The sequence below is a fragment of the Ylistrum balloti genome, unplaced genomic scaffold (genome assembly GCF_031769215.1).
Source record: "Ylistrum balloti isolate Yb309-2 unplaced genomic scaffold, AGI_CSIRO_Ybal_v1 Utg369974, whole genome shotgun sequence".
Classification (NCBI taxonomy): Eukaryota; Metazoa; Mollusca; class Bivalvia; order Pectinida; family Pectinidae; genus Ylistrum; species Ylistrum balloti.
In genome coordinates, this window is record NW_026782065.1 from 185,686 (window position 1) to 257,774 (window position 72,089).

The 72,089-nt window shown below is 35.4% G+C and overlaps 3 protein-coding genes across 3 annotated transcripts; 2 read left to right on the plus strand and 1 right to left on the minus strand.

The window, feature by feature from the left end:
• Positions 1 to 4,896: 4,896 nt before the first annotated feature.
• LOC132547756 (ubiquitin-conjugating enzyme E2 H) lies at positions 4,897 to 15,040 on the minus strand. The gene is made up of 6 exons (XM_060211557.1): positions 14,930 to 15,040; positions 10,635 to 10,711; positions 9,918 to 9,992; positions 8,476 to 8,515; positions 7,703 to 7,755; positions 4,897 to 5,048 (listed from the first exon to the last, which is right to left on the minus strand). The coding sequence occupies exons 1-6, from the start codon at positions 14,980 to 14,982 to the stop codon at positions 4,897 to 4,899; spliced, it is 450 nt and encodes a 149-aa protein (XP_060067540.1). The 5' UTR covers positions 14,983 to 15,040.
• Positions 15,041 to 16,014: 974 nt separating this feature from the next.
• Positions 16,015 to 33,667, plus strand: LOC132547763 (uncharacterized). The gene is made up of 14 exons (XM_060211565.1): positions 16,015 to 16,095; positions 17,600 to 18,241; positions 18,617 to 18,714; positions 24,041 to 24,713; positions 25,005 to 25,148; positions 25,426 to 25,579; positions 25,946 to 26,158; positions 26,914 to 27,085; positions 29,734 to 29,859; positions 30,361 to 30,575; positions 31,384 to 31,527; positions 31,900 to 31,989; positions 32,914 to 33,036; positions 33,472 to 33,667. The coding sequence occupies exons 2-14, from the start codon at positions 17,622 to 17,624 to the stop codon at positions 33,649 to 33,651; spliced, it is 2,952 nt and encodes a 983-aa protein (XP_060067548.1). The 5' UTR covers positions 16,015 to 16,095; positions 17,600 to 17,621; the 3' UTR covers positions 33,652 to 33,667.
• A 26,098-nt stretch (positions 33,668 to 59,765) lies between these two features.
• Positions 59,766 to 71,209, plus strand: LOC132547757 (uncharacterized). Its single transcript, XM_060211558.1, has 5 exons — positions 59,766 to 62,148; positions 62,299 to 66,336; positions 67,862 to 69,430; positions 70,336 to 70,501; positions 71,074 to 71,209. Exons 1-5 carry the CDS (start codon positions 59,766 to 59,768, stop codon positions 71,207 to 71,209), a joined length of 8,292 nt encoding a protein of 2,763 aa, XP_060067541.1.
• The last annotated feature ends 880 nt before the right edge of the window (positions 71,210 to 72,089 follow it).

Consider the following 72,089-nt stretch of genomic DNA (forward strand, 5'->3'; position numbering starts at 1 on the left):
ATCTTTCTCTAATAAAACAGGGACAAGTAGCAAAACAAAGATAAAATGCATTATAATATTAAAAGCTGAAAACCCACTCAGGCATCCATATCCAGTCTCCCATACAAACATGCTATCTCTTATACAAACCACAACATACCTACACACCAGGCAAACCACACTAACAGACACAATTTCTTCAGTCATATATATGTATAAGTTAGAAAATTCAAGATGCAATAATTTCTCATCAAAATCTCTCCATTTGCCAAATATCATTTTCATTTACCCCAAAATTCTTCTATCAGGTAGTTATTGTCACCTACCACATTTAACTAATGTCTTCTGACAAACAGCAAATTTGATTTATCCAAATTAAAATTCATTTTCATCAAGAAAATATACAAAACTTTTGCTAGTTCTAATTATTTCTTTCTTATCATGTCAAAAGGAATGTAGAGGAAGCGTTTTCTTTTTCTATTACCAATAAATTGAACTATGAAATTAATTTAAATTGTCACAAAATAAATTTTAACAACAAACTTTTTCTCCTGTCAATCAAAATCGCAATTCAAAGTGTCTTATTTCATACTTGGTTTATACAAAAAATTTGAAATTTTAATTATCTTGTCATCTTCCTTTAAAATGTAAAACAAAATTGCACGTAACAAAAGTCAATATCTTTAGTGTTGTTTAAAGATACGCCTAAAACAGTAATCACAATTAATTGGATAAATCAATATATTTCCAACTATTAAAATCACATTAAAATTGATATTTCTGTATATCAAATACACTGGTGTATAGTTCTGAATCTACACTACATCAATCAACATTTGCAGTTATATTGCATTTTGGATTTTCCTTACAACATGATCAATAATCAATGGTACACTACATGAACTCAATGAAGAGTAGACCAGGGGATAACCATCGTTAGTTTTACTCCACACACAGGGTCAACATTTTTTCTCTATATCAACATAAAATTACGTATATAACCCTTAAACACTTGCAGCAATTTTTAATCATTTACGAGGTATCTTAAGTCAGTGCTACTGGAACCTTTCATCTGAAAATAAGAGATTTGTTTAGAATATCTAATCATTCTACAATTCAGAAATTCACACATTTATTGTAAGATTATTTTTTCCCTTTCAAAAATAATTGTGTCTGTTATTACCTTGGTATTGAGGTAATCAAAGCAAGTTTTCTTATTTAAATTTCATATCATTTTTTAAAATCTTTTATTTCTTATTGGTATGTGAAATGGAATCTACATTTAAACCTTTTTAATTAATTCTATCTTCAATCAAATAATATGACCAAGTATACATTACATTTAATGGTCGATTCCATCATCTTCAAACAAATTATATACTTGCTTCAATTTTTATGTTCAAGTCTTCTACTTCTGGAAAGAGTGAAGCTCATAAAAGTTGTTCTACATTAATAACCAGCAGGAGATGTTCATGTGAATAGTGCTTTGTTGTTAGGTAATGAGTGAATTTTTCTTTCAATGGGACAATGGTGTTGTTCTGTTGTTGTATATCACTGTTTAAATGTTGTTCCAAATTACCTGGACAATGCTGCGGTCTCTTATGCTTGAAAGATCATTTGAAGCATCAGAGACCAGTCGGTAATCATATGCCCTGTAGTCACTCTACAACTATGCACATTGTTTTATTGTCTTCTGCATGCCTTATGCAGAATCAAATGACCTACCAAATATTTTGATGATACCATTGAAAAACATGTGTAACATCACCATTTCAGAAGTTTTTTTCTCAAGGTTTTCTTGTAAGAAAGTCTGAAAGACAAAGTGGGTAGAAAAACCAATTTGTAGCACTGTGAAATGACTGAAAGACCAGATTAAATCTATAATCTTATTTAGAATGTCAACTTGGATAACAATAAAATACATATTGTAAGTAAGCTAGACCTAACAGTTAAATGGTAGGTAGGATATCTCCACCGTTCCATACATCTGTAGTCTATTGATTATGGGCATTAGAGTTTAGATAAATTTGTCATCTAGATATCAGCTTGTGCTGACATGAGATTTCATGTGTAAATTAAGTTTCGGATATCTTCATACATAAAAAGTACTGGAGAACCTCTTTCATTTTGTTAAACTAATAACTTGATTCTAAAGTTCCCAAGCATGCACCAGGTTACCATACAATTAAGCTATAACATACTATACATGTACCTATTTAACACAAGCAAAGTTTGTATCATACAAACTGTTGTCTTTCCTAAATCCCTTTATATGTCAAGTATAGTCACAGTTAACTGTGAAGATTATCATTTCTACATCAATATATGAATCCATTTCATACCAATAAACCACATTCAAACCTGACCTGACAAGAATATAATTTTGTAAATCGAAGGAATGACCCGGTAATTCAAGCAGGTTAAGCCTATATTGGAACATGTGACATTTAGCAATTTCACTGTACATAAGATTTGTACCCCAAGAATACATCTGAGTTACAAGAGAAATTCAATAAGATCTCAAACATCTTCAAGGATGTAGATTTGATAAAAAGAATCCCTGAGTTTATATACTGACCGTCAAATTCATCAACAGTCCTCATGATCTGTTTCAAACACAAGTAGGTTTACATTGCAAACTTATTACTAGCAAGGAGCTTCACTTGATGACACAATGGTATGAGAATCTTGAGTAGATGCTATTTCATCAGCACAGAGTGAATATGGCTTACGGGAATGAAATGGTTCAACAAAGAACTTTGATAGAGAAAAATCCCAAACTTGGCAACAAAATGTCTTCAGTCCTTCAGTCTAGTCAAGATCTCTGATGTTCCTGCAGCACAATTGTTCTACAAAAAGTAATGCATGAAATTTTTGAAAAACACTGATATTCTGCTGTATGTCTGTAAGCAATTATTACAAAGTACTTTTAGCAAAAAAAATCTTTAAAATACACATATATATCCTATATAAAATATATCAACTGTTGAACTGAGGTCTTTTACAGGATATAGAAGTATGGGAATCAGTGGGACACTTTTACAGGATATAGAAGTATGGGAATCAGTGGGACACTTTTACAGGATATAGAAGTATGGGACACTTTTACAGGATATAGAAGTATGGGAATCAGTGGGACACTTTTACAGGATATAGAAGTATGGGAATCAGTGGGACACTTTTACAGGATATAGAAGTATGGGAATCAGTGTGACACTTTTACAGGATATAGAAGTATGGGAATGTGGGACACTTTTACAGGATATAGAAGTATGGGAATCAGTGTGACACTTTTACAGGATATAGAAGTATGGGAATCAGTGTGACACTTTTACAGGATATAGAAGTATGGGAATCAGTGTGACACTTTTACAGGATATAGAAGTATGGGAATCAGTGTGACACTTTTACAGGATATAGAAGTAAGGGAATCAGTGTGACACTTTTACAGGATATAGAAGTATGTGACACTTTTACAGGATATAGAAGTATGGGAATCAGTGGGACACTTTTACAGGATATAGAAGTATGGGAATCAGTGGGACACTTTTACAGGATATAGAAGTATGGGAATCAGTGGGACACTTTTACAGTATGTAGAAGTATGGGACACTTTTACAGGATATAGAAGTATGGGAATCAGTGGGACACTTTTACAGGATATAGAAGTATGGGAATCAGTGTGACACTTTTACAGGATATAGAAGTATGGGAATCAGTGTGACACTTTTACAGGATATAGAAGTATGGGAATCAGTGGGACACTTTTACAGGATATAGAAGTATGGGAATCAGTGTGACACTTTTACAGGATATAGAAGTAAGGGAATCAGTGTGACACTTTTACAGTATATAGAAGTATGGGAATCAGTGTGACACTTTTACAGTATATAGAAGTATGGGAATCAGTGTGACACTTTTACAGGATATAGAAGTATGGGTAATCAGTGTGACACTTTAACCAACTTAGATACTGTAGAAGTATGGGACACTTTTACAGGAAATAGAAGAATGGGAATCAGTGGGACACTTTTACAGGATATACAGATAATCCTGGGAATCATGTAAATGTGGTTGAACTGGGAATTAGAATATTCATTTCAAACCAAAAAGGAAAGTCAACCTTGACTTTGGACCATTACATGAATTAACAGAAACAGGAATTACTTTTTTATGCTTAATTATTAAATGTTGATGATATTCAGTTGAAATTCATTGTCTAGAAATGCCTTGAGTCAAAATTCTGTTTGAGTAAATGTAAATTTTCACTCCCTTCAATTGCATAGCAAGAAAATAGTCTTTTAGTTTCTCGATATCAAGTTTTGTCAAAACAGCAGTATGTCTTCTAAAGAGATCCACAATACATACACAGGGCTGAAAGTCACCTGTGCATAACACTTGGCTAATTACCATGTAGCAGTACACCATTAATTTCTTACAATCAATTCCCAGTTTAATTATCCAATTAAAAGTTGGCTTCTTAATTAGTGTCACCATCCTGTAGCAGTGACTTACCAGTATGTTAAATAAGTAGCATGTTTACACAAGACATGAATGCTTAGCATGCACACCAGGAGTTTCATCAGGAACAAACAATAAAAGGAGAAAGTAGAGATCTATTTGTTTCTCTTAATTGACAACCCTTTCAAACAACAGGTCAGTTTATCTTGTCTGAAGCATAGAGTAACATGTCAGGTAGCCTATGTTTCATTTAACACTATCAATGTGGAGAAACTGACATTGTCAACCTGATTTGACATTGACTCTAAATTTGGATAAGTCAAAATATATTGCATGGTCTCTTGAATTTTGAAATAACAAGTTTGGACTGTACATATCTAGTGTTATACTTCACATTAATGCTTACTTGGTGACAATTATTTTCTATCAATGATTATTACTATAGATCCTTGACATTCAATACAGTATGAATACATTACCTTGTACTTTCTTTTTGTAGTCATCTGGTTTGTGTAGGTACATGCCAGCAGCATCACCATTCAGTGGATCTATGGGGTTGGGATAGGTAAGAAGCTGGGGCAAGAAAGACTCAAAGATGTTTGACAGATCTGAAATACCAAATAGACTTATAAAGAAAATCTTTGACTAAAATCAAACAAATTGATTTTCATCCCAGCCTTCAGAAAAACATTCTAGCTAAGACTGTTGCTGAGTTTTAGTGTAGATAACACTGGCGGCACACTTATATTACAGTAGATCTACATGCCGTATCCAACAATCATACTTTGGTAACCATTTACAAATGTATTAATCAGTTTCCTCATCACTGCATTATATCCTGGGAATCTATAAATTACTGTGTTAATATTGGACTTGTGTACATTTACCATACTAAACATGCTATGTGGATAACTGGAGGAGATCCTAAATGTGCCCCTGTATGTATAATTTGGGTTTTAAAAGTACATGAAGTTGATACCCAAATCAGCTGATCAGCATAATATGGATAACACTACAGGAAAGTCTATAACGGTTGTATAATTTATTACCAACATTGTATCACTCCAATGATAGTATAATGTCTAAGCTCTGATAAACATCATCTAGAGAGGATTGTGTTAAAACTGCTAATCTTAAGTTCAAGTTCTGGGAGATAAGGCTGATTATTTAAGGTTTAAGTCCTGGTAGGTAAGACTGCTTAAGTAATGTTCAAGAGTTAGGCTGCTAATGTTCAAGGCCTGGGAGATAAAGCTGCTTAATTTATGTTCAAGTCCTGAGAGATAGGGCTGCTTAATTAACATTCATCCTGGGAGATAAGGCTGCTTAATTAACTTTGAAGTTGTGGATGGTAAGGCTGCTTAATTAATGTTCATGTTCTAGAAGGAAAGGCTGCTTAATTAATGTTCAAGTCCTGGGAGATAAGGCTGCTTAATTAACATTCATCCTGGGAGATAAGGCTGCTTAATTAACTTTCATCCTGGGAGATAAGGCTGCTTAATAAATGTTCATCCTGAGAAATAAGGCTGTTTAATTAACATTCATCATGGGAGATAAGGCTGCTTAATTAACTTTGAAGTTGTGGATGGTAAGGCTGCTTAATTAACATTTGTCCTGGGAGATAAGGCTGCATAATTAACATTCAAGTCGTGGACGGTAAGGTTGTTTAATTAACGTTCTAGTCCTGGGAGATAATTCTGCTTAATTAATGTTCAAGTCCTGAGAGATAGGGCTGCTTAATTAACATTTGTCCATGGAGATAAGGCTGCTTAATTAACATTTGTCCTGGGAGATAAGGCTGCTTAATTAATGTTCAAGTCCTGAGAGATAAGGCTGCTTAATTAATGTTCAAGTCCTGAGAGATAGGGCTGCTTAATTAACGTTCAAGTCCTGGGAGATAAGGCTGCTTAATTAACTTTGAAGTTGTGGATGGTAAGGCTGCTTAATTAACATTTGTCCTGGGAGATAAGGCTGCATAATTAACGTTCGTCCTGGGAGATAAGGCTGCTTGATTAACATTCAAGTCATGAACGGTAAGGCTGCTTAATTAACATTCAAGTCATAAACGGTAAGGCTACTTAATTAACGTTCGTCCTGGGAGATAAGGCTGCTTAATTAACGTTCATGTCCTGGAAGGTAAGGCTGCTTAATAGATAAGAGATATGTTTATAGTCTTTTAAAGGTCTCTTATTATTACTCCAGAAAATATCCTGTGCAAAGCAATCAGCATTAGATATTCTTGGAGTTAACTGATAATCAAGCTTAAGAGAGTGGTTAAGGTACTAAATCTGCTAAGCAAGTCTCCTAAAAAATTGATCATTCAAGAAATGTGGAAAGTGATCCCAAAAACTGTTTCAACAAACAGCCGATTGATTAAAAGCACCAGGATTAAATATACGTAGAATCAACAGCTGATCAAACTTGAGTGAGGAGATCATGTAATAAGTTTACCAAGTAAGTCTGATAAAAATTCAAAAGAATTAGGTAACAGCAGCCTCATTAAATTAACACGGAAATTGGCTGTTCATTCAATTTGGGCTGGAGATTACTGTACCAAGTGTACCAACCAAGTTTTATTAAAATCCTACCATTCCTTTAAAAGGTAGCAAGTGGAAAGCAGCATCCAAGAGTGATTAAAGAAATCAGCCAATCATGTCACAGCAGCCTCATCACATATGCTAGTAATTTGCCGTAAATCCAACATGGGCAAAGTATTAAGGTAACAATTGTACCGACCAAGTTTCATAAAAATTTGGAAAGCAGCATCCTGATGGATGGAGGGACCGACAGAACCGATTTGAATATCCCCTACCAACTTTGTTGGATGGAGGAAAATGACAGCTGATCAACACAGGTTTGACAGAGATGCTATTTGTAAGGGGTTAAATACTTCCAAGTACATGGAAACCACTTAAATTTGAAAATTTCAGGAATGGCAAGCAAAAACTCCTTCCTTCCCAACTGATATTGTCGAAAGCCTCAAAATGGGTGGTAAAAATTCTGCATGATGAGATATTCAGATGAGAAACAATATAGTGTAAACAGACTGAAAGTAATTCACTTTCTTCGACTGAAATAAACTTCCAGAAAATCATTAGATTTGTATTTTCATCTTATATATATTTCTAAAACCCCTAACTGAAAAGCAGAACAGTCAAGCAGTAAAACTTGCAGACAATTTGTACACAATCTCTCAAAAATAGAAAATAACTCCAACAAAGCCAGGAGTAAAACTGAATTGTTCAAGCTCTTCACAAATACTCACCATATAGAGCTGTCCAAGCTTGGTTAATGACATCTAAACACACTGTGCCTGAACTGAAAGTAAAATAGTCATTCTTACGAAATGGGGACAACATAATTTAATCAACTTCATCACCTAAAAATCAGCTCAAGATCATCATGGATGTTAATGTAAAACTGCACAGAAAAATGTTACAGATTTATTTGACAATATGAGCAATGCTCAACTTTTATGAGCTCGATTCTTAAGTTTACCCAGAAAAAAATGTACAATAACAGACATGTTGTGATAAAAACCTGTGGGGATATATTCAACTATATACAATGCAATGGCTTTTATGTGTAGTACAACATTTATAGATAATTTTATGTTAATGTAAAAATATGAACACAAGAATTTTACAAAAAGGACATGATTCACATAAAAATGTCTGAATGTGAGCAACAAGTGTTCACATCTTCAGTATTCTATGATAATATTGGTGAAAATTCAAAAGATTTGGCCTAATCTAAAAGACAAGATTGTATTATAAAAGTGCACCACTAGAATGTGATGGTACCTTTATTATGATGCGATCACAATCTACAGAACCAAACTGATACAATCAGAAGTCATTGGATGAAATGTCGTTCAAACCGACGGAGGTAGGATGAGGACGACATAATCTGATTATCAAAACCTCTTCACAAGAACAGGTAACTCTGCATTAGGAATGACTAAATACTATCCCCATCCCTCTTCCTTCAATATGTTTGGAGGTTGAGAGTAGAATAAAAAATTAATAATGAACTTACACTTCATCAATGTTGGGGTGGAAGATCCTATTCATGAAACCTGAAGATAGATATATTAAGCAAAAACATTGCATCAAAAGATCAAGAACTAAGGTTCATTTTTTTTAAATATTTATAAACAATATCCAGTTTGGCCACACCAATTTGAAAAGTGGTTCTTTGGAGTAAATTTTATTAGAAAAAAAAACAGGAGCGAGAGGGTCGGTTTTTAAACCAAATTATTTTTTTCAAATTTTTACTTTAAATTCTGATTTATTCTAAAGCATATTAGCTAGTAAAAATATGGATATTTACTATATGACAATTCTCACTTGTATGACAATGTTAAGTGTTGAAACGTTATACTTTCATCATTACTTCTCAAGCTTATAGTACTAAGATCCATTTCACTTTTTGTAAACCCATGCTTTATACAGAATACTAATTTTAGTAATTACAAATAACTTAAAATTTCCTTGATGCAAAAATGCAAAGATCACCAGCATGCACATTAAGACGCATATCAGAAGTTGTTCTGAAACAGTGTTCCTGTTTTAAATATGGAATGTATCCTAATGTCTCTTCCTTATTTAGTTGATACCCAAATAATGAATAATAATAATAATAAATGACATGACCAAATCTCCAGTTCTGCAAACAGCTCAATCATTTAAAATGTAAAGTTATTTCAACTAAGTGTAATAATTCTGAAACAAACCAATGAAGGCCACATAAAGACAAATAAATTTTCAATTCAGTATTACATATGCCTATGCTATGATTTATATTTCACCATCAAGATGAATATCACAGGCATTTATTTAAAACATGAATTTACTCAGTTTAATTTCAAGAATTTTCTCCTTGTTAATACTAATATAATGATCATTTGTCCATAATCAATGGTTCCAAAAGACAATGCTTCTGTAAACCTGCTAGAAGAAATACTAAGTTATCATTAGAAGGCGTCTCGCAAAGATCGACCAGGTAAAGTTGAATACTGGGCCTACAAGAGAGTATCCAAATTATTTTTCTCTTACATACAAGATGATAAAGGTATGGATGAATGAATTCTATTCAACACTGGAACGTGTCTTAGAATTCAGTAAATACTTTTTTATCTGCATCATAAAAATGCTTTACTTGTGCTCACTTTCATGGTGATTTAAGCATCTGTGCGACTAAAATTTACAATCTACAAAATTAAAATCTTACCTAAAATAATATGAACTTTTTATATTTATTTTCATTTTTTTCTCTCAACTCATATTTTAAGAGCAGTAGTACCTGAACAACTACTTTTCAAATTGGTGTGGCCTTATCAGTTAAATTATCAGTGAAAAAAGACTTTCACACTGTCTCTTTTCTTGTTAAGTATAAGTTTACCAACAAATTAATCAATCAATGAAATGAAAAATCATTTCTGATTTATGTATGTATAATATATAAAAACAATAATTAACCTATGGAAGGTGACTTGAAAGGGTATTTCTCTGGCAAGTCCACTCGTACTTTCCAAACCCCTCCTTCATACGGAGCTGAAACGAGACAACATTACTCATAAATGAAGGACATTGTTTCCATACTGAAATTATCTAACATTACTCTTAAAGCAACGTATTCAGTTCTCCAGCAGCCTATATTAATATGATCTTGCAAACAATTGGATATCAATGACAGTTTATATATAGTAACATGTACCCATTCCCTCTGAAATTATGACATCATACATTATCCAATACAATGTCAGACCAATCAAGCGGGGAGAGTTTATTGAATTACAGATCAATTAAACATGGACCATGTATTGTAATACAGACCAATGAAATATGGACAGTGTATTGTAATACAGACCAATTAAACATGGACAGTGTATTGTAATACAGACCAATTAAACACGGACAGTGTATTGTAATACAGATCAATTAAACATGGACAGTGTATTGTAATACAGACCAATGAAACATGGACAGTGTATTGTAATACAGACCAATGAAACATGGACAGTGTATTGTAATACAGACCAATGAAACATGGACAGTGTACTTTGAAAGACAGACTTATTAATTATCCCCAATAATTTACCATAAAGTCAGCACTTACTTATAACTATATAGTGCTAGCTATTGTATTTTTGAAGATAAGCCTTTATTCTAAATTTGACAGATAAGAGTACTTACTGCTCTGGGGTCCATAGAATTTCACGATGAATTCATTCAGTCCTCCAAGAATAGTGACTTCATGTTTACTTTCAATCCTAAGATCTTGAGTAAAGGATATATATAATGACCATATTTTTCATACTGGTTTTACAGATAGAAATACTAGCTAGTTATTGTAAATATTTGAAGATTGGTCTTATGGCCTTAATTAAAGTGGTTACCTTATTACAATATTCCAACAGATACATAGTTAGCACCTACAACTAGCAACCCCTCATACTCCACATGAACACCCCATAATCAACCATTAGCAACCCCCTCACTTTCAATGTGAACATGTACACTCCATAACCTAAAGCTGGTAACCCCTCCTCCTCATGTCAAACACTGTTATCTACAAAAAACATATTAAGTATTGTTAAAGTAATGCATGTCCCCTGCCCAACCCATTCAAACTATGATTTACAACTATCAACCCCTCAACCTCCAGGCCAACACCCTATGATTTACAACTAGCAACCCCTCAACCTCCAGGCCAACACCCTATGATTTACAACTAGCAACCCCTCAACCTCAAGGCCAACACCCTATGATTTACAACTAGCAACCCCTCAACCTCAAGGCCAACACCCTATGATTTACAACTAGCAACCCCTCAACCTCAAGGCCAACACCCTATGATTTACAACTAGCAACCCCTCAACCTCAAGGCCAACACCCTATAATTTACAACTAGCAACCCCTCAACCTCAAGGCCAACACCCTATCATGTACAACTATCAACCCCTCAACCTCAAGGCCAACACCCTATAATTTACAACTAGCAACCCCTCAACCTCAAGGCCAACACCCTATCATGTACAACTATCAACCCTCACCCTCATGGTAAACACCCAATAGTTTATTATCAACAACCCTTCCCCTCAAGGAGAATACTCTATAAAGCTGAATAGAAATTTTCACTACCAGTAAGGCACAAATACTTTCTATTTCTCAATTATGTAACACATCACTTATTCTAAGCATGTTGTTATACTATTGTATCTTAATGACCATCAACCACAACAGTTGCCCCCTACATTCCTCAGGACCCAAGTGGCAGTACTATTTCTTCTTATACATATATACATGTATTCATTAACATTTCACTGACATTCAGTAGCATGTTAATCAGATATGACATAATGCAATTCATTGTGCTAAAAAATATCTTTCTATCCATTTCTATTTAATTTCTTTGATGGACAATCATTTGGAGCATTATTACACATCAGATTGATTCAGTATACATAGCTGGGAATTACTTAAAGAATCTCTATCTTATATACTACACAGTATCATTCATCTACAAGACTTACTTATAAACAGTTTAAAAGTAAATTTAACATAAAAATAAATCAGTACTCTGGGCCAGGCCTTATCAGTTAGATTATACACTTTTGTTTTCCCAAAACTCATCCCGGTCTTCAAAGACTTTATTCTAAGTTTTGAAACTCACTGAAGTTCTTACATGTGAACTGGTTACATTTTGGTAAAATTACTTACACTCAGTAAATAATTCATCACATTAGATCAATTTTAATTGAGGCATGGTTTCCTTCCCATAAAACCTGATAACAATATCTCCATAAATTCAAATGACCCATATATAGCTGACAAAAACTAACCGAAAGATAACAATTATGACATGAACTATAATCACACTTTAATCTGAGTGTAGAACTTGACAGTGATAATATGGTGAATATTAATTCAAACTGTTGAGGGGTAAATGAGATACCTTGTATACAAATGGTCTCCTTTTAAAAATATTTAATTACCTGTAGAACATGATCAGGGGATGCTATATTGTGAAAATGAATGAAATCTGTTCAGTGGTTCATGAGATATCTTGTACACAATGTTATCACAGATGCACACAAGCATGAATGCAAAGACAAAAGTGATTACTATACATCCTCCTTCCCCAAGTGAAGGATCTATGTCCCCCTTACTTAAGTGTAGGGTATAATGACAATGAAGTGATGGGTGGCGAAGCTGTGTTGTTCCTTGATGAAAATACAACCTATACCAGGTATTACAAGATACTTCTCCAGGCAAAAACAGATGGTGAAAACCAATGAGAAAAGTTTAGATAAATCAGTCAGCATGACAAAAGCCAAAAATCTTCATATATTATACTTTTGATCAGATAAGTTTCACTGGGAAATACTGATATTTGTAAGTAGCATTTCAGTGGAAGGTAATGCCCATGTGGTGCCATAACATTTCACATACCAGGTAGTATTAGGTGTCATAATTTTCCAGTCCGGTAGTATGGTGTCATAATGTTACTAATAATGACTGAAGTCATAATATGACTGTGATGTCATAATATTTCCTAATTAGGTAGTGTGCACTTGTGGTATCAGAACACTTTATCAACAGGTGATGTAATGTAAATTATATATAATAGAGACTATTTCATTGGTATCAATTAATGAGTGAATTTGATAACTGATAAAAGTTTTATTTTTCATAGTATATGATTACCCTGATGTTAAATCTAGATATGTATATTACTCACTAAACATGTATATTACTCTAAGTAACAAAAAACGGATAATTACCAATGCAGACTCTGTGAGTCATACAATATAAACAAATGCACTGACATTACCAGGTCATCTTTGGTTTGGCATACATATAATTGTTGGTGAATCTCATATTACATTTTAAGGACGGTTACATTGAACTATATATCATATTTAATGGGTGTAGTAAATACCTTTCATATGATCTAATACAGGCTTGGATCTCAACAAATCAAAATTTTGATACATGCATGTTCATGATATTGACATCAAGTTATAATCCTCCGCTCTAGGTAGATATCAGGGTAATTATCTTTTTGTATTATATTGACAAGCTAAACCATGTAGTAGTGTTTAACAGTGGAAACTTACACAAATTAGAGCAGAATTCATCTAATACTTTTGCTAATAATGAACTTTAGATCATGCCAAATTCAAATGTGTTCCTTCATTCTCAAAATGGAACAAACACATGCAACTATTGAGAGCCAGGGGAAAGAAATAGCAATAACAAACGTTCCCCCCATATCAGCACATTTAGGAACCATGCAAGATCAGGAACCATTTTGACATATGAAAAAATCTTTTATCCAGATCCTGTATCTTTCCAAAAAAAGTGGTAAACTAATTTTAAAATCCAAGGTGATCTGTCAGCAATTTTGTTTGCAACATGCAAATTTGTCATCAAATCCAGGAATGTGGAAGAATCAGGCAGTCAATTTGTATGTATTAGGACTGGTGTTTGCATATATGGTGGATCACCCGGAATAGAATATATAATTATGGAACTCAAGATTCAAATAGATCAATTAACCACTTTTCCATTATTTTCAAACTTCTATTAGAGTAAATATCACACAAGCTTTCAATTAATCCGGATGTAGAACGGGTGGGCTGGTGTGGCTTGTAAATAGTGTTAAATACAGTCCCTGTCACTGAGCTGACTGAGCATGCATCTTTGGCTCTTTTGGTCCATTATGCTGCCAGAGTCACAGGTTTGATTCTTTGTTGGGCCAGTCAACAGGAATGTGTGTTTTCCCTGTTCTTTCACATTAAATGTAAAAGTATTATGTATGGTCTATCCAGATATACTTGTTCATATCATATAGTTATTCCTTCAGTCATTTGCTGAAATAGCCTTAGTGCTACTTTGAATATATATGAATGCTTAGAGTTTTCATTAACATTCAAGTTAGACCAAAATTCATGTCATCCCAAGTCATATCTTTACAACAACAAGCACATACTTGAACTGCACACAGGACCTTTAAATTAATAAATGAATGAATCTAATATGGAACGCTTTTTCATCTGAACAAAAATTTCAACAGGAAAAAAATTTTTTTTTTTTTTTGTGACTTTTCCACCAGCTGTCAAAACGCTTTTGCCTACAGAAAGACAAGTGTTATTCACCTGCAAAAATTAATGAAGTTGTGAGAGCTTTCTCGTACAGTAGTAGGTCACCTCATCAGCCAGTACCATTTGTCCATCGATCGATTCAAACACCAGTGCAATTAAAAAGCATTGATATGTGATTCATGCAATTTGCCTTATAAAAAGTTTGGCGAATGATAACCTGATGAAAATCAATGGGTTTCGTGCAGAAATAGGATATGAATATAAGCAGATGACGAAATGTCCATAACAGGCTGTAACCAATCCGAAGGTTTTCACAACGGGAAAAATAATGGATACAAGTTTCACAGTGATCATATACAAGAAATTGAATTAAAAGGATACAGTTTAACAACATCTGTGTCCATTCTTCGTTTTCCTGGACTTGGTGATGACATCTTGGTCGAGTATTTCCTTCGTCAAAAATTGTTTTACGTCTGTGCCTCAAAATAACAACAATGATGGCGGAGCTGTAAAAATCAATGCATGACGATTGGTCACATGATCAAATAAGCCCCTCCTCCATTAGTATTATTTTTTTTCATAGTATTGCATTTCTTTTCAGCTGTCAACTTTAATGCAATTTTGTCTCGGTTTCATAAACTTTCGTTGTATTGAGAGAAGACAAGCATTGCTAATTCCGTCAAGTTTCCAATACATTTGCCAGAGGTCAAAGGTAATAACCAATGACATTTGTCACGTGATGGGAATGCCACGAGGTCATGATCATCAGCTGAGCGATGTAAACAAAACAACGTCGGTTATGTACTGGGTTGGCATAGGGCCGTTGTGCACAAATTTATCGCTGACTTTATATTAACAATTCGTTAACATACAATGCTTACGAATGAATATTAACTTGGAACGCCAATTGTTTCGGAAAGCTGACAAATACTAACTTGTCGAATAAAATGATGATACTATACATAAATGTTTGATATATTCGACGACAAGACTATTGCAATTTATTCTGAATTTTGAGTTGTCACTGTATTTATATCAGATTAAACTTGTCAAGTATGTTTTTGCCACTTCTGGCTCACTTCAAAGCCACGTTTTGAAGATCGGAAATGTGAATTTTCAATTCGACAGCAGGATGATATTTCCATGGTCGACCCTTCTGAACCATGAATGTCAAAATTTCTTATATTTGTGCGCATGGTACAGAATACATGACTGCAGCACTCGTCATGAAACAATTTCTCTTATGCTTGACCAGAAAAAAAAATTGGTAAATATATGGAAGAGTATGTTTTTGTTTGTAAATCCCGCGGTACCAAAATCGTATAGACGCTTAAGTCTTTTCGCCTTTGGTATTGGCAACCAGGAAATTATTTTTCAAACGTTCAAAAGACTATGTCTAGCATATTGCACCATACTTAGTAAATCAAGTTAATAATACAGTGCTTCCTATCCTGAATCTATATATATTAGGTCTCAGAGATTGTGAAGCACTAAGGAAACTTTGAGGCTGTGTATGACAGGCAGCAGTTGTTTGGATACACATTCAGGTAAGACCGCAGAGACTCGACGATAAAGAGTGGTGGTTGCATGCCAGGCTGGATGAAGGTATCGGGTATTCATAGACCTAACTTTGTTTGGATTCCTCATTGGGACAGTTTGGCAATGTAAGCCCACAGACATCCGCTAATATATATTAATGGAATATTGTCGGTTTCTGAAATCATTGTTTTCTTCTCAGCCCTCCTATTAGATTTTCGAATTGTCATCCGTTCTTAATTTTATCGCAGTGCGGTGTCCAGAAAAACCTAACAAAAACAACGAAATGCAGCCATCATGAATTTTGACGATTTATATGTGTTATCAGCAATATATACACCGAGAAATAAATGATGATATCACTAATGTGTCACTTATGACATCACTAATATATAGGAATATCACTAATGTGTAATTTATGAAATCACTAATATCAGGGACGTATATGCCCCTGTTAATATATAGGAATATCACAAGATGTAATTGTTGACATCACTGATATATAGGAATATCACAAGATGTAATTGATGATGTCACTATTATATAGGAATATCACAAGATGTAGTTGTTGACATCACTGATATATAGGAATATCACAAGATGTAGTTGATGATGTGACTAATATAAAGGAATATCACAAGATGTAATTGTTGACATCACTGATATATAGGAATATCACAAGATGTAATCGATGATGTCACAGATATATAGGAATATCACAAGATGTAATTGTTGACATCACTGATATATAGGAATATCACAAGATGTAGTTGATGATGTCACTATTATATAGGAATATCACAAGATGTAATTGTTGACATCACTGATATATAGGAATATCACAAGATGTAATTGATGATGTCACTATTATATTGGAATATCACAAGATGTAATTGATGATGTCACAGATATATAGGAATATCACAAGATGTAATTGTTGACATCACTGATATATAGGAATATCACAAGATGTAATTGATGATGTCACTATTATAAAGGAATATCACAAGATGTAATTGATGATGTCACTGATATATAGGAATATCACAAGATGTAGTTGATGATGTCACTATTATATAGGAATATCACAAGATGTAGTTGATGATGTCACTAATATATAGGAATATCACAAGATGTAATTGATGATGTCACTAATATATAGGAATATCACAAGATGTAATTGATGATGTCACTATTATATAGGAATATCACAAGATGTAGTTGATGATGTCACTAATATATAGGAATATCACAAGATGTAATTGATGATGTCACTAATATATAGGGATATTATTATAATGTAATTGATAACATTGAGTCTGGAATATTGTGGATGATCCAGATTTGATCAGTAATTACTGACATATGCTAGTGATATCATAATTTTAAATCACTCGTATCTGTGTCCAATTGCATTGTATCACTGATTGGGTTGAGAGATATCTAACTCAATAGTTGATATCATATCATTATATAAGTTTATTTTGTATTCAACACAATTTGCATTGTTTACAGGTTACAAAGATTAAGTGACACAATGGTATTAAGGCAGGGAAAGCATGGTGTAAACACTGGAAGAAATGTCTGCTCTCACTGTCACTCCATCTGTTCAAGATATAAGACTGAAGGATTTGTGTTTAAGTTTCTCCTTAACAGCACAGACAGTAGTGATGCAGAACAAGTTACTGATCTACTTGCCCAGGATCTGCCAGATGGTGACCTCCCTGTATATAGAAGTGACAAGTATTTTACATCGGATACTGTAAGTTATTCAATTAACAAGCATAAAAGATGGACTCTTCCACAGCAGATAATTGATCTGATTGATGAAGGTGATTTGGAGGAAGAAGATTACAGACTTGTCATGCATAAACGTGTCAGCCATTCATGGTATAACAAATACCTATCTAATCGTGGAGACACCATGTCTTATCATGATACCAAATACACTGTTCATCATAGTCACCCAAAAAAATCCCTGTCCTCTATGTCCGACCTCAAGCTGAACTGTCATAGGAAACAGCAGGAATTGGCAAGGTCAACGTCTACTCCAACAGTAAAATTACGTAAACACAAAAAAAAAACACACTTTCGAGGAATTCAACGAAAAATATCAACCCAACCAAAGGAGACACCTTCCAGAATCAATATCCCAGAGTGAGTGGTTGATAGGGCTTTTTGTACATGAGGTATATGCATTGCAATCATTGTAATTAACATTTGAAAAATATTTCATTTTTGTTTAAAATTTTGTTTCAAACCTGATGTTAGAAATCTCATATTTTGTTAAAGCTTGTAAAACATATACTTTATGAGTTGGTAGATTTAATTTCACTGTGTTTGCATCCAATAAAGATGATTTACAGTTAAAACATAAGATAATATCAGTTATGCTTTTATACATTCATACAAATGATAGGCAAGTGGAAATCGGTGGAAACCCAGAATTTACACCAACTAAACCTTGATTCACTGAAGGTTTCACAATAAAACCAAGCTAATTATCTAATTGTTCTATTTTCATTTGTTTAGGGTTTTAAATGGTGACTTTCACAACGTGTCTGTGCCAGAGGTCAGATATGAAGTAAATTATCAACTCTGTAGCTCCTCCAAGAGAACGAGGTGTAAATGTAAGTAAGACTGTGCTATATGGTTTATTTTATAGGAACATATATAGAGATTTATCACAGATGTCTACTATTCAATATTTGAACAATATGTTATATGTATTATAGACAATAGGTAACCAGACTAATCACAGACTTGTTTGCCTCTTCTCACCTTTCTTTATTATCTGTCTGCTGAATTAGCATTTTGACTCACCTACCTGAATGGGGAAGTGAGTTTACTGCAATGGCCTGGTGTCCATCCGACATCAGCTTTTCTCTTGACATGACTTCTCAATAATCAAAAGGCCAGTGGTACTGATATTTGACCTGTAGCATCCTGGGGTGAAGGGCTTCCCAGTTTGATCAAGAAAATGACCTTGATCTTTTTTCAAGGTCACAGGGGCCAATGGGCAAAAAATCTTCAAACATCCCTTTTCAATAACGAAGAGGCCCAAAGTCATGATAATGGACCAGTAGAATGCTTGAATACAGGACAACTAAATGTTCAAATGAATTACCTGGGCTCATTTTCAAGGTCAGAAGGATCAAATGTGATAAAAACTAAACTTCTTTCAATAACCAATAGAATCTGGGCTATGCTATATATGTGAAGTTGCATGTTAGGGGATGAGCTTTTAAATCCTCTTTGCAAGCTGTAGGACAAATAAAATGAGTTAAAATTCTTTCAAATTTGACTGCTGATATACAAAGTAGAATAAAGATTTTAATAAATACATATTTTCATTCATCACATACCTTGTCTATTATAATACCCATCATTACATAAGTCCCATTATCAGTGCTTTAACATTAGGGGTGGATGACTTCTCTCATAACACCCATTATAACATAACTCCCATTATTAGTGTTTTAACACTAGTAGTAGATAACTTCTCCGATAACACCCATTATAACATAACTCCCATTATTAGTGTTTTGACACTAGTAGTAGATAACTTCTCCGATAACACCCATTATAACATAACTCCCATTATTAGTGTTTTGACACTAGTAGTAGATAACTTCTCCGATAACACCCATTATAACATAACTCCCATTATTAGTGTTTTGACACTAGTAGTAGATAACTTCTCCGATAACACCCATTATAACATAACTCCCATTATTAGTGTTTTGACACTAGTAGTAGATAACTTCTCCGATAACACCCATTATAACATAACTCCCATTATTAGTGTTTTGACACTAGTAGTAGATAACTTCTCCGATAACACCCATTATAACATAACTCCCATTATTAGTGTTTTAACACTAGTAGTAGATAACTTCTCTAATAACACCCATTATAACATAACTCCCATTATTAGTGTTTTAACACTAGTAGTAGATAACTTCTCTAATAACACCCATTATAATATAACTCCCATTATTAGTGTTTTAACACTAGTAGTAGATAACTTCTCCGATAACACCCATTATAATATAACTCCCATTATTAGTGTTTTAACACTAGTAGTAGATAACTTCTCCGATAACACCCATTATAATATAACTCCCATTATTAGTGTTTTAACACTAGTAGTAGATAACTTCTCCGATAACACCCATTATAATATAACTCCCATTATTAGTGTTTTGACACTAGTAGTAGATAACTTCTCCGATAACACCCATTATAACATAACTCCCATTATTAGTGTTTTGACACTAGTAGTAGATAACTTCTCTAATAACACCCATTATAACATAACTCCCATTATTAGTGTTTTGACACTAGTAGTAGATAACTTCTCCGATAACACCCATTATAACATAACTCCCATTATCAGTGTTTTAACACTAGTGGTAGATAACTTCTCCGATAACACCCATTATAATATAACTCCCACAATCAGTGCTTTAACACTGGTGGTAGATAACTTCTCCGATAACACCCATTATAATATAACTCCCACAATCAGTGCTTTGACACTAGTGGTAGATAACTTCTCCGATAACACCCATTATAATATAACTCCCACAATCAGTGCTTTAACACTGGTGGTAGATAACTTCTCCGATAACACCCATTATAATATAACTCCCACAATCAGTGCTTTGACACTAGTGGTAGATAACTTCTCTGATAACACCCTTATTACACACTCTCTTGTTATCAGCATAGAAACATCTAATACATGTACATGAATCGTGTTACGACCACATGTTAAATAACACTTTACGCTAGTTGTGATTGGATGAATGTTTCCTTTTGTTTCATTTGTGAGTCATATGTTTACATATCTTGGTGTCATCATTGATTTTGTCATATTTACTCCTTGTTTTATTGAATTTGAGTTTGAATTAAGATTCTATTGTCATCTCGATATTTTTGTATTTTTCATGTCAAGATAAGCATTTGTAACATTACTGAAGAAAATAATACTGAGTAAAACATATATACTCAACAAAAAAAGAAAGGTTAACATGTTTCCTTGGAGAATACCTGTAAATGAGTGAAAACCAAATGACGTTTGTGCAATATTAGAAAATGGTAATGTTTTACATTACAAAATCCAAGGGCGTTACCAAAATCATTCAAGCGTGAAAGTCTGTATTAGCGAAAGAGCTGCACGAGGTTTTCTGCAACTAACTTCTGTCTTCGCTTGAATTTCATAAACATTCAAACTGACAACTGTTCCTTAGATCCTTAGGACTTAGAAATCACCGAACCTTGCTATCTATCAACTTTATCATTATGCCCCGGCTGTCACAAGTACAGAGAGAAAGGGCTGTAGGCATGATCCAGGCTTGGGAGTCTCGCCGTCGAGTTGCACGGCATTTTGGTTGCATAATTAAGACAATTTGCCAGTTGGTAAGTCGTTTAAACCAAACTGGGTCAACATCCAATCGTCCCCGAAGCGGCCGACCCCATAAAACTACCGCCAGGGATAACCGTCGTATACGATTGATACACTTGCGCAATCGATTCGTAACCGCAGTAGTGTGTCCCCCCAAACAGTCCGCAACAGGTTGAGGGCCTACCAATTGAAAGCGTGTCGTCCCTACACTGGACCCAATTTGTTGCGACGTCACCGTAATAATCGATGTAACTGGACCCGTGTTCACCGTCGTTGGGCCTTATGACAATGGAACAATCTGTTTTCAGATGAGTCCAGGTTTTGTCTGCAACATGGTGACGGAAGGCGCAGAGTGTGGAGGCAACGAGGGGAGCGTTTTTCTCCTCGAATGTTGTTACCTTTGAAATTGACCCCAACGTCCTTTACAGTCGAATAAAATCAACTGAACACAAAGTTTTATAATGAACCATGACTGCATTTTTATCAGAATTCATCAATTACTTTATACGCACATGATTGGTAAGGATTTATGAAGGGGTTAATTAATTAATCACAGAATAAAGTAGTGTTACCTTTCTTTTTTTGTTTAGTATATATGATAGTCAGCCTAGATTGAACATTACTCAGGTATTTGAATAAAATGCTTGCAAAAACAGCAAAGTTATATGATGAACAGAATCTCACATTTATAAGGTCATCTGACCAGAAGAATCAGGATGACTTTAGCTATTCTGTTTCGTCCATCGTGTTGTGCTGTCCTCAGTCTGCAGTCCACTATACATAAACTTTGCATTCAAATGACTTCTTCTCAATATCCAAAAGGCCCAAGTTGCTGATATTGGGCATGTAGTGTGGTGGGACAAAGGGCTTTGGAGTTTGTAAAATGAATGACCTTGACACGCTTTTAAGGCCACAGGGGTAAAATATGTGAAAATCTGTAAACAACTTCTTCACAATGACCAAAAGGCCTAGGATGCTGATAATAGGCTTGTGGTATGCTGGCGTAAATGGCTACCAAGATTATTAAAGTGATTGACCTTGACCCACTTTGAAGGTCACAGTTATCAAACATTTCAAAATTTTAAAAATCTTGATAAGCAAAAGGCCTAGGGTGCTGATATTAAGCCTTCACCATGCTGGGATGAAGGTATACCAAGATTGTTTAAATTAATGCCCTTGGTCCATTTTCAGGGTCACAGGGGTCAAATTGAATAAAGGGGTACCAAATTTGTTAGAATAAGTGACCTTGACCTGCTTTCAAAGTCAAAGGGGTCAAATATGTTGAAACAATTTAACATGCTGGCATGAAGGGCTATCATGTTTGTTCATATTATTGACCTTCACCCACTTTCAAAATCACCTCTGTCAAATAAGTTGAAATGTTTTAAAGAACTCCTCAATAACCAAAAGACCAAGAGTGATGATATTTAGCTTGTAGCATGCTGAGATGAAGTGCTACCACTTTCAAGGTCACAAGTATCAAATATGTTGAAATCTTTAAATGACTTATCAATAACCAAAAGGCCCAGGTTGTTGATATTTGGCCTGTAGCATGCATGAATGAGAGCTACCAAGATTGTAGACTTGAATGACCTTGGCCAACTATCACAGTCAGAGGTGTCACATATGTTAATATCTTTAAATACTTCTTTTCAGTAACCAAAATGCCAAAGGTGTTGAAATTAGCAATTTAGCATGATGGGATGGAGGAGTACAAACTTTCTTAATATGTATGACATTAACCCATTTTCAGGGTCACAGGGGATAAATTTGTAAAAATTCTTCTCAATAACCAAAAGACCAAGAGTGATATTTGGTCTGTAGCATGCCGAGATGAATGGCTACCAAGTGTGTTCATATTATTGACCTTGACCCACTTTTACGGTCACAAGGGTCAAATATGTCAAAATCTTTAAATAACTTCTTCATGACCAAAATGCATAGGGTGCTTATATTGGGCCTGTGGCATGTTTGGATGAAGAGTTACTAATTTTGTTCATGTGGTTGACCTTTTCTCTTTTTAAAGGTCACAGGGGTCATATGTATTAAAATCTTCAAACAACTTCTTCTCAATAATAAAATGGTCCAGATTGTTGATATTGATTCTTTAATATAAGTGGATGAAGGGCTACCAAAACTGATTGACCTTGACTTTTACTCAAGGTCTCTTGTGTCAAATGAGTTGAGATCTTCAAACATCTTTTTTCACAAGAAATAGATCCATGGTAATGACATATATGTCAAGAAAATTATTTCGAGTTTGTAGAAAATGTTTTTATGAACCAGCAATGTATCTTTTGAAAGTTGTACAGAAGTTTTAGGACTATTTGACCTGTGGCTTATATTGGTCTTTATAGACAGATGACCGTTTAGGCCTGTGTTCTTCTGGTTTCCATTTTTGTAAGAGATTTATGAAATTTGTCATTTAACGCTATCTATTGTTTTTCCACACCAGATGATTTTTTTTGTATTGTTTTGTTGTGTATTTTTGTATTTTGGTGTGAACATTTCTCACTAATATCAAACTCTCAATGGTACTATTGTAGTTCACAAATACATCTCCTATTATGAAGCCCCGCACATGAAATCCAAGGGATGCTGTTCAAAACCAAGCCCTCAATGGTATTTCAAAAACATCTCGAGTTCAGACCAGAGACTGTATCAGAATGGTTACCGTGATGATGAAGAACTCTCCTGTTTTGAGGAGGAGTTTGACTGTCTTGATGAGGAGGCAAGTATGTACCTTCATAATGAGCCAGTTCACGCAACACTAGCAGACTTTTGCCTAACACCTGGTAATAGGCCTCGGAATTCTCTTTCCAAGCGGAGTCATGGCCACAAAACACCTAATACAGCTTCAGGGAACAATTCTGGTGCCTACTTTGGAAAGAATAAAGTCATCCATGTAGAACACCCAGACAGTGGATCAGAGGAGAAAGAGGTGAAAAAGTATGAGGTTATTGGTACGGGGGTTATAACATCAGCTGTGACAAACCTTGTGTGGGACAATGCTGACTTTGACAGTGACGGTTGTCGTTGTGTCATTGAAAAGGAAAGTATGGAGAATTACAGACTAGCTCACCCTGGGGAGTTCCATGTTGGATCTTGCATTCCACAAATGGTGAAAGTTAGTGTTACAGGAGAGACAACTCAGGGAAGCTTGGTACTTTGGCAGAAATCTGAATGGTCAGCGGTATCAAGACAAGATCCAGAATATTGGTATGAGAGTTGTCAAAAAAGATTTCAACTTATTCTAGAGTAGTAAACAATATTTGTAGTAATAAAGGAGCCTGCATAGCGCTGGATCTACGCAAACTATGAATTTTTGTCTGAATAGCCCATTATTGAAGGTGTGTTTTAGAATAAAACTTATTTTTTTGTGATACTACATAAAATGGTACTACAATAGAAAATAATGGTTGATCTATGTGTTATGTGAAAAAATAAAACCAAGCATTTCTTTGCTCAATGTTTTGTTAGTCGAATACATACATACATTATTTTATGTAGGATCAGAGTTCAGTCAGATCAGGTGAATACGAAGGAGCTCTCCACATCACTTCAGAGTCAGCTTCAGTTGGATAGAGTATTTACCATCCAGGAGGTGGTGCTATTTGTCAGAAATCTCCTCGATCAATTTTCACAACATCACAGGTTAGTGTTGTAGTCATCATGCGTGTACCTCAACAAATGTGTGGCAGTTCATACTTGTAAAAGTTTCAAATCAAACTGGAAGTCTTTGTATCTTGTCAATCATAAGATTGTAATTAATCTTCAGCCTAGATATTAAGTATATAACTAAAGTCTTGTGTTATGTTAAAATAAAACAGATTTTGTCACTATTTTGAAATTTTTGACAGATCGACACATGGCTTTAATATTGTAAGATTTCACTTATTTCTTTATTGTATGTATGATCTCATTGTAACAGATGTATCAAGGAGAAAAAACACAAAGGTTTGGGTATTGGTCAACTAGCTGCCACATTATGTGGGTCAGTCGTTGAGTTGGGGACTGTGAAAGAGGCCTTCAACACATTAATCAGCACAGAAGACACACAGAGAGACAGGGTGACGCAGGACATGGTGAGAATTTATATACTTGTTCAAAATGTTTCAGATCATCCGTAAAAATTCTTTCCACTGGAGTTACGTATAAATAATATATATTTATGAAATATTAACCATTTCCTACTATTCCACTGCATGTCGCATCTTGTTTGAAATCAAATGGTGGAGCAGGACCATTCATGTCTAACTGATATTTTCTAGTTTATGGTTTATTAGAAGGTGTGAGTTAAGCCAAACTCCTTTGTTGTTTTTTTTTAAATATGTTTATTTCGTAGATAATTAGAAATAAATCAGTCAATATGTAATTTTTCTATATCAGCATCTAACTACCCATAATCGGGATATTTGTTTTATCTTTTGTAAACTGTTATTATTTTCCAGAATTCTCTGCTCTCCTCTTTTTATGTTTTCCCAATTAACTTGTCAAATTCATCATCTGTGTTCGGATTCTGTGAAACATGCCTCTGTCAGTCAGATGCCCCATACACAGAGGGCTGTATACTGATGCCATGTAGCCATTACTTTTGTGTGGACTGCTGGAGAAGACATATTTGGGAAAAAATCCATGAGGGAGCCCTGAAGATTACTTGCCAGGTATGGAAGATTAAATGTAGCTAATGTAGATCACTATAATCTAGCTACATACTGGTAGTAAAGATATCTATATCTAAGTTTGAGGTTATAAAAGGTCAGTCACTGTCATTAGAGACATATAACTGTGACTGTGGTAGATGAAGTGATGTTATATGTGCCCCACCCCTTTACATAACAGACATATAACTGTGACTGTGGTAGATGAAGTGATGTTATATGTGCCCCACCCCTTTACATAACAGACATATAACTGTTACTGTGGTAGATGAAGTGATGTTATATGTGCCCTACCCCTTTACATAACAGACATATAACTGTGACTGTGGTAGATGAAGTGATGTTATATGTGCCCCACCCCTTTACATAACAGACATATAACTGTGACTGTGGTAGATGAAGTGATGTTATATGTGCCCCACCCCTTTACATAACAGACATATAAACTGTTACTGTGGTAGATGAAGTGATGTTATATGTGCCCCACCCCTTTACATAACAGACATATAACTGTGACTGTGGTAGATGAAGTGATGTTATATGTGCCCCACCCCTTTACATAACAGACATATAACTGTGACTGTGGTAGATGAAGTGATGTTATATGTGCCCCACCCCTTTACATAACAGACATATAACTGTGACTGTGGTAGATGAAGTGATGTTATATGTGCCCCACCCCTTTACATAACAGACATATAACTGTTACTGTGGCAGATGAAGTGATGTTATATGTGCCCCGCCCCTTTACATTACAGACATATGGCTGTGACTCTGTGGTAGATGAAGTGATGGTTAGCTGCCTGCTACCTTCAGATGTGGTCTCTAAGTGGATATACAGAAATATGGAATCTTTGGTGGAGAGTTCACAGAAATGGCAATGGTGTCCAAAGACCTCCTGTCGTACAGTTGCTAAGTTATCAAATCCAGGTAAAGAACTGAATTTTATAATATCATTTATTCTCATTCCCTCTGATAATCTCTTAATGTTTCGTATTTTTTCTTTGTGTCACTACATACTTGAATATATATCTCCTACATAACACTCGAATACATTTTGTGATTTTGACACAGATAACTGATTCTCAGACTATGGGTTATTCTTGAATAGCAAGATACTATAACAAACAATAAATAAACACCTAGCTAACACATCAAGATCAAACAAATACTTATCTAGCTCACCAGGGTCAAACAAATACCTAGCTATCTGATCACCAGGGTCAAACATACACCTTGCTAGCACATCAGGGTCAAATAAGTGCCTTGCTAGCTCACTACGGTCAAACATACACTTAGCTAGCTTATCAAGGTCACACATACACTTAGCTAGCTCACCAGGGTCAAAGAAACACTTAGCTAGCTCACCAGGGTCAAAGAAACACTTAGCTAGCTCACCAGGGTCACACATACACTAAACTAGCTCACCAGGGTCAAAGAAACACTTAGCTAGCTCACCAGGGTCAAAGAAACACTAAGCTAGCTCACCAGGGTCAAACATACACTAAGCTAGCTCACCAGGGTCAAACATACACTCAGCTAGCTCATCAGGGTCAAAGAAACACTTAGCTAGCTCACCAGGGTCACACATACACTTAGCTAGCTCACCAGGGTCAAACAAATACCTATCTAGCTCACTGGGGTCAAACATACACCTTGCGAGCATACCAGGGTCAAACAAGCACCTTGCTAGTTCATCAGGGTCACACATACACTTAGCTAGCTCACCAGGGTCAAAGAAACACTTAGCTAGCTCATTAGGGTCAAACATACACTCAGCTAGCTCACCAGGGTCAAACATACACTTTTCTAGCTCATTAGGGTCAAACATACACTCAGCTAGCTCACCAGGGTCAAACATACACTTTGCTAGCTCACCAGGGTCAAACAAACACTTCGCTAGCTCACCAGGACCAAACAAGCGCCTTGCTAGCTCACCAGGGTCAAACAAACACCTAGCTATCTGATCACCAGGGTCAAACATACACCTTGCTAGCACATCAGGGTCAAATAAGTGCCTTACTAGCTCACTACGGTCAAACATACACTTAGCTAGCTCATCAAGGTCACACATACACTTAGCTAGCTCACCAGGGTCAAAGAAACACTTAGCTAGCTCACCAGGGTCAAAGAAACACTAAACTAGCTCACCAGGGTCAAAGAAACACTTAGCTAGCTCACCAGGGTCAAAGAAACACTTAGCTAGCTCACCAGGGTCAAAGAAACACTAAGCTAGCTCACCAGGGTCAAAGAAACACTTAGCTAGCTCACCAGGGTCAAACAAATACCTATCTAGCTCACCGGGGTCAAACATACACGTTGCGAGCATACCAGGGTCAAACAAGCACCTTGCTAGCTCATCAGGGTCACACATACACTTAGCTAGCTCACCAGGGTCAAAGAAACACTTAGCTAGCTCATTAGGGTCAAACTTACACTTTGCTAGCTCACCAGGGTCAAACATACACTCAGCTAGCTCACCAGGGTCAAACATACACTTTGCTAGCTCACCAGGGTCAAACAAACACTTCGCTAGCTCCCCAGAGTCAAACATACACCTTGCTAGCACATCAGGGTCAAATAAGTGCCTTACTAGCTCACTACGGTCAAACATACACTTAGCTAGCTCATCAAGGTCACACATACACTTAGCTAGCTCACCAGGGTCAAAGAAACACTTAGCTAGCTCACCAGGGTCAAAGAAACACTAAACTAGCTCACCAGGGTCAAAGAAACACTTAGCTAGCTCACCAGGGTCAAAGAAACACTTAGCTAGCTCACCAGGGTCAAAGAAACACTAAGCTAGCTCACCAGGGTCAAAGAAACACTTAGCTAGCTCACCAGGGTCAAACAAATACCTATCTAGCTCACTGGGGTCAAACATACACGTTGCGAGCATACCAGGGTCAAACAAGCACCTTGCTAGCTCATCAGGGTCACACATACACTTAGCTAGCTCACCAGGGTCAAAGAAACACTTAGCTAGCTCATTAGGGTCAAACTTACACTTTGCTAGCTCACCAGGGTCAAACATACACTCAGCTAGCTCACCAGGGTCAAACATACACTTTGCTAGCTCACCAGGGTCAAACAAACACTTCGCTAGCTCCCCAGAGTCAAACATACACCTTGCTAGCTCACAAGGGTCAAACAAACACTTCACTAGCTCACCAGGACCAAACAAGCGCCTTGCTAGCTCACCAGGGTCAAACAAACACTTCGCTAGCTCACCAGAGTCAAACATACACCTTGCTAGCTCACAAGGGTCAAACAAACACTTCACTAGCTCACCAGGGTCAAACATACACCTTGCTAGCTTAACAGGGTCACACAAGTGCCTTGCTAGCTCACCACGGTCAAACATACACCTTGCTAGCTCACAAGGGTCAAACAAACACTTCACTAGCTCACCAGGGTCAAACATACACCTTGCTAGCTTAACAGGGTCACACAAGTGCCTTGCTAGCTCACCACGGTCAAACATACACTTAGCTACTACATCAGGACCGATCAAACTCATGTTTACTAGCACAGCCCTAATCGGAACATGAAATTTCTATACAATGCTTATTTTTCAGGCAAAAGATTTTCACCGGTCCTATGTGTCTGTGGCAAGGCTTGGTGTTTCTCCTGTCGGTCTGATGTCCACTGGCCTGCGACCTGTGATCAGTACTCAGTCTATAAGAAGATGCTTCTTCAAAATGGTTAGATTAGCAATGTAGCAGTATATTGTTTTCTAGTTTACTCTTTGTTCTTCCAACACCTTGTATTTCAATCATTTATTCATAGCTAGTAGGAACCCACTTGATACTAGCAGGGAGGGGAAAAAATGTTTTTGGAACATGATGAAATACAAAGTTGTACAATGTACAATATACTGAAAATGAAGTTTAAAAAACAGAAAAAATTGGTAGTTAGGGGAGTTAAAATTTTTTCAAAAGAAGTGTTACTACAATGTCATCTTAAGATTATTTGGATGTTTTGGAAAGAATTCATAATTTAATGTATTAACTCTGAAATACCTGTGATTTGATTACATCTAGTTCAGATCTTGCTTTGATTTGCCGATGGATGGTTAGAAAACCTTTATATCTGGGCTCCAATATAAAGTGGTTAAGGATCTCAAGACAAATAAAGTCAGATTTACTTTTCATTCCTTTCCTTATTGTGACTTTGCTGACCATATTGTCATGTATCATTTATAGGTGATGATGGCAGGTGGACTCCTGTAGAAACAATGACATATTATGTTCAAGTAAAGCAATGTCCTAAATGTCATTACCCTATGGAGAAAAATGGTGGTTGTTCACAGATGAGGTGTAAATGTTCACACAGTTTCTGTTGGGAATGTTTGAAAGATTGGAGCTCACATGTTGCTATGAACATGTTAGTGTGTGCAAAAAACAAGAAAGAAGAAGTGGTGAGTCTAGGTTACTTAGAAATTCTTTGAAAACCTGATTTTATGTGCCTCATTATTATACCTTATCGCAAAGAAGTTTGGATGGAGGAGGAGTATACTAGAATCAAGTTGTCGGTTCGTTCAACAGGCCCTTTATGCGTAGATACAACAATATACCGGTTACTCCTCCTAAACTACTGCATTGATTTCAACTATACATGCTGGCTATAATTCTTATACAATGTTGTATAGGATGCTCCTCCTATACTATTTAGTAGATTTCAACAAAACTTGCTGGTAATAATCCTTGTCCTTATAATCCTTGTGTGTAATCTATATCCGGTTGAGTTATCTCCCCTTTTTGGAAATTTATACCCCTTGGGAACTCATTGATGTACCAGCTTCTCCTAAACTACTGAAAGGATTTCAAGGAAATTTGATGCTAATAATCATTATACATTGTCGATGAGTGCAATCTACATCAGGTTTAGGTATTCTCCCTCTTCACATTGTTATGCTTCTTTGCAATAGATTTGATATTTATGAAAAAAAAAAAAAATTTCAACAGATTCTTACACGACTGCATTGGCCATGATGTTACAAAATGACATCAAATATTTTATGTTATTGAAATGTTTGGGTGTTATTAGAGGGTAGGAGTGGGGAGAGTTTGCCCATGGACAACAGTTCTAATTTGTCAGGGGGTTGGTGTCAAAAGTTGTGTATTATAACTTTTGCAAATCGTTGTAATTGTAATCAGGCCTGATTCGGATTGTTCTTTATTCTTTTGTAACAATGGTAAAATTATTGTGTGAATATTCATTTTCAGACGATGGAGCTTGATAACAATATCAGTTATGCATTTCCTATTAAAATGTACAAGAAGAGCGTAGAGCACAGGCACAAATGGATTCGGATATTAAATGTGGAGACTGTGGAAGCCAAAGCAAAATTCTACGCAGTGAAAGCAGCAGTAAGTTTAACCCCTAGTCTGTATAAACAAAATTTATATTTGTGTAAACAAAATTAAACCAATGCTGTAAACAAAACTTACATCAGTGAAAACAAAACTTACAACAGCGTAAACAAAACATACATCAGTGAAACAAAACTTACATCGTGATAACAAAACTTACATTAATGTAAACAAAACATACATCAGTGGTAACAAAACATACATCAGTATCTGGTAATAAGCTTGCCCATATTTATTGCTGTTTAGTAAAGTTATATTTTTGATATGTACCTTACAACCTCCTTTGAGATTTAGTTGAAATCTTTATGTTTGTATGTGGAATAATTGTAGGAATGAATACAGTTAACACCTATATTGATTACATTGTAGAGACAAAGGAGTACGAAATATAGACCAAGAGAGTTGATGGACTACGAAATTTATAAGCTTGTGAAATCTTCCCTGGTCTTCGTAAGAGAGGTAAATATTCTGGGTTTTCTTTCAGGGTATGTCAACAGTATATTTCTCTTCATCAGTTATATATAGATAAATATCTTATGTATACAACTTTAAGGTAAACCATTAATTGCAAACAGGAAGTTAATCTCAGATGTTTGTCTTTTACTTATCTTCCTTTGTAAACAGGGATTCTACTGATCTCCCTTTCTAAATAGGTATTCTATTAATATCCCATTGTAAATAGTGATTCTACTTATCTCCCTTTGTAAATAGATATTCTACTTATATCCCATTGTAAACATGTATCCTATTTAGCTCCTTTTGTAAATAGGGATCCTACTTACCTCCCTTTGTAAACAGGGTTCTACTTATCTCCCTTTTAAACAGGTATCCTACTTACCTCCCTTTGTAAACAGGGATCGTACTTACCTCCCTTTGTTAACAGGGATCCTACTTACCTCCCTTTGTAAACAGGTATCCTACTTACCTCCCTTTGTAAACAGGGATCGTACTTACCTCCCTTTGTTAACAGGGATCCTACTTACCTCCCTTTGTAAACAGGGATCCTACTTACCTCCCTTTGTAAACAGGGTTCTACTTATCTCCCTTTGTAAACAGGTATCCTACTTACCTCCCTTTGTTAACAGGGATCGTACTTACCTCCCTTTGTAAACAGGGATCCTACTTACCTCCCTTTGTAAAAAGGGTTCTACTTATCTCCCTTTGTAAACAGGTATCTTGCTTATGTGCCTTTGTAAACAGGGATCCTAATTATCTCTCTTTGTGAAAATGGATTCTACTTACCTCCCTTTATAAACAAGAATTATACTGACCTCCCTTGGTAAACAAGGTATATCTTCTATTGTAAAGAGGGATTTTCCTTGCCTCACTTCCATAACTGGGAAATAAATAAACCAACCTTATGGAGTTTGTTTCTGTTGACAGGTACATATGGTTATAGAGAACATCTACACCATGTTGTCCAATTCAACACAGAAGTCTGGGGTGATGAATATGATCAGCCTCCTACTAGACAAACTTCTATTCAGTACTGGTCGTCTGGAGCAGGTGTGTAATATACAATGTTAAAAAAGGACACAGAGGACACATTATCAATATACTATTTGTTGCAACTTATCTATTGGCCATAAAGTATTCTCACAATTTTTTGTGAAATCTTTTTCATATCATGAAAATTGTTAAAATTACAATCAATGATTATATTCATTTGAAAATTTAACATGAAGAAAAAGTAATTGAAAACAGATTTAATAGTGGCACATTATATGTGTTCTGTAATTGGAGCAAAATTACTTGTAGGAAATATGTTTCTGTGAGATATATGTCACATTGGAGCAAAAGGTTTTAAAAATCAAGACAAATATGAAGTTGTTTAACAATACGATGAAAGTCACCTGAATGATCACTTATGATAACCCTATACTTATGTAGGATTCAGAAATCTGCTCTAATGATGCTGAAATATTTTCTTCGATCCGACAGATTTTTGCCAGTCCTCGTTTGACAGACGACCACCTGAGAAGGAGTGATCACTTGGAGACTTCAATCAGACGTTACTTGGAGCAAATGGCTTTATATGTCCCGCATATACAACAACAGATTTCCAAGTCAAAACAAACTATCCTTGGCAAACCCATCAATACATTTACTAACTTTTATTGAGCTTTTTAAAGCCATTGTGAAGTCACCAAATTCAAAACTGGCCCAAGGTTAAAAAGATCATATCTGGTAATTGTCTTGTAGCCTTTGGGCTGCAACACATAAAAAAGATTGGAAAATGTCTACCAGACATGAATACTAACATTCCCATGAATGTAAGTATTATTGTTCAGTGAATTTTCAGAAGTTGTCAAATGTGACTTTGAACCTTGATTGTTTAACCTTGACCTCTTCACGATGATATGGTGTAGAGCTTGAAACTCTCATACTATGGGTAAAGAGAGACAAAATCTGTCTCAAAATGTGCTATGGTAGGAGACATAGCAGTTACTATATATATGATTTCTGTGATTTTGTTTGTCTGTATACCACATTTTTTATAGATTAAAACTGCCAAAATGATTAATCAGTTTGGTTCTGCATTGTATAACGTTATCTATGGCAATATTGGAACATCTGTGATAAGATTATATTACAACCAGACATACTTTGAATGTTATTTCATACCATGCTTATATACTATATATATATATTACAAATTACCAGATATTGATGTTAATAACAAATTGAGCACTTGTCCAATTTATTGTACAATACCATATTTGAACTGTACAAAACATTAACAAATCATATATTTTTATATGCAATATATATACATATATTTTTAAATGATGGTTTATATTTTCTGTAGGAATTATATATTTTGTATCCATAGTTTTCTTCACTCAAATTGTTTGAGTTTTTAATAGTCTGTGATAAGCTTTAATGTTAATAAAAAAAATTCAGAATTTGGTATCCCTTTTATGTAATTTTGTTACATATAATTTAAGAAGGTGTAATATGTAATGTTTAAATGTTCAAATGGTAAAATTTCTTCAAATCTTTCAATCAACTCCTTCCCAGTAACTGAAAGGTGTGGGCAACTGATATGGGCCTGTAGCATGCTGGGATGAAGGGTTTCCAAGTTTATTCTATTGAATGACCTTTACCTTCTTTCAAGATAAAGGGGATCAAATTTCTTAAAATCTATCAATAATCTTCTCAATAACTGAATGGCATGGGGCACTGAAATGGGCCTGTAGCATGCTGAGATGAAAAGTTTCCAAATTTATTTGAAATAATGACCTTGACCTTTTTTGAAGATAACAGGCATTAAATTTCTTAAAATCTTTCAGTCTACTTATCGGGCATGCAGCATGCTGGTATAAAATTCTGTTATGGAGAGTTCCTGTGTATCACTTTTCAAATTTTTCCTGATTAAAACAAGCTCATTATTACTTAAGTTTTTTTATTTCAAATTTGTTAAATCCTTAAATATTGACAGGTTATCTGTATACAACACACACATGTAATATGGACATAAACAATTTCATCATATGGTAGATCTCTGGGAATGTTTGAATATCTGTAATGAGATTGTTTCACATATCAATGAAACTTGTTTTCAAGCAGGTATACTTGAATATTTCATACTGTATTCAGTCAAATACTTGTTATAATTGTATGAGCAGGTATTGATGTTGTTCTTTATAACAAAAAATGAACACTTGTCCTAATTCATGTTTGTAATGAAATACCATAATTTATCTTAACTTTGCAAAACATTTACGTATAACAATATTTATTCATATATATTGTGTTTCCATTTTATTTATTTCAATTTTGATTTACCTTTTTGCTGAGGAATTACATGTTTTTATATTTTTTCACTCAAATTGTTCATGTTTTTACTAAGCCTGTGACAAGATTTTTTATGATTAAAAGTTCCTTTTAGAATTTGTATTCCTTTTATTTGATTTTGTTACGTATAATTTATGTTCTGTAAAGATGACAGAGACCATAACAAAACACATATCCTCTCTTTTATTTGCTGTCTCACTTGTTTCCCATTGTTATGTTGTCACTTCTGTTCATTTCTGACTTACTTCCCCTTGCTTCAGGACAACTGATCTTATGTTATGATGGGTGTCCGTCTTCTGTTATAAACTTTTCCCTTTAAATGACCTATAGGTACTGATGTTTGACCTGTAGCATGCTGGGAGGAAGTTCTACAAAGTTGGTGTAAAGGAAAGATCTTAACAATTTTCTAGGTCTGAGATCAAATATCTTAAAAACCTTTCCAACGATTTCTTCTCAATAACCATAAGGCATGAGGTATAGATACCAAGCCTGAAGCAGGCTGTGATGAAGGGTTTCCAAGTTTATTCAATTAAATTACCTTGACCCTCTTTTAAGATAACATGGATTAAAATGTCATAGAATCTTCAAACAACTTCTCAATAAAGAAAAGACTCAATTAGTAGCATGCTGTGAGGAAGGTCAAATGTTCAAATAACTCTGGTAGCAGTACACAGTTTCTGGGTGATTTTTTGTTCATTAGATTACCCCATTATAAAGGTTTTTGTTAAAATTTGAAAAATAAATCCTCACTAAACTTGATCTATATATTTTGAAGTCGACAATGTGGGGGCTTCATATTTTTTCAGAATAATATTTTTGCATTGAGTTGGAGATAAATATTTGAGTAGAACCTGTGTCTACAGATCAAACACTAGCTTGACAGGAAGTGAATTTTCCAAAGTGTCTATACGTGGTTATGTTTTGAAACTGTTCTGTGTTGGAATTTGCTGAAACGTAAGTAATTTGTTACCATGGCAGTGTCGTTGATTTTTAGCTGTGTGTTCAGAAATAAATTCCTTCAATGAAGTTGTAGGTTTGGGTTGAAATTAGCATTTTTAGCATCTCATGTCAAAAGTAAGAGAAACATTTTTGTTTGCACAATTTTTATTTCTACTGTAACTGCAATTGGTATGTAGTTAATAAATACTTACACATGTAAGGGAATATTTTTCAAAACCAATCTGCTATACCAGTATGTCTCAAACATGTCCGTCCTATAATTCCAGGAAAATGTAAATTAACTGTTTCCTGTTACATTTGAATTTCGTTTGAATGATTAAGCCTAAGGTCCTGTAAGCCATGTCATTTACGTAGTAACAAGCTTTAGGAATAGGCTTTTAAGTTGCTCACAGAAATTGACAAAGTGACAAACTTGTTTGTAAGCTGTAGAAAAAGTGAGTAACTTAGACCCAACTCTTCTAATTTTCCTTAGCTACATTACTACATCCGATTGTAAGCTGACCCTCCCAAAGGGCAAGTGAGCTCATACCATGACACAAATCTTCTCAATAACTAAATGGCCAAGGGTACTAATTTTGGGACTCTAGAATTTTGGGATAAAGTTCCACCAGCAAATTCTAATCTGAAGTAAAGGTGTATTTTAATAATACGAAATAAAAGCAGCTGTCCGTGTGGGTTGCATTTCCAACGTTATCGAGTGCAAGTGCAGATAACACAGTATGACGGATGAAAAACAACAAAAATAATGATCAAGGAAGTACATAAACACATTAACAGATGGTTTTATTTCATGTTTTTATGAGCAAGTATTATCTTACAGGTGTCGAATTTCTCTTCCGTTTCAAAGGTATATTATAGGAGGAGAATAGAAGAAATCCCAGAACGAGACAGTACTGATTTATAGGACTGGTACTTGACGATGTAAGTATTGTTTGTGTCGTTCGTGGTGATCGGTAATTGGGGAATATGTAGGAAACTTCTTGGCCAATGTCATGTCAATGTACATATACAGTGGAATTTATCCGAACCGGTCATTGATGGGACATGAACAAGGTTTGGTTTGCAAAAGTGAACGTTGACCGTCCGAATGCGACTACAATCTGTGCATTACACTAATACACGTATCAGTTTATCCTGATACTGAATGCAGAGAAAACGGAGGGGGGGAGAGTTTGAGAACTGCTCGACAGCCGACAAACGCAGACTAAGTCACTGGTATTTACAACAATACAAAACACAGAGAAAATGGAGGGGAGGGGTAGTTTGAGAACTGCTCGACAGCAAACAAACGCAGACTAAGTTACTGGTATTTACAACAGTACAAAACACAGAGAAAATGGAGGGGAGGGGTAGTTTGAGAACTGCTCGACAGCCAACAAACGCAGACTAAGTTACTGGTATTTACAACAATATAAAACACAGAGAAAATGGAGGGGGGAGGGAGAGTTTGAGAACTGCTCGATAGCCAACAAACGCAGACTAAGTTACTGGTATTTACAACAGTACAAAACACAGAGAAAATAATATGCGCTTCCTGATACTACGCAAATATAAGTTTTCATTTAAAAGTCTTGATTATTAACGAATTTTATAGCATCATCAATTTTGGTCATCTACTCAAGTAGGATTTCTTTTTAGAAGGGTCAGAAATGAACAATTTTCGACATTTTCAAGTTTTAGGACGTCATTCAGTATGTGTACACAGTTTAAGCATGTAAAAGGAACCAATATAAGCATATAAACGAGATATACCCACCTAACTTTATATTTATATCGTGTTTTGTTGATGCGTCTAAATTAGGTCAAAATGACCAGGAATAATCCGTGTCTCGGCTTCACTTGATTTGGATTGAACAAGGCTTCATTCAACCGATATCATGGTATTTGAACACTTTTTAAATTCATATATTTTTTTAAAATTTTATACTTTATAGAAAATAATTTTCAGCCATAGTATATAAAATCCTTTAAATACATACAGATGTGAATAAAATGGACAATAAATCCATTTTCCTTGGTGAACCAATGAAACATTATGTCACCCTTGAATTTTAATGACTATGACCAGATATAAAATGATGTTGGCGACACTTCAATACCAGCGATGAAGAGAAAAGCTGTATGGCTGTTACCAAGCTAGTTGACTATTAAACAGCTGACTAATGTTTGCAATTTATCTTATTTTCAAGTAAATTGCAGATTTGATGTTGGGGCCCCGTATGGGGCGTAGATGTCCAATAGAAGTTCCAAAGGTTAATGTAAAAGTCACTTTTACTAAAAATAGAACCGGAACTATGATGTCAGAACCCCGTCATCTAAGGACCTTCTGAAATTTCACTCGATTGATACACTGTAATATGCTATAGAGGTTTAAAAAAAGTTTCTAAAGTCATGTCGTTCCCTTTTCAGGTGCCTACTGAATAAGGTATAGAGCAAAGTACCTCCAAAAGTGGTACCTTATTATATATCCGAGTTATTTTTGAATTTAGTGCTGGTTTTTTTTTAGTGATAATCGATCAACTGATCTCGATACTCGAAATTAATCAGAGTGTTGTACACATTGTTTGTAATAACACTGTGAAACCTTGCATTACATATACTTCTAGTAAACTGAAATGAATCTATGCCTTAATGGACACTGGATTATACCCAAACTCAAAAACCCAATACGACTAGGGCAACATAAAAATAAAAATACCAAGATTTACACTTAGTGAATCTTGATCAATCCAAGTAAGTAATATCATGTTCTGAAATAAGAACAAGGTGTTCAGAATGGAACCAAAAGGCAAAATGACGAGCAACAATCACTTCCAGCTTCAGTCCTAGTCCTAGGAAAACGAAACGAGATTTCTACTGAAAAGTGCTAGTCACGTGTGCCTTTTGTACAAACTTTGAATGGTATCACTGCGTTTCTGACGCAAATTAGCTGTATTGGACATTTCAACTGGGGTGAGAAAAAGGGTATGAATACATTGCATTCTTTTCTACATCAAAATAGTTTTTAAACAATTGTATACCACCGTCGTTTTCTATTGTGGAAATGCTGTTTTTCATTGCGCTATTTTTGTCCACTTTCTAGAATTCTAGAATATCATAACTTTTGATTGGCAATTGAAACAATATCACGCCATTGTGATAGAGAAAACATCTTTTCGGGGCGTGGCCAAACATTTGTACGGATGGCACGGATTGGATAATCTACGGGGGCAATGTTTGGATATTAACATCTCTAAATGTTACCTTCGAAACAAACCGTAAAAAATGTCAATTGTAATTGACTTGACCCCAAACGTGAATATGGATCCGAATCACAAAAGGTTCAATGTTGATAAATATAATAATACGACATATTTTGCCGAAAAAGGCCATTTTCTTAAGCTGTGTCGTACCTTCATCTGACCACTCTGATAAACCATTTCTGGGTGGATGTTTTTTGCTAAATAATAAACCACGAAACGACGTTTTCTTTTCTAGCCAATGAAGAACAAAGGCATTATCAGCATCTGGTCCCAATTTCATGAACGTTCGTGACATCGGGTTGTCAGTATCATCAAACTAAACTTGCTTTGATATTAAGTTTATTTAGGGAAAAGTTCTTGTCTAGCCCAGTGATAATATTGAATCTAAATACCGTTCAGGAAAGCACAAAATTCTGGTAGTTAAGCCTACCGCGGAATCTTACTCTTATGCTTTTACATTAGGAAATATGCTTTTTCATCATTCTTGATGTGATAACATCATTAGGTGGACGTTTTCCACGAGTCACATGATAGGAGGAATGAAATATATGACTGAACTTAGGCATCCGATAAAAACACTAATGCGCTTTCTTGACTTGTCATTTCTTGATTACTTCAGTCGTCCCCTTGTTACTGACGAGTCGTTAGAGAACAGCACAGCTGTATGATGCAGTTTGATTCATTATCATGTTCTACTGTATCTAATGATAAATTTAAATAAAAATTCGTTTTTTTTTATTGTATCTTTTGTACATTTCTTTCTCGGAGAGCTTATGACAATGGTCGATCTTTCAATAAAAGTAAAAGATAAGACGGTGTTCTAAAAACCTGACAATTATAATTAGAGAGCGTTAAAAATTCTTCATTTTCTCTTCTTTTTATTTCTAGAAAACGATGAAGAAACAGGTCATTGTCTTCTGCGTTGTAACGGCCATACTGAATGTCGCATTTGGTCCTGATGAAGAGACACAGAAGCATAAAAAACAGATCGGGGCTTTATTTGAGCTTGGAACATTGATTGGAGAGCTCTTTGCTGGGACAGCGGCTGAAACAGCAGCAGTAGGGGCTGGTTTGGGTGCTGTCACTGGAGGAACCGCCGCTGAAACTGCTTTATTAGGGGCTGGTGCTGCCACTGCTGTTAGCTGCCACTAATGGTGCTAATGTCATTTCCACTAACCACCAAGTGGTATCAGGTATTGTTACAGTCATGCATTTTAACAGAATAAAATCTATACATGATGTTTTGGTGACAACACAGACTGCCACTTTCATAAAATCGTGATGTTATTAAAACAACTAGCTCTAGGTAGGATTTCATTCACTACAACCCAAAACGATTCCATGATAACCTTAAATAAGCACCAGCATAAATATTTACTGAAGAAATACAGGATACGTACAAAGTTCAGAAACACAGGATACCTACAAAGTTCAAAAACACAGGATACCTACAAAGTTCAGAAACACAGAATACGTACAAAGTTCAGAAACACATACACCTACAAAGTTCAGAAACACATGATACCTACAAAGTTCAAAAACACAGGAAACGTACAAAGTTCAGAAACACAGGATACGTACAAAGTTCAGAAACACAGAATACGTACAAAGTTCAGAAACACATACACTTACAAAGTTCAGAAACACATGATACCTACAAAGTTCAGAAACACAGGATACCTACAAAGTTCAGAAACACAGGATACCTACAAAGTACAGAAACACAGGATACGTACAAAGTTCAGAAACACAGGATACGTACAAAGTACAGAAACATAAGATAAGTACAAAGTACACAGGAGATGTGCAAAGTTAAGAAATACAGAAGACGTAAAGTTAATAAATATTGGATACACACAAAGTAAAGAATACTTAGTAAATATCATCTGTGTCACATAACATATACAAACTTTTCGTCCAATATGGATTAATAAGTGTTTCCCAAGATAATTTTTTCTAATAAGTAACGAAACATTTGCATTAGAGGTTAAACACAGATACTTATATACTACACATACTAAAGAGTAAGCGGACGATTAAATGAAGTTATAATTTGTCAATCATATGACGTGCTGTTCTTCAGAATGCATGGTCTTTAGATTAAAGGGTCAAACGTTAATTGTAGATGAAAATTATAAAAACAAATATTACACAGTTCTGCATGCGTGTCCCGGTTTCGTGGTAATCAAGATAGAAAAATGGATATGCCTGCACGTGTGTGTATATGTTCATAATTTAGGTGCGTATGCAAATATTGCCTTTCGGTACTTGTTAAACCTGATAATTACAATTTACTAATGATCTTGGTTACAGGTACACAAGCTCCACCGAATTTCACCTTGTGTGAAGGTACGGGCTTCTGCACATCTGACAAATGTGACCTTGGAAATCATCATTTCCTTGGAAACATATTGTGTACTCAAGGCCGAAAGTGTTGTATACCATCTGGCACATGCGGTGTTAAGGCAAGGTTTGGACAAATGGAATTGAAAGTTCCCGGGAAGTGCCGACTTCCTCTGACCAACCACGTTTGTCACGATGACGAGGAAGTGACAACTGACTTGGCATGTAATCCCGGATACACCTGTTGCATCAAGAGAAAATGTAAGTTTGACCAGCATAGGTGGTCTGTAATGTTTGAAATCGTTACATGGTCGATTATTCCTGGAAAACCGTACAAGAATTATAGAAATCAAATATGTGTTTTTTTCCTGCAACTGGCGCTACCATTGTCGGAATACTCTGCCCACATCTATTTTTGCTGTATTTGTGTGCGCGCATTCATTCGACAGAATTACTTTCTGGATTTACTTAAACATGATAGCTGAAATATGAATAGTTTTTTAATTAAGCGAATTGACATGTTGTAACGAACAAGTTGATGAAGTTTTGAACTATATTTCCGCGCGGAGTAATTATTACAAAACTATGGAGGTTTTAATAGTCTGATTTTCAATCATTGTTGCAGGATAAATAGAACATGGTCACTGACCATGTGCTTTCTATTCATTTTAGTAGGTAATAGATTTACATTAACATAACTTAAGTGGCAGCATTATTTAGCTGTTTGTTTTATACCTGTATTGTTTCAATTTGTTTGTTTTTTTCATTACAGAAAACTTGTGACCAGAGAAGCGAAGGCATTCAGGAATGTAACAACTGTGCGTTTTCAAAAAATTAAAAAATAAAAAGATCCAGAATTCTCATTTCTTTCCTTTAATCTTTTTGTAGTTTATCTATTTTCATGCTAAATATATTTTAGGTACTCATTTACAACCAGGGAAACCGTTATGTGATGTTGCGTTCTGTACTATAAGGACGCTTTTGTCTGGTTTAAGATTAAAATTCATCAACTGGCATATACATGTGAGAAATGACTCCCAAGGTTTGGTACTGTAGTGTATTTCACAGAAAACAGTTGCAAAAACTCGTGACATCTCCCTTTCTGGCAAGAGAGGTGAGCTGGTAACAAATAATGTTTCTTTTATATATATATTAAAACGAAATGCCAAAGTAAACACGGCAGTGGTAGCTACTTTTATATAAGGATTCTGTACAGGGTCTAGTAAGAACGACATCACCTTTACCGAGTTCGATGGGGACCAAATGAGTATTAGAAATAGCTGACAAAGTTTTTGCTTTCCAATTATAGTTGAATTTAGTGACCTCAGTAAAATACCTAAGGATAGATCTCCTCAGTCTTGTTATTTTACTACTTTGTCAAGCTGGACACGTACTTCCCGGCGATCAACGCATTATCCAAAATGTAAAGTTTTCCATGAACGATCCAAAACTCCTTCAATTAACTTAGGGCGAATTTCAATTAATTTTAATGCCAGGAAGTGAGTGGTGAAACGACAGCCTGCTGCATTGGATTCACTCTCAAGGTTGATTGAATGGCCCGCTATTCTTATGAGAATTGGCAAGGGAAAATTTAAAATGAAAACGAAGCGCAAGACCATATTTCTTGATCCCAACGTCCAGACAACATGATTTGCTTAAAACACTTTTGTGTGGTATGTGACTGTGTCTACGCTCATCTACCCCATAAATCCTTGTCTGACAACTTGCCAAAGGAACCTAGGATTACTCGATATCTTAAGAAAAGCCTACCTACACATCCTCCGATATAAACAAAAACGAAATACCGACCAATTATGCCTTAGACAAGACATACCCTCCCCATTTATATTGGATTCCTAAACTTTATGAGTCTCGATCCATATAAACAGCGTTGTGTTGCTGGTACGGCTACTTGCTCGATATAACATTAATTCAAGCTTACTAATATAGTTCTTACTCGTTTTAGATCATGATTACAGTCTTGTAATTCCGTAAATTCATGAATCTACATTATAAGAATAGATCAATAGTATCACACGTCGTACACTACCATTTCAGACTGAACGAATACCTTTATTCCTTTTGTATGTTGTTGTTGTTTTTTTTTTTTTTTTTTGCAAGAAGAGAAAAAAAATCCCTATAAAAATTGTTATTTAAGCTGAAATCAAAATATGAACAAAATCAACAAATACTTACATGGAGGTCATTGTAAAATACATGTGGAATAAGACCAGGTGTTGTGGGAGAGTAAGCGTCCTCGTCTTCCTATATGACATTCGCAATATAAATCTACGTAAATCTACATTTAAGTAATGACACGTTCTCCAAATGTGGACAGGGTTAAATCAGCAGTCATAATCACAAGAACGACAACATCTCGTGTAAAATAATGGAGTTCTTCCAATGAAATCGTGTGACAATTTTGTAAAACTTAACTAGTCTTCAACCTGAATCTGTCGTTATTTTCCCACTGTCAGTTGTTGATATCCACCACGGTATCATGATTTTTGGTACTTCATAACTTTCTTCCACATAGCTGAGTCAAGTTCTAACAGTATTCCCTTGCAAGATAATCAATAAATTTCCAAAACATGAAATTTGAGTATAACATGTACTTTTTTCACACAAACAGCCGACGTTGAATTTGATGGTGTATACTGACGTGACGTTTTAGTCTCATTATCTCAGCAAGTCGCCATACTTTTTAAGACAAATATTCTTCATTACCTAAATTCTTGGGTACGATTCATAACACGCTTCACCTAGACCACAGAAGCATATTCACCCGTTTTACACCTGATTTTTAGGAGGTATGTTTTGCCTTGTATAGCCGTCTTTGACTCCAAGAGTTTACGTGTATCGATATGAGGGCATGTATCGCCAAGACCATCCACTTAAAATGAGTAGTCACAGTCATACCATTATTGGACGCATCACTGGGAATGTCTGACCGAAACCAAACATAAACCAATTTTACCTCTCCAAGATCTTTCAGCCATCCGCAGATGTTCATTAAGTGAACAAGGATGTCTGTTATGTTGGATACCGGAAACGTAATAATTCTGACGTTCTATCGACTTTTATATACTGGCTTGTAGTACAGTGACATCTTAAACTAATATACAAACAGTAAAGCTATTTGTATGTGCTAACAAACTGTATCGACATTGTTTGGTTCTTAGGCGCATTCAGGCGACACAGATTAAAATTTAGGTGTTATGAAATAGAGTGGAACGATTTTGAGGCGCAACGCCTGTGATAGCATTAGCCTATGGATTTATAGTTAATTAAATGGTATCGTAAAATTGTAAGAGAAGGATGGCTAGCTGGTTCAGAATTGAGAAACAACTTCAGTATCAGGGATGTGGATGTATGGAACTCTCTTTCCAAAAAGGTAGTAAATACGTCAAGTGATAAAAAATAAATAAAATCTTACCTTTCCTCTGGATGATTTTTGAAAATGTTAAATTTTAGCAGCTAAATAAAAAATTATGTGATAACAGGGATACTTTTTTATTAGCTCTCCTGTCTTTTTTTCAACACAATTCTTCTCGCATCCAAATGTTAACGATTCGTATTAGGGAAGTATGTCGAGAAGTGTGTTAATTCTAAATTTTCATTTAATGAACTGAAAATTACAAAGCAGCTTCAATTTGAAAATTCCGGAGAGACATTTCCGTTGACCTTACTTCATTTTTTCAAACATCTTCATGTTACTGATGTCAGACGGCTCCTTCTTTAGGTGGATCCTCTATTCTTGATTGTTTCGGCGCTGTCCACTACAACCTCCGGAGTTGCACCGACTAAGATGATTTAATCCTAGCCTGAAACCATGTAGCCTGTTCCAACATGTACCAGTGGTGTTGTCGTTACAGTTCTCTGGGGATTTATATTGTTATCACCATCCGAAAGTCTCATAACACATTCCAACTTACAAGTCTATATTGGAGTGATTCTGAAGAGTCACACAACACTACTTTGATGCCCACGATTCTGTCGCCCTCCTCCTCCTCCACAGCTACATTGATTATTGTACAAAAATACTTGACAAATAACCACAGTAAAATATCCATTCGGACACTCTCATTTATCATTCTATATAAAAGCTATGAATTTTACCAATTATCGTTTTGGATGTCAGACTACCCTGTCGAGGTAAGCTGAGGATTAGCGCAAGACCTTAGATAATCACAAGTGTGTCGCTACCATTCTCATAGATCTTTCTATGTTTTTCACTGCCTTCCTCGTGATCTGTACCTCAGGAAGGTAGATACCTATGGTCGTAGTACTGGCTCTGTTGACCTGGTATCAAGTTGTCTGGGTTATAGATTACAAGTCAAGTTAGGCTCCAAATGCAGTGACTGGTTGGAAATTCTCAAAGGGACGCCCCAAGGCTCAATTATAAGATCCGGCCTTACTTTTCCAAATTTGTATGAATATGTTCTTTTTTTGAAGGCGTCCAACCTCAATAATTATGCGGGTGTCAAAACAATTAGTTCATAGAACAAATATCCTCATGTTCTCGAGCAGTTCTCGAAATAATCTGTTTAGTTTAAATATATTTTATTGCCAAGACAAAAAAAACAAAAAAAAAAAAAAAACAAAAAAAAAAATAACAAAAACAAAAACACACAAGGCAAATGGATTGGGCACAAGTTATATCAACATTATCGACGCCCTCTCCAATCAATATACATATGATGTACATATCAATTTTAAGGCAATGGCATACAAGAACAAAATAATGAGGTATGATATACATGTAACAATTAATATATCATTATAATTTTATACGAAGCTGGTTTCTTATCTTAAAATGTAAATCTATTGCTGAACCTTATGTAAATTTGCACTAGATTAAAATTATTTTATTAAGTTTTAACGGTCTATCCCCAGAAAGTAGTAGTTCTATGTCAATGTCATGATTAATATTTGATACGTTTAAATTATTTAGCATTGCTAGTCTAGATAATGTGACAAACAAAAAAGAAATGATGTACATCTTCAAAGGCAAAACCACAGGAACACATTGGGCTAGCCACAAGGTTAACACGAAAAAGATCATAGTTTAATGAACTGCACTGATGTCTTAATTTTGTATGAATAATATTAACTTTCCTTTGACCATAATTAAAACATGGTGGTGAAGTCAACTGTCTTTGACCAGAAAGCAAAGATTTTAAAAATAAACTAAGTAACGGCTGTAATCTAACTGATAAATCTAATTCATTCCCAGAACAAAGTGTAGAGGGGAGAAATGACAAGTTTGTACTAGTTAATCTATAATTAGGTAATGCAAAATTATCTCTATTTCTCATATGTCTCAAACTATAAGGGTTAATTTGGTCAACAGTTGGTGGCAAAAATATATTAAGAAAATTTGGTCTTATACCATGTTTCATCTTATACAAAAGTTGTAATTTACGTCTTCTACGTCTTTCTGAAAGTTTTTCAAAACCTGTTTCATAATATAGTGAGGCATTACTTATATAGGAAGGCAAACCAGTAATAATACTAGCAGCTTCTCTTTGGGTTTTTCCTAACATATTACATTCTTTTATTTTAGAAATATGTTTACGTTTCCTCAATACATTGATTTTTTTCGTAACCGAACCATATATTCCATGGATGTGGTCTCCCCATTTACCTTTAGCATTCAGCATTACATCGGTCTTATTAGGATTAAAATTTACCAACCATCTTTTAGATCAAACATTTAACGCTGCTAAAACATTATTCAAAACTGTTGAGATTTCTTCACAAGAGGAAGCAGCATACATTAAAAACGTATCATCAGCAAAAAGCCGAGATGCTGATAGAAAAACTTCAGCTTTATCATTGAAATATATTAGAAAAAGTAAGGGTCCAAGAATTGATCCTTGAGGAACTCCAGCTTTAATAAAACCGATATCCGAAACATCATTTCCTACAAAAACTTGCTGATTTCTATTTGAAAGATAAGTTTCTAACCATTTCAATGAATTTCTAGAAATACCATAAATAATTTAATAAGAAGACCTTTATGCCAAACCCTATCAAAGGCCTTCGATATATGACAACACACCAGGCATGCATGCTTCTTATCTTCTGAGGCTAAACAAACTCTATGAAAACTTTATATTAATTGATAAACCGTGGAATGACCTGGCATAAATCATGATTGGTGTTCGTAAAACAGAGAGTTATTTAAAAAATGATTATGCATATGTTAAGAATAACTTTCGAAAACTTGTCCAACAGTGGATAACAATGAAATTGGTCTATAATTTGCAACATCATGTTTGTCACCTTTATTTTTAAAAAGAGGCATAACTTTTGCTAGTTTCCAGGCTTTAGTGTCAACTCCACTAGTAAGGGATAAATCAAAAAGTAACATTAGAGGTTTACAAACGTATAGTGACTAATACCGTCACTTCCTGAAGCTTTTCCAAGTTTCAATATACGTAAAATAACCTTAATCTCTGAGTATTCAACTCTAATAGTATGTAAACGACACCCTGTCCTGTCCTGAACAATAGGAATTTCTACATTATCAGCTACATCAGTAATAAAACAAAAGTAAGAATTTAAAATATTAGATTTTTCGGCATTTTCAATTACAATATTTCCTTCAGTGGGATGTATGAGGGCGGGGATTGCCTGAGATGACCCAGCAGTTTTCATAAGACGTTTGATTAATTTCCAATAAGATTTCGGATCACTAGTTGAATATCGATCTATTAAACCATCAACATTTTCATAGAAGTTCAAAAGTCATGAGGGCAAGTCTGGGTAAATTTCAAGTCATGTGCTTCGGTAAGAATTTTTTAAATGCTTCTAAATGTTCTTTAAAGATTTGTTGAAGAAAGCATGGGAGAAAAATCATTTATAATTCTGTTATTTCATCCAGTTTTCAATTTTGTCCACTAGAGCAAGGAGCGTGCACAGACATTTGTTGAGAATGATTATTGTTTCATTTTAATCACAAAAATACAAGATTCCCTCATATATACAAGACTTATGTAAATTTAAAGAATATGTTTATACGTTCAGGAGGGACATTACAGTGAGCATTCCTACCGTAGAAACAAGGCACTGCCAGAAGTCTTTCTCTTTCGAGGCCGCCCCCGGTGTAGAACAGTCTCCTTAATGAATTTCGGATATGTGAATCACCTCTTGCATACTGCAATCTTTAAGATTTCTACTTGTAAGTTGAATGACTAATTAGCTCACCACATTTTTCAGTGCTGTCTATCTGTTCCACCTTTTGATATTTCAGTCGAAGTGGGTCAAGATCTTCATGGCAAGAGTTAAAATCAAAGTACTGAAAGTACTGAAAAGCTAAACGTATTGAAAAATGTTCACAGATAACCGCAAAGCTATATTACTTTCCCCATACTCCTACACTTTGGAATGCAAAAATTACTAAAATAAGAGATCCAGAGGCTATTTTTCTTAATTTTAAGCGATTTTATATCTTCTTTAATTCTTATTTCAAATTTTACGACAATAATGTGAACAAATCAAAATAGGTAAAAAAAAAATAACAAAATACACACAACCATATATCTATCGCCAACAATGATAAATAGCTCTATGATGAAGTTGACTAAATAAAACTTTTGAAATACCCAAGATGTTGCAATTACTATCCTATCAATATGAGGATTTAGACAAATCGAAAGGACTTTATACCTACTTCTTTATTTTGAATGTATTGCAAAGTAATAGTCCTTACTTATTATAATCATATCTGTAGTTGAGGAAAGTAGATAAGGTGTACACAGCATTTCAGATCGATTAAAGTGTAAGTAATTACATTAAATGTATTTACATGCCTATCTTCCTTGAAGTATCATGGTTTGATTTTTCTTCCAGTAATCATGTCTATAAAGACAGTTCTTTGAGATTAAACCAGACTTCCATATATATACAAAATTTACAATATTTTCACTATAGCTACTACTATTTCTGATTTCCAATGCATTAGATAATGTCACCGTGACACGCTAAATGAATAAATATTTTATGGAAATATTTCGTTTTAGTTAATTGATAATTATAAACACGAACATTTTGTTTTTTATACGCGCTTTGAAGGAATATTTTCATTTCAAGGAACGTTGATACACATTAACAAACCTTGAGAAATCAGCACAATCAACCTTCATCAAATAAAACTAATAGACATAAAAATATAAGTTATAACAGAGTCAACATCATGATCAGTACAGTATCAAAAATATATTATTAATAAATCATGAGCACCAAATGTACCTTGCCTACGAAGCGCAAACTTTTTATCTTCAAAAACTTGGAAAAGCATCATGGTGGTGGGTGTGAAAAACCTGAAAAAGTGTCATATCGGAACAGTCCAATTCGGTGACGTCTAATGAGGTAAAGTGATGTTATATATTAAGACGATCTTGCCACAACGACAAGGATTAAAACAAAATTGATGTTCTGTTTGTAAGTTTTGTTTGTTTAGAAGTGTTGTTAGTTGATAATTCAAACCAAGCCCCCAGACTAGCTTCTTATCAACTCGCACGTGCAGTGTTCTGTACGCTTCCGTCGAGAATTCCGTAAAATATATTGTTCAAAATTTATCAATAGTTCAACCACACTGTGCTTCTTTTTTGAAATATATAGTAATCGTATTGCTATCAAAAATATAAACTAATTTTGGATGCTTTTAAAATAGTGATTTGAAAGATCGCGGCATTATTTACGCAGAAAATTGCCGCTAGAGGGCTCTAACTCTTTTCGATATTTCAGCCAATGAGAAGGCCAGGATCGGTAAATTTTGTCTGAAAGGCCGTCGCAAAAGGCTATGCGTACTGAGTACATTTAGCCTAATGACCGACATGGAGACCCAGTGTCAAAAGTCCTTTAGTAACTTTATCAATCTCGGTCATATAAATTTTTATATTTCTTTGGCTATTTTGTGGTAAAACCAATTTTCATATCTGCTATGTAAATTTTTGAAAAAAAAATAATTAAATACAACAAAATAAAGTATCGTCTCGGTGTGCATTGTGCCTCTTCCAGTAAGTACATATGACCAAAAAGTGCAATCGTTGTCATACAAACATTTTTTATCCAACATGCCTCGTGGAAGTTGGGAACGTTGAAGATTCCGCGGTGCTCATCTTTTAAGAACTCTCCTGTGAATGTTTTTTCCAGCCTTTTTCCGGGTTTTGACACGTGCGCGGGAAACATGCGCAGAACGGATACTGATGGTGGTTGAACGTTTTCGTAGACTGGCCCGCTGACAGCTGTGTTTGTTGGTGAGTAACGAGTGCTGTGCGCTTTCCTGAAAACAACATATAGTTCGATATATGTAAGATCAATTTAATGTCTCAAAATTTTAAAAAAATTGCTGAAATAACGATTGCTAGTGGGATGTCAGCATTATTGACATTTGAAAGTGCACGACAATTCGTAAAGTTTAGCCCAAATTTTCAAAGTGAAACTGAACGTTCAGCTAAGCCTAATGATGCGTATGAAGAAAGTAGACAGGATCAAGTTTCTTTTAGAATACGGTCGCAAACATGGCATTTTACCACAAGTGAAGAATCATCAGACTGACCCGAATCATTTAACATTTTTGTCTTTCACATGAAAGATAAGCCAACTACGTCAGTGCAGTGACTTACATACACGCAACAGAAGTCAGTTGTTGCAACTTTTAGCGTATTCTCAAACAATGATTTAGACTAATTATCAATTAAGCTTAGGACTACTCTGCATAAGTAGTGCATGGATATGGCAACGTTTCAGCGTAAAAGTTTAAAGTTCCATCATGCTCTCAATAATAATAGACCAAGGAAGGTAAATCGGAATTAAAAACGGCAACAAGATTTTGATGGTATTTGTTTGATTATATATCGCCTATTGGCCATGGATCGAGACTAATAATTATGAAATATTAATGCTTTTTCCAAAACATACAAAATACCATTCAGCTTTGCTGGGTATAACATTCCCACTAATCAAAGCCACTAAATTAGGCCAAAGAAAATTATAATATATCTGTGTTTCTCTCTTAACCCTTTTCTTTTTTTAAACAGTTTTCATTGAGTTACTATTAAGGTTAAGATTCTTTCTTTCTTCATCCTTTTTTGAAAGAAATGATATCACTTCATATAAAAACCCATTGTGCCCAGTGCACTGCAACTGAAGATGGACTAAATGTGGCAGAGATGTGGGATTCCCCCGTGCTTGGTGATAAAATTTGGATGATCTTGATTGTGGTCTTTGTTGTATTCAGTCTGAATCAGAGGGTGATAATAAGTATGTTTTATCTCTATCAGTGAATCTTAAATCATTCATTTGAAAAAATAATTTTAGACCTATTGACAAAGTAACGCCAACAGTTATAATTATCAATACTTGGTTGACAATTCAGTGAATTGATATCCAATCAAAGAAGAGGTATTGCAGGGTTTTACAAAAGTTACCTTTCATTGTAGCACACCAACAAACATGCATATGAAGCGACTAAGCCATTTCACTTCTCTTTTTTCGCATGCAGGTGCTGTAGAAGAATTGTTGATGTGCTGTGGTCTGAGGAAGAAATCTTATGGACAGTAAGCATCAGAAAAATCTGCAAATTTTGAAAAAATACTTTTCTTTTGATGAATTGGATTCAGTTAAAAAACAAGTAAAATATAAGTGTTTCTTCATGAGCTATTCCCAACACCCGATGAAACTTTGATTCTGAAAATTGTTCACAATTACTTCTTACTTAAAACTTTCATTTGGTGGCAATAATGCACAATTATTACTGGAAAAATATGCCTTCATGCACCACAACAGTCTACTTAGTATTTTATTATGGCAGTAAACTATTTCAGTTATGAATCACCATTGTAAAATTTACTCAGTACTGTAAGTTTTTTGAGGGCGTAAATGTAACAGATAGTGATAAGTGGATAATAATAAATAAATAAAATTAATTGATTAAGGAAATGAAACCAATCAATGAATACTAAAATTGCTAAGATGATTGTTGAAATCAGAAATTACTCGGGAGATCACAGAAATGTATAATCTAGTGTAATTCCTTATATAAAAGGGTTTTTTTTAAAGAAGTAATTTAGAAAAGCTATTCTTATTACTATTCAGTAAATTAAAAATACAATGATAGTAAATTTCAATGCTTCTTAAAAATAATGACTTCAAAATCTGCAGTATTTTCAATGCAAGAAGAAAACTATTTTGCAGTTAATGAATGAAACTGATCTAATTACTTATAGATCGATTATGTGTGTTTAGTTATCAATCATAAAACTGGAACTGATTTCCATCAATAGAAACTGCTAGATGAAAGGAATGATTCCTTACATTTCACCCCGATGAATAAAGTGATATAACACCTAAATAAATCAATGCTGTCATTGTTCTGATGGATAGTAATTAAGACAGAAAGATTGATAAAATGTATAGCATCACATACGTGGAACAGGATGGTCATTGTAGACATACAGTGATCCTTATCTGATAATAACCAACAGAAACATCTTGTTTTGAGGTCATGTGACACATTGAATAGAGACAACCGAAAGCCATAGTGTTTTGTCTCTTTTCTTTCCCATAGACTTTTGCTTTCAAATGCTACTCTTCACAACCTTAGCTGATTGCAACTTATTGGTTTAAAACATTGCATGGAAAAGACGGTCATTTCTTAAATACCTGAAGTTGATTTAATGCCAAGGCCAGAGGACAGAGTTCTGAAAAGAGAAATTTGTTAAAAATTACAAACTGCTGCTTTATCTGGAATTATAAGCAAGTGGATATATAAGCATGATATAAGCCAAATTTCACCAGAAACATCACTTAGGGATGATAAATAGATAAATTTTTGCCAATTGGAAAATTACATGCAGGTGAAGTTTTTGTTTAAAAATGTTACTTATACATCATTTAAAACAAAACCGAGGAAGGCAATGATTTCACTTTAAAATGAAAATAGCTTAGTCTAAAATTTTCTTCTAGCCCAAAAATGCTTAATTTTTCCAAAAACTTAGTTGTATTTTCATGATTACTACTGATTAAGGTGTTGTGAATTGTAGTGTGATTTCATTAATAAGATTTTGATAATTGCGAAAATAGTACTGAACCAGTTAGATTACTCCTGAAACAATTACCATATTTTCTGGATTATCAGGTGCACCCTTTTTCTCATGAGTAAGGTGTGCAACTTATACACTGGTGTGGCTTATATGTGGATAAAAAAAATCCCCCAAAAAACAGGAAACTTACCAGTACACCAGTACAAGACGGTACTGAGTATTTTACAAGTACCTGCCCGTCACATGTTTGTGACTGAAACAGATTATTTACAACAGACATTTGCAATCATATACAGGATGATTTGAATATTGAAACAAATATAATATTCTCATGGATTTAATTAATCATGCCTTTTAATAGGAATCACAATATCTTCTGGACTTTCACACTTACTTCAAGGTCATAGTGGAAATTTACAATTGTCCTTTGCATCCTGGGATCGATAGGTCATCAGGTTTTAGGTCAAATTCTAGAATGACTGCTATGCTTGTTTACAATATGAATGACTTTGTGTAACTTACAGGTAGAAATAATATGGGACTTTTAGAATTTGGTCAGCATGCAAGGGCCATTGTTGATATTTAACAGTAGACACTGATGGAGAGATTGTATAGTAAACCGTACATAATGCCGGGCCCTATATCTGTGCATAGATAATCTGTGATATTTGCTATTTTACATTTTTTGAAATATATCAGTAAAATAAAGGATAATTCATTTGCAAACTTTATTAAATGTATCACTCACATTCTTTATAAATTGCCCTCCATTGTCTGTTATATCAACAAACTCTGGTCAACAAAACAGTTAACACATCATAAGAAAGGGTGCAGCTTATCTTCAGGTACAGCTGATATGTGGATCAAAAAAAAAAGGCTCTACAGGTTATACACTAGTGCGGCTTATATCCCTAGAAATTACGGAAGTTTACTTGCAAAAAAACAAAACCAAATAATTTATTCACAAAACAGAACTGAACCCGTTAGTGTACTTGCACAGAATGGAAATTGTTAAAGTAAGGATTTTTTTCGCTTTGAGAGATGGTAAAGGGGATATACCTCCAATTGAGATCAATGCTAAACTTTTATCGGGCTTTTAATATCTTATATTGCATTATTCTTGAAAGTGGTAGCATGACAACCCATGACAACCCAGTCACATTAAAAAGACAACACCTGGCCCGGAGACAGAACCCATAGCCTTCCTTACTTTAGGTGCTGCTTTCCTCTTGGAAGACATTAAGACATTGAAGTGTTTCCCAGTTTTTCCAGGTGAAATGACTTTTGTTGAAAAAAAATCAAGTTTTAAAAGTGACCTTAGTGTTGCACATATTTGGTCAGGGACAACTTTAGGGGAGGTCAAACATTTCTTTATGCTGTTGGTTTGACCGTGGGTGGTTGATCTACAAAGAGGGAAAATGAGTTTGTCTTCTAATGCCTTAGTGGATTTCTGCCAAGGTTGGTTCTAAATATTTTAAAAGAGAATTAAAATTTCTTTAATATACTACTTTTGTTAACCATTAAGGGTTTGCAGGACAGGACTTCAAAGGAGACTAAGTGGCTAGTATTTTATTGTAAACTGCTACACTTAGGGGAAATCCTACTTCTCCTACTGGTCAGATCACATCAGATTGGGCAAGGTAAATATAATCAGTATCAGTGAAGTTGATATGGGAGCATGGGGCAGGCCTAAAATTGTCAATCTTCCTATAACATTCTACTCCTCTTGAAGATACAGACTGATTGTAACTCTGTTTGGCTACATGACAGGGATATTGTTATATAAATGATATTGATGTTTCATATATATCTGTTCACATCGTTACATAATCTTCATTGACAAATCATCTATTGTCTTCTTGTTCAGTTTGTAAAGTTTGAGGGGTTCTAAACTCAACACAGAATATAGTAATAAAGATCACGACTAGAAATGCAACACAATTGAAAATCTGAGGAAATTTGTTGATAACATACACCTGTTACTGTAGATACCTTTTATGGAAATAGATTTGAGTTGATATGCCTGGGTAAAAAAACAAGCTTTAATGAATTGATTTTGATGAAGAATGGACGTTACCAGGGTGAAGCAGTGCTGACTTGTGATACGATTTACTGCACCTAGCTTTTACAGGTAGGCCATTACAAGCATTCAATCAGACAGAATGTTATTTAACAACATCATTATTAATGAAATACAAATGAATAATGATGATAAATAAGTGTGATGTGGTTGACCAAGAATCAGTATGATGGATGCCATAGTCAGGATAATAAATCTCATGTCAGAACTATGATGGTAACATATTTCATTTCTCTCAAATTTTGTAAGTATAAGCTAAATGAAGGAAGGCACATATGCTGTATGTATATATGTGAATTGTACTGAAAATTAGATATGTTGCTGCCATGTTAACAAAAACGGATGTTTCTGATAGGTCAAAATTTTGCTAAGACAATCCTTGTCTGAACCTAATTTATTGGTCAAATGCAATGACTGTTGATATTCAATATTTGACTAAATGTATTATTAACATAGATGTGTATTTCACTTTTTTCCCCACATGGCTACCAGAGTATCACACTGATCATATAAACAAAATGGCCAAGAGGTGGCCGCTTTGGATATGAGTCCTTTTCAAATTTTGTATGTGCATGTGAGTTGCCTTTGGTTTCTAGTTGTGCCCTTTAGATCTTGGATTTGGATCCAAAGAGCAGAATGGTTCTTAGTTGGTCATCTTGGATTTTGACACTAACAGTTGGTTAGTTATAACTATTTCTGGAGAAGTGTTCAGTGAATCATTTTCAATTTTCTTATGAAGGTTTACTTTGGTCCATAGTTGTGCTTTGTCCATTTTTAATGGCCAACTGGTCATGTCTTTTTCACATTTATAAATTGTTATCTATATGTAACTAATAGTACTAAATTGATCTTTTCAAAATTTCGTATGCAGGTCCCCATTTGTGCCCTTTTGATTTTGGGACTGATCAAAACAACAAAATGGCAGGCAGTCATTTTATACTTTGACTCTGAAAGATTCTTATCTCTTTATTTGGGAAGTACTAGATGACTTTTTCTCAATTTTTAATATTTAGGTTCCCATTTGTCCCTTGTACCTTTTTTGTTTTTAGGATTTGATAGAAAGAACAAAATGACAGTTAGCCATATTGGATTTTGACTTTGGAAATTTTATATTGCTATTTCTTGAGAGAAACTAGATAGATCTTTTTCAAATTTCATACATAGGTTCTACTTGATTTTGGGACTGGCTGTACTAACTAAATTGCTTTTGTGAATTTATAGTATGAAAGTTTGTCCTCACTGTTTCTTGGGCTGTACAAGATAGGTCTTCCTCTTCAGATTTCATTTGTTGGTTCCCCTTGGTCATTAGTTATGGGTAGTCGGATGGCGCCATGGTAACACACTTGCCTTTCACCTAGCTGCTTGGGTCTTGCTTCCCTGAATGGACCTGGAAAGGTATAGTGTCACCTGCCCAACAGCCTGGGTTTTCTCTGGGTTCTCCGATTTCCTCTCACAGTAAGAACCCCTCATGCACTTCCATCCAGGCCAACAAGAGTGATTGATATAAGTTGGAAGAACTTACTTCCAAAGTTTATTTCTCATTATTAGTTGTGTCCTTTAGATATGAACTGATCAGAAAAATAGAAAATTGCTGACAGGAACTTAACTATTTCTTGCAGAAATATTCGAATGTTTTATGATAAAGAACAAAAACAAAGAAGCCTATAATTTTGTTACCTAAATGTTAGGTTCCTGGGAAGGAGCCAGAGGCATTTACAAATATTTATGTATGTTGGATGTTCTCCATGGTGAATTGGTCATCCAGAGAAGGATGAGTAATGCTTACCTTTGTGTGTTATAAACATTGTTAGGCTTTGAAGTTGGCTTAGATCAATTAGATGTAAACCTTTTTTGATAGCCGGTGATGTGAAATGTATAAATGTTTTTTTCTCTGAAATCATTGAACACCAGGTGAGCAATACAGGCCCATTGGGCCTCTTGTTTATCTGAAAATTAGTAAAATCTTCCACTGCTTGTAACCCAAGCAAATTGAGATATCGACACTTTGTATGGGAGGAAAAAAAGACAGCTTCATCACATTTCTAAAGGTTGAAATGATTTAGGCCTAATTACAGTTCCACTTTCATCTGCTTTGCTTTTTTGTGAATAAGATGAAAATAAAACACTGGTTAAGGTTTTAAATCAAAGCTAAAATATGTTATTTTACTTTTATGGGGTGAATTTAAAACTGGATGAAAAGAAATATTTTGATATGAGGGCAAAAAATTTCTTAAATTATGATTATAACCTTGGAAATACACTTTAAAATACATTAATTCATAAGTATTTATACAAAGACAGTTTTTGAAATAATTTTGATATTTTTAAATTAAAGGAAATCAACCAAACTCTGATGGTTAACTCACAAATCCCTCAAGATCCAAGATGTGACTCTGATGATGATAACTTATATAAATACTGAGACCAACCTCTTAATGAAACTTGCTACTTGTTATTGCTAGCTCTATAGAACATAAATTCAAAGAGATTGGGAGCAGACCTGTACATGTACTGTTGAGTTGTATAAGAACCAATGAAATTCCATTGCTTGAATGGATGATGGTTCAAAGACATTTCTTCCATTATGAAGGAAGTCTAAACAGACCCTCAACTACATCAAGCATTCTTTTAAATAAACCAACTGATAGTTTTCAATATGGCTGTAATGGTAGACATCTTAAGGATGTACTCTTCTGATGTTTTGACCAGAAGTAAGACATATCGCGGACTTTCTTTAACAGCATAGTTGATGGCATGATTCACTTAATGGCATCAACAATTTCATCAATTTCTGATTGCTAAGGTATTTTTATTGAGTATGTCTCTGGAAGTCTTTGGTAGATTTCACATAAATTTTTCATGAATTACCACCACAAAACGCTTATTTCAGATTTGTGAATTCCAACTTTGTGACCACTTTCTTTGACTTTTAGGACCTGAAAACAAATTGGTTGCTCATTAAACAAATGTCAACTTAGCATTTGCACATGGTTTTTTTCCCTTAATGTCCATATATCATACCCTTACGTTGTAATGAAAGATGAAAATTTATTTTTAAAAAGGTTGCTGCAAAAATAAGTAATTATTTCCTGTCACTTGTTTTTTGACCTCTCGACCGGAAAGTTGTGCAGCAAAATAATTTTTTTTTCACTTATCTGCTTTTTAAGATATAAGCTTTCAAAAAAAATTATCATCAGAAAAAAGTTCATTTCGTGAATTCTTTACTTCTTGAAGGTCTGAACATCATTTAAGACTAATTTTGAACCATGTCCTACCCTAATTACAACGTATATCTTCCGCATTGCCTTGAAATCATTCATCATTAAGTTCAAGAATTTTCTTTTTGGAATGAGATTTCCTCAAGTTTCATTATTATTCCTGTGATGTATGAAATTTTCTAAGAGTTCACTTCAGTTTTATATATCCATATCCTTGCTGTTGTGACTAGGAGAGGGTTAGATTCCATGTTTTTTTTTTATCATACTGTCCAGTGTATCAGTTACTATTGACTTGACTGTCAATACAACTACAATACACAAGAATTCTCTGGAATTCCTTGTTCAGTATCTCAGAGTTTATGATCTTTTAAGCCAAAGAAATCCAAAAAGGCCTTCAAAACGTTGCCCTGTCAATCATTATGAACTTGTAGATGTTGAAGAATTATTCTAACTCCAAATTTTACACTCAAATTTATATCAAGAAATATATTTAAAACTTTATTCTAATTGATATGTTTATCTATGTTTGTTGCAGGTCATTATGAGCTTTGCCATGCCCGCAAGATCAAAGCGAGAGCCAGGCAGGAGAGCTGGCGGATTAGCCCGCATATTTATGAGGTCAATGAATGAGCTGAAGGAGAACAAATTGGCTAGAAATCCAAAAAAGGAGACAGGAGGTACAAATAGTAGAGCCAGTGTCTCTGCGATTTCCATAGAAAATGACCTCAGGAACCTGCATGGTAACAAAACTGAGACTCAAACAGTTGAAAACCTACCACCATCCTCCACTAATGTATCAGCTTCTTGTGAAGTAAATAGAGACCAAAGAAAACATCCAGAGGAGAAAACTGAAACAAAGACATCAGAATGTAACAACTGTAAGTCACCAACTCGTGCAGAAAATAACTTCAAAGGCAAATGTGGCTCTAATTCAACATCACGCATAGGGATGACAAAACAGACTGGCCCAGTGAAAAATATTAATAATAACTATGGCAGCAGACCCTCGGCAAGGCAAAGAGTACCAGAAGCCAAGACCAACAAGTGTATCATACCTAACAATGTACCAGTTGAGGGAGATATTGCATGTAAGGTTACAGACAAGAATATTGATTCTGTCCAAGTTCATACAGCAACTGAAAAAGTGTCTATTAAAAGTGAAATTTTAGTGGCCAGTAGATGTGCAGAATCATATGGAAAGATTGATCGATGTCGCCAAGATAGAAACTCTTGTATTCAAAAACGGGGGCATAGACGATACAGTCAAAGGAGACACTCAAACAATTCACAGGAGAGGGTTGTAGAGGAGTTGGTTTTGGAAGATTGGAGCTCTGATCTTTTGGAGGTTGATGTCAAGGAAGGAATCTTTGATGGTTCAAGTGAAACTGAAAAATGTAGCACATTTCCAAAGTGTAATGAGGGAAAAACAGTCATTGGACATATAGAGACTAACCAGTATGTTAAAAATAGATGGGAAGATGACACTGACAGAAATCATAAGGACCAGCAAGAATCGAAGACCAGCAGCCATGTTGACCTCAATAATAGAGATGGAAATGGTAGGACAGATCCCAATAAACAGAGAACTAAAACAAAAAATGGAGTGAATTCAGATAGGAAGAATGATCAACCACTTGAACCCATTAAAGTTTTCAGCACAGATGTGATTACCGAGAAAGGTGCTGACAAGGAGAGTATTAATATTGATGACAAAATTTTGGACAAAAAACAGACTCTTGAAATAACCTTGGACATATCTAAGGAAAATTTGGAGTATAGGCAGTTTGGAGATCAAACTTATGCAAGAGATATTTTAAATGGTGTGAAAGATCAACAGGTGTCTGTTCAAAATTTAGACCAAAAAGAAATTGTTTCAAAAGTAATAGGTTGTGATAATAAACATCATTTAGAAACAGGAAGTGACTTGTACCTGGGATGTAATGTTTATGATATGAAAAAGCAATGTATAAAGTCTTGCTGTGAAAATGAAAATATAGGGATTAAAGATGATGGGGAATGTGAAATGAAAAAAAAATCAAAAACTGTAGATTCCATGTTTGTGAGAACAGAGAAGAATGGTGTGGCACCGACTGAAAATGTAGTTTTGGGTGTTGACGACAATGGCCTTACCTCAAAGGATCCACAGTATGAAGAAAACAATGAAGAAAAATCAGAACCAATTATAAGATATAGAAGTGTGACTGAGGACTGTAGGGAGGACAAAAAGGATCAAAAAGGGCCTATGATGAGTTGTGATGATGTAGGAGATGTGAGCACTGAAGCAGGAAAGGGACAAGAAGAATATAGAATAGAAATGCCTCCCCTGCGCGTCCCTGTCTGTGATATTCCTGTTTACTATAGTAGACACAGACACTTTTCTGACTCCAGCAATACATCACATTCATCTTCGCAAACAAACAAAGCAACTCTAAAACCCAGTTTACCAGTGATGAAGTCCACACCTTGGCGAGATTACTCCTCAGCAAGTTCTGACAGCTCTTACACAGCGAGGAACACAAGGCCAAGACCAAAGAAACCCAAGAGAAAGTCCAGATATGATAAGAGCATGGCAAGAGGACATACCTTAACTGTATCCCCCATTCAAAGGTCTCCAGAAGGGTCTCCACCATCTCATATGGGAAACAGCAGGCAGTGTGGGGATAATATAAAATCTGCATACGACAGCATGATTGATACTAAGATTGAAGCAATGACAATGGAAATGAAGGCGAAGGTGTTGACTCCATCTGATAACAGTGGAAGGACTCTGATGGCCAAGCCTATCATGTACAGAGACAGCCTACGAGCGATGAAGCAGGGCCGGATGAAGACTCAGAAGACAAACGAATCAGCTTGTGAAGTTAACTCTGAGCAGAAAGAGCAGAATACTTTAAAAGCTAAGCCAGCCATCACTGCACATACTAGTTCAAAGCCTAAAAGTCTGAAATATTCAGAATCCACAGGATGTAAACATACAGAACATCGAAAAAGAAACAATTCTGAATCCACAGGATGTAAACATACAGAACATCGAAAAAGAAACAATTCTGAATCCACAGGATGTAAATATACAGAACATCGAAAAAGAAACAATTCTGAATCCACAGGATGTAAACATACAGAACATCGAAAAAGAAACAATTCTGAATCCACAGAAGAAGAAAGCTCAGGTTCAAGAAGACAAACAAAAAGAATATTTGTCTCGCATGTCAGGTCTGATAAAAGAAAAGATAAGACCTTTGTACACCCAATTAAACCGCAAGTTAGTTCTGAACCCAGATTTCTAAACAATTCCTTAGATGATACAATGAAGCCAGGTTCTCAAGAAGGCCCACAATCTAGATATTATTCCCATACACAGTCTACAACAGATGGAAATTTAACCTCTGGATTTCAGAATTGCTCAGACCTTGAAAATGTTTCAAATGGAAAGTCCAAAGCCACTAAAATAGTTCAGCAGACCCATGACTCTGTACCAATAATAAATGGAAATTCTTCACAGAGATACCATGAAAATTCAAAACTGAAGAATAACCTTGGGGCTGAACATAGTTGTCCAGAAATTTCATTATCCAAAGATCATGTCATCCAAGAGCCTAGACATCTGGAAAAGTTAGAATCACAGGATCATCTCTGTCAGATATCAAGAAATCCAGAAACTTCAGAATCAAAGGACCAGAGAAACACATTTCCTATATGTATTGAAACTGGTTACAAGGAACATTGCAAAATTGAACCTCGCAATGAAAATGCTTCAGAATTAGCTGAACAGGGAGCTATGGAGATACAGGATAATGAAACTGTGGAAGTTGAGGATGGTGGATGCAAATGTCAGGATAATTCAGAATATAAAGGTCAATGTAGTAAGAATCTGAAAAATCAGTGCTATTCAGAATCTCACCATTCAGACACGTCAGAGTCTGTTGTATGGAAAAATGATGATGATCTAAAATCAAAAGAGTATGCTAATGCAGAATCTTTAAAACAGAACCAGACATCTCGAGGTCAAGACATGTCGGAGCAGGAAGTCTCCTCTAGGAGTTCGGAACCTATTGTACCAAACAACTCTTTTGGAGGTTTCAAGTCCAAACATAAAATGACATCTGACTCATTTAAATGTCGCAACAGTTCAGAGACAAGAAAGCAAGACAACTGGTCCCAAGGTCATAATAGTTCAGGGGCACGAAAGCAGGACAACTCGTCCCAAGGTCATAATAGTTTAGGGACAAAGCAGCAGGACAACTCATCCCATGGTCACAATAGTTCAGGGACAAGAAAGCAGGACAACTCGTCCCGAGGTCATAATAGTTTAGGGACAAGGCAGCAGGACAACTCATCCCATGGTCACAATAGTTCAGGGACAAGAAAGCAGGACAACTCGTCCCAAGGTCATAATAGTTCATGGACAAGAATGCAGAAAAACTTGCCCCAAGGTCATAATTGTTCAGAACCTTTGAAGCAAGACAACTTGTCTACATCTCACAATAGTTCAGAAGATATCAGGAAAGACAACTCATCTCAAGATCACAATAGTTCAGAGCCAACAATGCAGGACAACTTGTCTATTTCAGAACCTAAAGGATCAAACAATTCAGAAGGCGACAACAATTCAGCACATTTAAGGAAACATAACTCCTATAACGGTCACAGATGTTCTGGCAATTCATGGAATATTAGGCAGAACAACCTTTCCCGAGGTCACAACAGTACAGAACCAATTAAGACAAAAAATGTACTTAGAGGTCCCAACAAGTCATATTATGAAAGACAGGGTAAATCATTAAGAGGTTACAGTAGTTCAGAACAGTCAGAGCAAGATAACCCCAATACTCACAAGCCAGATTCTAAAAGACCAAACACCTATGACAAGGTTCACAACAGTTCAGCTTCAGTAAAACAGAAAAACTCACTCCAAAATCACAACAGGACAGAACATTCAAGACAACACCACTTGTCTGAAAGTTTCAATAGAGCAGAACCTTTAACCCAGGACAGCCAGGTAGAAGCTAAAAGGCAGGACAAACGGATGGAGTCTGTAAAAGTAAAGGACTCCTCTTCCTGCAGTCACAGAAAGAACTCATCACAGGGTTTGAACAGGTTGGAGATAATATCAAAAGCTCCCAACAAAATTAAACATACAAGACAGGTGGACTCGGCACAAGATCAGAATTGCTCAGATATCAAGGAGTATAATTGTTTACAATATACATGTACTCACCAGTCTAATGAAGTGGTTAGTTCTGAACCAACAAACAATAGTTCTAAATCAGTTGCCTGTGATACACAAAAAAGGCAAAGCAGGTCAGAGAGCCAAGGTAATTTAGGTTCAGAAGACAGCTCTAGGAAACAGAGTATTTCAGACACAGGACAATCAAGACTAAGCAAAGAATCCATGAGTAAGAAAGCACAGAAGAAATTTGGAGGAATTATAAAAGCTGACCAGAAATTTGAGAGGGAAGATAGTGCCAAACACTTTGAGACTTTAGAAAATGAAAATTGGGATATGGACCTGTTATCAGTAGCTACACCTCCTGATGAGAGTCTGATCTACTTTGATGACAAAAGGACACATACCACTGAAGATGTTTCAGAAACACCTATTGGCATGCTTTCATCAGAAACCAGGAGAGAGAAAACAAGGCATGGAAATCTCAAGATGTTAGAGGAGACAGTTTCAATATCTGATGGCCAGGATATTGAAACAAAAAAACATATCCTAAATGATACAGGACAATCCAAAGTTAGTGGTTTAGGTGCAGGTCAGATAAACAAAACACAAACAGATTGTGGTCAGTCATATCACCAATTATCAGATACCAATTATCAAGATATCTGTGTAAGAAAATCTGCCATTAATAAAGAACATTTGACAAGGATGAGTGATAGTCTCAACCCTGTATGTGATCGGTCATCTGAACAATGTGATAAACCTACTGACCATCAGCAAGAAAATGTGATGGGAAAATGTGATTACTGGAAAGATCGGAACAAATTATCAGGGGTTAGTACTAACAAGAATCATTTCAAAGTCAAACCAAAATCATCTGGTTACACCGAAAATAGCAGTAGGGACCTGAATAAAGAGTTTGTTGCTCAACCAAAGCTCATTTCTGGTTACGCCACCCAGAGTGATTTGAATAAGACAGATGACAGATGGAATAATAATCGTAAGAAATGTCCCTGGTTAGATCCTATCAGACAACAGAAACTGCTTTTAGAGGAATCTGAAGAAAACTGGGACTCACATCTGCTGGATATTGAAAGTATACTGAAAAGTTGCAAAAGCACACAACCTATGGAACAAGTGGTACCTGGTGGACAGGAGTTGGAAAAGTCCCGTGTTATGAACAGTGGTAACCAAACTGAAACATCTGAAGCTGATCTGCATCAGCTAGAGGAATGGGATGCAACTTTGTTAGATTTAAACATCATCAGTGGTGGTACTCTGGAGATAAACAGTAAAGAAAAGATGTCACCTGATAGGCAATTCAATAATGAGTGGTGTGAGATTCACATTGATGTGAAAAATGCTATGAAGATTGAGTCAAATCTGTCTTCAGATTGTGCCGTGTCTGCATGTGAAGGTACCGTCCAGGAAGACGAAGGATCCATTATTCCACAATCTGATTGCAGTTCAAGTGAAGCACCAGGTATAACAGAGTTTGAGGACATCTGCACCAGTGATGATGTCATGGAATCCTACATATTTTTAAGTCAGGAGGAATGTTGTGCTCAAGATGTTGAATTAGACTCAAAATCTTGCACTCTGGCATCCACAGACAAAGAAATGGAGAAACTGTATGGCAATCAACCAGCTTCTCCCAATACATCTAAAACTTCTGTGTCCTCATACATTGATGCCAGAAATTCTGATGAGAAAGATTTCAGCGCTACAGAAAATGATTCCTTAAATCGACCAGACCTGAGGAGGAGGAAGAATGAGAGGCCCCCAGGGTATGGCACAGAGGAGTGTGTGTGTCCACCAGCTAGTATCCAGTTCTGGACTTGGAGATGCTGTTTTTGTCGGTGGGGATGGGAACCTCGCATCTGTGATATTCGCTCAGCACTCGACTTCCCAGATAACATCACTTCTCAATCTATAGCGGACAAAGGTAAAAGTCACTGGGACTTGAATTTATGACAATTTCTTTATTGTATTCATGGGCTGATAAATGCGTGGACAAAATTAGCGAACCACTAAATTTCTGTGAAATTCTTCTATACATTCTTTGATAATGTAACTTAGTTTCTTTCACTTTTTGCTGAAAAATCCAATAAATTCAGTGTAAAATTGTATTGAATTTGTAAATTTACTGATTTCACCCAGCTTCTTGATACATTAGTATAGAGTGACCTCACAGCTAGTCTAAACAGTAGGAGCAAGGGCTATGTTACAATGTAGGCAGCATCTGGATTACATAGGCAATTAAACCAACTATCTTGTCCTCAAAAGCTTGATTCATGTTACAGTGTAGGCAGAATCTGGAATACATAGGCCATTTAATCTACTGTCTTGTCCTCTAAAGCATGATTCATGTCACCATGTAGGCAGAATCTGGAATACATAGGCCATTTAACCTACTGTCTTGTCCTCTAAAGCTTGATTCATGTCACCGTGTAGGCAGAATCTGGAATACATAGGCCATTTAACCTACTGTCTTGTCCTCTAAAGCTTGATTCATGTCACCGTGTAGGCAGAATCTGGAATACATAGGCCATTTAATCTACTGTCTTGTCCTCTAAAGCATGATTCATGTCACCGTGTAGGCAGAATCTGGAATACATAGGCCATTTAACCTACTGTCTTGTCCTCTAAAGCTTGATTCATGTCACCGTGTAGGCAGAATCTGGAATACATAGGCCATTTAATCTACTGTCTTGTCCTCTAAAGCTTGATTCATGTCACCGTGTAGGCAGAATCTGGAATACATAGGCCATTTCATCTACTGTCTTGTCCTCTAAAGCTTGATTCATGTCACCGTGTAGGCAGAATCTGGAATACATAGGCCATTTAATCTACTGTCTTGTCCTCTAAAGCTTGATTCATGTCACCGTGTAGGCAGAATCTGGAATACATAGGCCATTTCATCTACTGTCTTGTCCTCTAAAGCTTGATTCATGTCACCGTGTAGGCAGAATCTGGAATACATAGGCCATTTAACCTACTGTCTTGTCCTCTAAAGCTTGATTCATGTCACCGTGTAGGCAGAATCTGGAATACATAGGCCATTTAACCTACTGTCTTGTCCTCTAAAGCTTGATTCATGTTACAGTGTAGGTAACACCTGGCAAACATAGATCATCTTACCTGCTGTCTTGTCCTCTTAAGCTTTCCTCGGTTTATTACAGAGTTATGATCAGTTGTCATTTAGCTTGACATCTTCATATTATCAATATCAAATTCAGTGCTTATTATTTATAAGGGGACTGTATCATTGTATGATAATATTAGAACACATACAAATCTATTACAAGGTAGTTCTTACTTATTATGAAGGCATATATTTTTCCATTACAAAATATTGTTTCACAAACATAATTAGTTTAATATTAATAAGATTTTACTGTGATTTCCTTATAAATCTATAGATATCAATCATGATGATGACAGTGTCTTAAATTTATCTGTCTTTTCAGACACAACTGAGAATGGACTGCGTATGCAGTATCGTCCGAGAGGGATTTTGGCCATGAGACCACACAGATCTATTCCTCCTCCTCCTAGTAAGGAGTTGTGGAACCAGATGCAGCAGGGTATTTCTCCAACATCCACTGTCTGCAATAGGGGCATCTTTTCCTCCCCTGCCAACATGCCTCCAAACAAGACACCATATCCAAGGATGCAAATGCCAGGATCCTACCCTTTCCGTCCAGATTATGGCTTACAGTCACAACAGGTGTTTACTTGTGAGAGACATTGTAGTCCATATGGAGTAAAGTTTAGACCGTCATCACCATACCATCATATGCCTATTGTAGAGCAGAATGCTGTGAAAGAAATATTTAACTACAGTTGTGAATCATCTGAGCATTCATCTTCTGTGGCCAAAAATCTTGCTCAACCAAACAGTACTAAATCTGGGAAAGAAGAGAGTGATACAGGGTTAACTAGCACTAAGGAAGAATTGAGTTCAGATGAAATGCAAGATCTACAGCTCAACAGCCCCAAGCTTGTAGACTATGGCTTTAGTGAAACTGATGATTCAGAGGAGGAGAAGAAAAACGAACAACCAAAGTCCAGAATTGCTCTGTTTGTTAAAGATGACCAATCTCAAGACAGTGACTGCTCAAGTGAAAAAAGGAAACTGGAACTGGAGGAGCAAGAAATAAATGAGGAGGAGGATTGCAGTATTGTATCCAAGAGGCGGCATGTTTTGCCCCAAAGCAACATCTATCATTTTATAAGGCACTCTTTGAACAATAAACAAAGTACGAGCAATGATGATGATGAAAAAAAGGCTACTGCATATGTTCCACCACATCGACGCCAAAAGGCAGCTTTAACAGATTATTCTGAGAGTGCAAAGGAAAACAAAACATTTAAACAGGAAATGTCAGATGATCGTGACACAGTAGTTTCATCTCCAGCAAGTAATCCTAATACATCTAGTCCAGGATCCTACCCTTGGACACCATTCTGGGCATCCCCTCCCCATGCCATGAGTATGCCTGCATCACCCCTGTTTGGCTTTCACCAACCCACATGTATGTACCCTCCAAGCTGCTACTATTCCCCACCAGACTGGTATCAAGGAAGCTCAAGTACTGGCTCCTATGGTGGTGCTTACCCACGGCCCTCACATTCCCTCTCCACCAAAAAGTCAACTGGGAAATCGCCTACAGCATCACATCCAACCAAAGAAAATGAATTCTGCGATGTCCAGTCTGATGTAAAATCACCGAAACGTCTAGTGCTACCACCTAGGATTCAGTTTTTGGAGAGAACTCGACTACTTGGCCGCAATTCCGAGTCTGAGAGCAGCTCATCTTTCGCCCTGGTCAACTGGAAGGTGAACTTCAAGGAGAAATGTAGGACTTACTGTGGTACATTTGTTGACTCACACTGCCACTTGGATTTCCTGTTCAATCGTCAAGGATTTAAAGGCACCTGGTCCAAGTACAAAATTGTTCATGAGGCTACCATGCCTCATAGTTTTGAAGGATGTGTGGCAGTCTTCTGTCATCCTGGCAGCTTCAGACAAGAAGGTAAGGGTTATCTGTGGTGTTTAGGGCATTATATTAGAAGGGGTCCTATAAAGAAAATCTTCCCTGTTTGCTTTAAGGTTTCGGTAAAACCATCAAATTTTAAGCCAACAAAAAGACAATCTTGACGTATTTAAGCTGCTTAGAATGTTGTATACAGAATAATTTGAAAGCAAAGGAATTCTTTGATGTATTATTGTGAATTTGATATAACTTTTAAGTAGCCTGTATTCTACTTAAATAACTTCAGCAGTTACCTCTGAAGTTGAAGAAGAATTTACATTATTTTGCTAACAATTCACCTGTTGGTATGGAGGATCAATTTGGTATTGCTAGCATATTTCTTAATCGTTTGGTTTAGCATTTGATATTTTGTCAGAACAAGGAGATAGCATATCAGTTTTTCATAGCGGTGCAGTATGATAAAGTGAAGCCAATGGTGAAGTGAACCGCAGAATATAAAGTGTAGCTTCACTTTACCATAGGGTTTGGGGGGGTCGGGGGAGTTCATTTCACCATTATGGTATTTTGACCCCGCTTAATTTCCCCATGCTTCACAAAACCATGCTGCACCAGATTATATGAAAATAGATCATTGTACATAGGATTATCGTACACTGTGGAAGGGCCCAGAAGACTTGATTACCATCCTGTCTCCAGAATGAATACTTCAGTACACATTACACTTCGCTGATCATCTGTCTCATGATGGTGACAAATCTTGTAACTGGTGATGATATACAAAAGTGTAGTCAATTGTTAACCAATTTTGGCTTACTTTCATTAATTTGCCCATGATTGTTTGTACCTAAACTTTCATTTTCACCCAAACTGGGGAAGTGCTAGATGGGTCTTGTGATCAGTTTTGAGAATTGACCCTGAATGAAGGAATACGTTTTTTTCATCAGGGCTGTGGAAGGAAATTGCCCTTGAAGAGGATGTCTGGTTAGCATTTGGCTGTCACCCGAAGAATGCTACAGAGTTCTCACCCCGGGCTGAAGCAGGACTGGTTCGTTGTCTACAGCACAAGAAGGTAGTGGCTTTAGGAGAGATAGGTCTTGACTACTCTGGCATGTAAGTATATTACTTTGTTTAGCTGTCTGTTGATTATACTGTACAGTGTTTGTGGATGTATAGGATACATTTGTATCAGTTTCATAAAGAGGAGATAATAAATGGGGAATACTTGTAAATGTAGTCACTGCTTTGTAAGTCTGTCCATCAGTCCATCTGTCATTATTTTGTCATAACACAAAAACCATAAAAGGAATCAACATAAAACCTTAGAAGGAGATATATCTCGGCAAGGAGAAGTGCAGTGCACCAGGACTATCAATCTCTTTGGCATAATTTAGGAGTTACTGCCCTTTGTTATTTTTCATACTTAAAATTTTGTCTGGAGCATTACACTAAAATTATAAGAGGTATTAACATGAAACTACCTTGGCAGATAGATCTCAATGAGTGGAAGGGCTGTGCACAAGAATTATAACTCTTTTATTGCCCTTTGTTATTTTTCATACTTTAATTTTGTCCCAATCATGGAGCATAACCTGTCTCTGATTGCCCTTATCATTATAGATTAGGAATTTGATACAGTATAGTCAATGTAACAGATCATTGTTTACATATTTTGTTTACTTTAGATTTAAACAACATAAAGCCTCCCAGAAGGTTGTGTTCATCAAGCAAATCCAACTGGCCCTTGAGTTGAACAAACCCCTGGTGATACATTGTCGTGAAGCTGAAGAGGATGCCTTACAGATTCTAGAAGAGGTTTGACATTTTTTTTAAATACAGAATATAATTTGGTTTCAGATTTTTAAAAAAACCCAACAGAAATTGTTTTTTTTTCTTGACTTGGTTTTGTATATACTAATTTCTTAAATATATAAAGACTGGTAGGTAGTTCCATTCTTGATAAAGAATACACCTACTGATTAATGTCATAGCTAATTCCTAGAAAAGAACATTCTTGATGACCAATTAGTTTCAGAAAGATGGAAACTTAAGTAGACAGTCCATACTAGTTATATCCTACTGTTGGTTGATATCTCACATCTCTCTAGTAGTTAGTAAGTATATAAGATCTTCCTCAGTGTAAAGGTCATGGTCTGTCGGCCATTCTTAAATGACTCTAGATGTATAATATGATATTCTGCTATATCAAACAAGGACTGGTTTAAATGGTGAACCAACAGAGAAACAGACACATGCAATATTCTAGGTGGCCACAATAGCTGCTATCTCCAAATGTTTACTGCTCTTTTATTGAATGGACACTAATATCATTATTAGGCCCCACATCAAAGATTAACTGGTAAATAGTTTTTTGATCACAATCTCAAATCTAGTGCCCATCTTGTATATGTCAGTGAACAAGAAAGGTCTGTAGAATATATGTGTTTGGAACATATAAGTAGTATTTTTTTATAACACAATGTGGATCCCTTTATGACATGTTGGTACTCTTGTTAAACTATATTTTGTCTCATATAATCCTCACTTAATAGTATTGATATATATTTATGAAATATTCTTCTGAAGTAATAATATATATCCAAACATTAGATTTATATAGCAATTTCACTTATAAGTCTTAAGTCCCTGTACTTTTAAGAATTCATTTTATAGATTTTTAGCCCACCATCTAATAGATGGT

Excerpts from the sequence above, each read along its gene's own strand:
- LOC132547756 (XM_060211557.1), bottom strand. The coding sequence starts at position 14,982 with ATGTCATCACCAAGTCCAGGAAAACGAAGAATGGACACAGATGTTGTT. Across the intron at positions 8,516-9,917 it reads TTTCAAGTCACCTTCCATAG|GTTTCATGAATAGGATCTTC; the intron begins GTTAATTATTGT and ends ATCTATCTTCAG. Across the intron at positions 5,049-7,702 it reads AGCTTGGACAGCTCTATATG|ATCTGTCAAACATCTTTGAG; the intron begins GTGAGTATTTGT and ends TTGGTATTTCAG.
- LOC132547763 (XM_060211565.1), top strand. The coding sequence starts at position 17,622 with ATGGTATTAAGGCAGGGAAAGCATGGTGTAAACACTGGAAGAAATGTC. Across the intron at positions 26,159-26,913 it reads CCCTGAAGATTACTTGCCAG|ACATATGGCTGTGACTCTGT; the intron begins GTATGGAAGATT and ends TTTACATTACAG. Across the intron at positions 30,576-31,383 it reads AAAACAAGAAAGAAGAAGTG|ACGATGGAGCTTGATAACAA; the intron begins GTGAGTCTAGGT and ends ATTCATTTTCAG.
- LOC132547757 (XM_060211558.1), top strand. The coding sequence starts at position 59,766 with ATGAGCTTTGCCATGCCCGCAAGATCAAAGCGAGAGCCAGGCAGGAGA. Across the intron at positions 62,149-62,298 it reads AGCCATCACTGCACATACTA|AACATCGAAAAAGAAACAAT; the intron begins GTTCAAAGCCTA and ends GTAAATATACAG. Across the intron at positions 70,502-71,073 it reads GGTCTTGACTACTCTGGCAT|ATTTAAACAACATAAAGCCT; the intron begins GTAAGTATATTA and ends TGTTTACTTTAG.